The sequence below is a fragment of the Diadema antillarum genome, unplaced genomic scaffold (genome assembly GCF_040938485.1).
Source record: "Diadema antillarum isolate AM-2024a unplaced genomic scaffold, OU_Dant_1.0 seq00001682_RagTag, whole genome shotgun sequence".
Classification (NCBI taxonomy): Eukaryota; Metazoa; Echinodermata; class Echinoidea; order Diadematoida; family Diadematidae; genus Diadema; species Diadema antillarum.
The window spans coordinates 60,620-132,708 of record NW_027272377.1 but is presented as its reverse complement, the minus strand read 5'-3'; the positions used below and the strand labels follow the sequence as shown (position 1 = coordinate 132,708).

The following is a 72,089-nucleotide window of genomic DNA, read 5'->3' as shown; positions in this document are numbered from 1 at the left end:
ACAACTCCGGTTGATATAATACTATCTTAATCAACATAATTATCATATATAAAATTACCGAAATTAAATAACCTTAACCACTGCCAAGATATATCAACTCTTGAATCAGATATATAAACAACTACAACATTCTATGAATTACCTGCGTGAGACATGTATCATTTGACGTGATATCCTGCATCACAGCACCGTGTGCTCATCTTCTGTCCAAAAAATACAATAATTAACATTTAATCGTAATACCTCTTACTTTACATATACAATCAAACATAATCATATCAAAACATCACAAAATCTTATTCCCAAATCCATCATACACTATTGTACATATCATTCATATCCAATCAAATAAACTCGTGACGCTCAACAGTAGTCATGTATCGTGTCATCATACAATAAATATCAACAAAATTTCGCAATAACTAATATTCACTCATAATATCTATTATGTTACATATAAATTTATAATCAAACATAATCGTTTCAGAAATCGCAAAATCGTACATTTTCCCAAATCCATCATTATACACCATTAAACATTTCATTCATATCAAATCACATAAACTCATTACGCTCAACCTTATTCATATATTTTGTGATCCTACAATAAATATCGGTACATACAATGAAATCTCAACAATTGCGAAATATCTAACCTGAAAATCATTAGGGTGTTTTACCTGTGTTGGGCTATATTATGTCCTGTCTGGTCATGGCTGAGTGTTTTGCTACGGGCGTTCTACTGTGGGTCTGAAATTAGAGTGAGGGGGTTCGGGAAAGGGGCTATGAGGGGTTCAATGGTCAACGTTAATGCCATTGGGGGTTATAGTTTTTTCGATTTCTTTATCCAAAAAGATTCTCTATGGAGGATTACTTGGCGGGATTTTGTTCTGATTGTCTCGATGCCTGTGATCTTTACATTGTCAACTGAGTGGTCGGGCTGGTTAAAGTTGTTGTTGGATGTATTGCACTTCAGTATTTCCGATTTAGTGTTGCTGAATCTGGTGTACAAGGATGTTTCTGTCTTTCCCACGTATTGTTTGTTACATTTCGTACACGAACAAATAAATGAGCCAATCTGACTTGCATTGTATTTTGGATGTGATTGGGAATTCTTCCCCCGTGACATTGCTTTTGAACTTTTTGCCTTCTTTAACAAAGTTGTGAAGCATGCAGCGTTTGGCTTCGCATTTGGCAAAGCCGTTTGTGTTGTTCTCATTCGGCTGGTCATTTTTGGGGTCGCCAGAGAATGCTAGTAGGTCGCGGAGGGTGCGGGGGCGTCGGTGTGCAACCAACGGGGGATCCGAAAGTATCTCTGATAGTGAAGCTGATTCATCTAGGGTTTTTTGTTCCTTTTTGAGAATTTTATGCAGTTTGGCGGTGGCGGGACTGTATGTTAAGACGAATGGGGTTCTTTCCAAGGGAGGCCGTTCTTTTTTGTCAGATAATTCCGCGTGAGGGATGGAGCGAGCTCTGTCGATTTGTTGTTTAGTTTGTTGGGGAGGGTAGTCACACTTGTCGAGATAGTGTTGGAGATCTTCGAGATGTTTGTTTGTGCTTTCTGGCTGAGAGCAGTTACGTTTGATTCTAAGGGCCTGGCTGTATGGTATGCTTTTGAACACATGTCGGGGGTGGCATGAGGATGGTGGGAGGAATGTGTGGGAGTCTGTAGGACCTTTAGGTCAAGAAATTTGACACAGTCGGGGGATGACTCAAACGTGAATTTGATTCGGGGATGGAGGGCATTCACTGTGTTTTGAAATTGTGCTAATGATTGGGGCATTGTGTCTAGATGAATATGATGTCATCGATGTATATCCACGATTTCGGGAAGATGGCGTTTGTGAGCTGTAATATAGCTTTGCCTCTATCTCCCTCAGGAAGATGTTGGCATATGATGGGGGAACGGGGGTGCCCATAGCGATACCCTCTATTTGTAAATAGTTCTTGCCGTTGAACTGGAAATTATTCAATGACACTGCCAGTACAAGTTAAAGTAGACAAATGAGCTGGTCGGTTGGAGGGGAGGGGTTCATTCGGGCGTAGAGGGCGTTTCGACATGATTCGATGCATTCATTGTGGGGGATGTTCGTATAATACAACGAAAGTTACATCGGCTGTCACTAGTATGCTTTCTGGGGGAGGGGGTTCTGGGCCAAATTCAGGTCATTTATGTGGTTGAGAAAATCGGTTGTGTCCTTTAGGTATGAGGGTAATTTTTCGACCAGGGGGCGGAGGTGGAGGTCAAGGAATCTTGAAATTTGCACGGTGGGGGCACACACACCCTGAAACAATAGGGCGTTCTTGGTTGTTGGGCTTGTGGATTTTGGGGAGGAAGTACATATTTGGGCGACGTGGGTCCTTTGGAATTAGTTTTTTCTTTAAGTCTGATTTTACATCAAGGTTTCCCACAGCTGTTTTTACCTTTTGTAGGTGTTGGGGGTGGGGTCATGATCTAGAGCCTTGTACGTCTTTGTATCTGTTAGCTGTCGTAGACCTTCGTAGACCCACAGTAGAACACCCGTAGCAGAACACTCAGCCATGACCAGACAGGACATAATATAGCCCAACACAGGTAAAACACCCTGATAATTTTCAGGTTAGATATTTCGCAATTATTGAGATTTCATTTGTATGTACCGATATTTATTGTAGGATCACAAGATATACGAATAAGGTTGAGCGTAATGAGTTTATGTGATTTGATATGAATGAAATGAATAATGGTGTATAATGATGGATTTGGGAAAATGTACGATTTTGCGATTTCTGAAACGATTATGTTTGATTGTAAATTTATATGTAACATAATAAATATTATGATTGAATATTAGTTATTGCGAAATTTTGTTGATATTTATTGTATGATGACACGATACATGATTACTGTTGAGCGTCACGAGTTGATTTGATTGGATATGAATGATATGTACAATAGTGTAGGATGGATTTGGAAATATGATTTTGTGATGTTTTGATATGATTATGTTTGATTGTATATGCAAAATAAGAGGAGTTATGATTGAATGTTAATTATTGTATTTTTGGACAGAAGATGAGCACACGGTGCTGTGATGCAGGACATTACGTCAAATGATACATGTCTCACGCAGGTAATTCATACAATGTTGTAGTTGTTTATATATCTGATTCAAGAGTTGATATATTTTGGCAGTGGTTAAGGTTATTTAATTTCGGTAATATAAAAAATATATATGATATGTTGATTAAGATAGTATTATATCAACCGGAGTTGTGTGTGTGTGTGTGTGTGTGTGTGTTGCTTGGGTGTGTGTGTGGATATGTGAATATGCATACGTGTGTGTGTATGTATGTGGATGTGTGTGCATGTGTGTATGTTCACATATACGCAATGCAAATAGACATATGAACGTAATATATATGTATATGATTTTGTTTATAATCATTATGTTTAGAATTATGAGAAAATATGGTTATTATAATATGTCAACAACTTGATATAAGAATCTTTTTATAGATATTTCCTGGATATATGATGTTATTTTGATGACGAGATGAGGCTAGATTGGATATTTGTATTGAATTAAATGAATGATTTGTGTATATAAAGGAAATGATTCAGAAGATTGATAATATATGAAATGGCATTACATATTATATGATACATCAGGTTATTCAGATAATAACTATTTTGTTGGTAGATCCTGAGGAAGGCCTGATGACTGGCCGAAAGCTTGACTGAATAAAAGGAAGACTCAAGATCGAGAGCAACGTCCGCCTCAGTCTAATTTCTTTCAGTTTATATGCTATCCACAATGAAGCACCGCGTACGTTTTGGGAGGGGAGCTATCTCTCGCACTATATATATATACATATATATATATATATATATATATATATATATGTATGAAATCGATGTAACAAATAGATAAATTTACTGATTACACGATGGTGACAAAAACCGAAAGAAAAGTTCATGATTCTTCATCGTGAAAACCTGCTTGAACTGTTTGTAAAGCGAGGTCTAATTGGAGATATAAGAACTGATCGGCACTATTATGAGAGAGTCGTAAGTTATATATTTAATCTCAGCTTATTAATTTGGCTTCGCTTCTTTATTCCTTTCCATTCCAGTGTATACGTAATACTTCATCATCATTAACTGACAATGTAGACTGCAACCTTTGTTTCAAATTGATATAAAGTGAACAGAGTAATTGAGAAAAGGCTGTGCATGGACCTTGCGTAACAAAATACTGGCACAAACTGACAAGTTACTATACACTAAGAAGACATGCTTTTTTCTCACTTTGTATGGATTACCAAAGAATGGGAAAGCCAAAGCAAAAAGATCACTTTGTATAAATCAAATTCATTGAGTAGCTGGAATTATAACGTGCTGGTTTATGACAACTAAAAGCTTCTTTATCACAAATATTCTCTCGAACAGTTGGACATGTACTGTTTTGCAGCAAAGGCATTGATTCAGCTTACTACACGTCAGTATCTCCTCCGAACTCCGAGCCAACCCAAATTGAAGGCGTTGACATAAGTAGCACGGCCCCAGACAGACGCTTGACTGACGTGACCATCTTCAACAACACCGTGTACTTCCTGCGAAGAGATGGTGTAGTGGTCACCACGGACTACGCTTCGAACACTCCGAGTTCCGTTTTATACCCGATAGCTCAATACGCAGTTGAGGATTCTGATGATTTTGTGTTGCAAAGCATGGTCATTGTTTATGATGACGTCATGTTTCCTGGCACATAAGTTTATTTTCATTATTTTGAAAGGGCAAGAAGATTTGCGACAATTGAGAAAGGGGAAAGAAAGATATGAGGACAACTGCATGCATAAATATGAAGAGAATATCGATGATGTCCATAAAATGCACCTGGTAACTTACGGAAAGAGAAAACGATATTGATTCATAAATTGTCAATTGGCTGATTGAAACATTAAGTGACTCTGGTGTATCAAACTGATGTAAAAGGCCATCTACTATATACCATATCGCATTGCATTTATTTTATGTTTCCTGTATAAGCCACAGAAAACGAATGGAATTCATCAGTCTAAACGCTAACAGTGATATACTGCGGACCAATCCTTGTTTCATCAAGTGGTGCTTTTCTTTGAGGAGCAATACTCATTCTTGTCAATTCTTTCATCCTTCCCGACAACTCACGATTCTGTAACAGTTTCTGGGACACAAGCAAAAATTTCTGATTCCACTTTGTTACACACAAAAAGGGCAATACAATTTTGTTCTTGAGCAAGCTTTCGTGACCAAACATCACACGCTAGATTTAAAAGTGAGTAGTATACTTACAGGAATATTCATCATCCGATGAATATTTCTTCACGTGTATAGCACAATGTACCTGTCGATGCACCGCTCTTCTTCCTCAGTCACGTTTTAGTTTCTAGATGAAGTAATCACACTCATCAATATTATACAAGATAACAGCAAATCCAATTTTTTTTTCACATACGTCGTTTTCTAGTTCATTCCTTAATAGACGTTCTAGTTTTGATATTTGCAATTCTTTTACCTGTGGATAATACGCAGCCTTTAATCTATTCGTTTTTGAATAATCACAACTATGCATTTATTCAAATCATACCTATGTTGTAATCCACTAGTATCCAAAAATGATATAAACTGAAGTTACTGGACTTTTCTTTGATTTATAGCGCTGGTTATATTCACCTAACTGTACAATTGCACCAGCGAAATGTCAAAATTCTCTTTTTCCGCTGCTGAGATTAAATATCTTAGCATTCGTCAATAATATAATCTTTAATTTCTGTAAAGACGTCAACTCGCAATACCATTGATTGCCTTACCGTTTTGTAGGTCTACTGTTTTAAAAGTCATAAAAATGAAATAAATTCGATTACGTAAAGTCAATTCAAATCAAATCAATTTCAAATATTATGTCGACTAGATTGTTAAATTAAATTTTTATAAGTATTACAATTGGGTTAGATTGGAAAGGTTGGTTCTTACTGTTTCATGAGTAAAGCTGGGTTGGAGATGTGGAATTTGTATATTTGAACTATGTACCTCGAATTTACTGTCATTTCTCATCTCGATGTCACTGCCTGATGACGGTCGTTTTTTGTTTGTTTGTTTGTTTATCATAGACTTGACACACGGTTAGCAGGTTTGTTTTATCGTAAGTGGACGTCGAAAGACTCTCGATGCGTTTCATCAGTTTAAGTTCAAAAGAGAGAATAGGGTTTACGCAAATATATAATATTTCATAGAAGGTGTTCGGCTCCGACCCTTGTCACTAAGAATCAAATATCAAGCTGAAAATGAACCTGAGATTCCTGTCATCCCAATACAGGGGGTAATCTTTCTATATAACTATGCTGACAAGATATTCTGCTGATTTAAAGTGTGCGTTCAAGAATGAATATACAAATACACATAAAACATAGACACCCTTCACTTTCTTTAACTCTGCTGCTTTTATTAGTCTCTATTGTTCGTCAATTCCTGTTATGAACCAGTTCTTAACGTGCACGAACCTGGGATGTCCCACTCATAGTGTAGTAGTCTTGTATAGTGGAATCATTGAGCATTTCTGAGTTGTATATATGATTTTAATCATGATATATTGAATAGTGTATAGTATACCAATTACTGCAAAAAAAGAAAAGAAAAGAAAGAAGGTGAATCACAAGACATGTGACAAGAGCCTTGTAAATATGATCGGTATGATTCTTGCATTTCTTTGTAGTAGGCCTTTAAGGGTGTGCATGCATGCTCCTGAAATGCAAACTTGTCATAGGACAACAGTGAATGACGTTGGTAGATAAAGCGTGCGGACTGGTGTGCGACATTAATGACATTGCGCTACACTTCATGGAAAGAGATGCGAGGTTTCTGTATAATTACGGTATGTTAGGTTTTAGTACAAACAGGGATGTAGGAGAAGTACGCCCCATTTCCTTGGGACCAGTTTACAGAAACATGTACTTTTTTCCCATAAACTTTGCCAGTGGTGAGTCACCAAGACCATAGTTCCTCTGTATATAGTACTGTTCTCTGTCATGCACCCACAAAAAAAAAGAAGAAAAAAAAAACACCACCAACAACAACAACAACAAAGAAATGCACAAAAGAAGTACGTTTCTTTGCAACTTTAAATAGGTGGTATCAAATTCTGCACGAAATTAAACCAACAATTCTACACGCCTCAACACTCTTGTGCGTCACTCTTAAAATGCTAGTGCACTATAAGTTGTCATCCTTTGTGTAAAGTGTAGTGAATTAAATACGACTTCATTTCAATCTTTTGATATCAAATTTGAATGATAACAGAGTTATGGTCAAAATTCTTGATTTTGTCTTCATACATTTTTTTTTCAGTACACATTCAGTTGGATATTTTCATCATTTGTCATTAATGTATTAACAGTAAAGTAGAAAAATCAAAATGTTGTCGTTACCTTCGTGTTAAATGATCATTTTCCCACTATCCATAGCTAGCATTTTCTGATTGGGAAAGCGTTAGTAAAGTTAATTTTCTTTAATTGTTCACACAGCAATTTCTAGTTTCATGGATGGTAGATAATTTAATGCGATCAATATATATGTATATACACACATTTGGTTCTTATTCAGCCTTGAATTAGTCATGCCTTATTTTGTATTTCTACAAAATGTTGTTTAATTACTCGTCTGTTCCTGTGTGCCATGTCATTATTATAAGGGTCAAGGCGGACAAGTATAGCCACCATTATCATTATTATCATAACGAATTATCATGTTATTGCTCTTGAATTTTGCTTTGATATTTTGATATAAATCTTTCTGGTGCAGTACTGTTGATGGGATTTTTACCTATCCCTTTTATGTGAATTTCAAAAGTATCTTTGTGGCTGTTTCACAATTTTGATAGAGATAAAGAATATTGTTGTTCGTAAATTTGATTACATAGCATTAAATCGTCTGATGCAAATCATGCCTTTATAAAATTTTGTTTCCTTGCTTTTGGCTTTATCAATCGTACATATACACTCAGCAAAAAAAAAAAAAAAAGAAAGAAAGAAAGAAAGAAAGAATGACAGTACGCACTTTTCAAGTTAATATTTCTCATATAATATTTATCTGAAGGTTATTGTGTTATATACCAAAAGAAAGGTACTTAAATTGGCTATCAACATGGTAGGTCAATAAAAATGGAAACTGTACGCATAAGGTAACATCTCTGTTTTTCTCTTCCATGGTACAAAAGTAAAAATTGCAAAAATTAACAAGTTGCCATTCATGTGTAAGTGCTCTGCCATGTAACAATAAGAACAAAAGACAAATTTTACACAATAAAATACATGGATTAACTTGCAAAAAATAAATCTATTATCCTTATTACATGTTTGAAGCCCAAAAGATCAATAAAGGTTAAAATTAACTGAGAAAATGAAGAACCTTTTGTCAAATGGAATTCCAAATTGAATGAGAGAAAAGCGATATTAACGAAAATGACAGGAATTGGAATTGATTTCTCAAACAAGGAAAATTGTAAATAATATTTGGTTCGCAAATTTGTCTCATGAATTCTTTAATCACTGAATTCTGTTCTTTTAACCATCTTTGTGCCCTTACTCCCTATGCCATGTGACGTTTGAGTTGATATAAAATTCTTATTTTCCCCCTTTAGTTTCCCACTTTCGTTTGGTTTGGTCTTTTGTTATCATTGTTATCTTGAAGGGTATTTGTAGATGAAACAGCTCATGTCAACTTTTTCAATTTTTACTTTCGTGCCTTGGAGGACAAAAACGAATGTGTTTACTTATGCGTAAAATTTTCCTTTATATTGACCTATAAGGTTGATAGCCAATTAAATCATCTTTACTATGGTATATACTATATATATATATATCTCGACTCTCATCAAAATCTTCTATGAAAAATATGAACTCGAAAAAGTGTTTTATTTCAATTTTGTTTTTGTTGAATGTAAATATACATATATATACATATATATATACATATATATATATATATATATACATATATATATGATATAATATTATATGCCATAACTTAAACAAGGAGATACATCAATCGATAGCGAGACATAGAGAACGAAAGAGACTTATAGTGTTTGTGTGAGTATGCATGAAGCTGCACGGTGATGGATGACTGTAGTCTTCTTTGGGTATATTTTAAATGGATGATGGGGTGGTCTATGAAAAAGCTAATTCGGATTACAATTATCAATTCTTTCGTTAGATCACACCGTGATCTTTGTTTCCAAATAAGCTTATGACACTGTTCTCTGTGAACGTGATTGTGTACCACTGATGATGAGAGACGGTCATATTCAATCACAATCATGACGATATAAAGTAGGCCTAATGGTTATAGAGAAAGAAAGTAGTGTTGTAAGATTCAAGCCTAGTGTCCTGCAGAAATATTGATCTCACGCTGGCATTGTTAGTTCTCGAACCCAAGGGAAAAAAGTTTGTTTGTTTTGTTTGTTTTATTTTATTTAATCACGGGATAAAATGCCCTCGATCAGCCAGATGAGGCTGTTTTTCAGAGAGGCCGTGAGTACAGTGTTACAGCAACAACAAAAACAACACAACAGTTAACAAATCAATCAAAGTAAAATAACAATTACAAAAAACATAAAAAACAACAAGCATAACATAATGAAATACATTACAATATAGCAGAAACTAGATACCAAGAACAATAAAAAAGAAAAGAGGAATATAAACGTAACCACTAAGCACAAACGCTATGAAAGAGGGTGACACAAACAAGTTCACGTAAATTCAGACAAATTAGCTCAAACATAGTTATGAAATCCACACTATAACACATACTCTAACATTCTTTCAAAAGCCTTCAAATTACTTAGTATTCTTACATTTTCGGGAAGGCTATTGAATATTTTAACACTGGAATAAATGCATCCAAATTTCATGAAATTTGTTCTGGGTTTTGAAAGTATGATGATATTACGTGAATTACGTAAATTATATTTATCTATTTTGATAACTACTTTTTTACAGATGAATAATGGCAATAACTGGTGTAATGATTTAAAGATAAATATTGCCGCGTGTTTTTCCCAGCGATTCATAATTGCTTCTACGCCAGATAATTCATATAAGGCTCGACTACTGAAACGATTATCTACTAATAGAATGGTGCGGAGAGCCCTCTTCTGCAAAACACTTATTTGATTTACTAAACTTTTACTGGCGTTCCTCCACACAATTGAACAATAATCCAAATGGGGCTGAATTAACCCTTTGTATAAAATAAGGGGGGTGTCTTGCGGAATATATGGCCCTATTCTCTTGAAGCAGTACAACGCAGAAGAGAGTTTGGCCTTTACATTGACTATGTGATTGTTCCACGTCAGGGTGTCGTTTAAGGTCACACCTAAATACTAACAGGAGCTTTTTTGTTGTACGCAAAAATCATTAACCGTAACCTTAACGTTATCAAAGAGGTGTTTTTTTCCGCATAGGTGTGACAATCATGTATTCACACTTTTTCTCGTTTAGCAGTAGTCCATTGTACCTCAGCCAGTTCGTTATCGCCCTTAAATCATGATTTACACACTTTTCTAAGTCATAGGGATTGTTTGATGAGTAGTAAAGGCAAGTGTCATCAGCGTACAAAGAGACAGTACAATGTTGTACAACTTCAACAATGTCATCGATAGTTATCACGAACAGAAGCGGTCCGAGGATACTCCCCTGGGGAACGCCACACGTAACGAAACGTTGTTCAGACATATATTATTTCCGTTAACAACTGTGACTTGCTTCCTAAACGCCAGATAATCTTTGAACCAGGCTAAACTGTCGGATTCTACACCGTATTTTCGCAGCTTCTCAATTATCACATCATGAGGTATTAAATCGAAGGCTTTTTTCAAGTCAAGTGTAATGAGTGCAACTGCACGCCCTTCATCTAAAGCCTTCCGGATATTTTCTGTAATTGTTACAAGAGCAAGCAAAGTTGAATACTTAGGGCGAAATCCAAATTGATTATTTGTTAAAAGATTATTTTCATTGAAATACTTGTATAATTGCTTAAAAACAACCTTCTCGAGGACTTTCGAAAGGACTGGAAGGACCGAGATAGGTCAATAACTTTGTGGGTCGGTCATGTCGCCTCCTTTGAAATTTGGCGAAACTCGAGCTAGTTTCCAGGCTTCTGGTATTCTACCCTGAGCCAGAGACAAGTTTAATACATGACATAATGGTTTCACGATCACAGGCAGAGTATCTTTCAACACACTTGTTGGTAAATTATCTAAACCGGCTGCCTTCTTTCTCGGAATTGTATCAAAAGATTTCATGATTTCACATTCGGTGACAGGATCAAATTAAAATATGCAGGTTACTTGTTTAATGTACTGAGCTGAACTGCGATAATTTTCTTTCGGCAAACTAGACTTAAGACGTTTTGGCGCATCCACAAACAAATTATTCATAACATTGGCTATATCTTTGTAGTTGTGAACGTCCTTTCCTTCGGATTTGACATGGTGCAATACATGTCCCTTTCGCTTAGGTAACAGTGTATGAAGAAGCTTCTAGAGAACGGACGAATCACCCTTATTTTTCAAAATACTTTCGTTTATATATTTTCTTTTACATTTACGAATCAAAGAAGTTACACGATTTCTCAATTGCTTATATCTATTCCAATCAGATATCTGTTTGGTCTTCAATGCTATCTTTTTACTTTTATCTCTTTCAAACATAAGCGACTTAATGTCATCATTCATCCATGGGGCTGATTTGTGCTTAACCCTTCTGCGTTTCATTGGAGCAAATTTATCTAATACAGTCACATATTTAGAAACCATCATCTCGTAGGCGGTATTGGTGTCTACTTCACAAAACACTTCATCCCAACATTCACTGCGTAGCTCATTACAAAATGTGTGAAAAATCCAAATTTGCTAAATTGCGAGAGTTAACATATTTATGATTTCACGTGGCTGTTTTCACTCTACCAATAGCTGATGCCACCATATAATGATCACTGAGTGTGATTGGTGCTACGTCACAATACTGCATATGTTCATGGTTAGATTCGAACAGCTGAGTATGGGGACAGATCAAAAGTGAAAAGTCGCAACACTTCTGCTATTGATAATGCACGGTTTTGATGAAAATGGCCACTGGAATAAGCAATGCTGAAATGACAGCACTCAGAGACTCCAACTCTCCCGTTTTCGACAGGAGATCTCCCGCCGAAAACCCATTTTTGCAAAATCTCCCGTTCTCTCGCTTGAGATTTAATTTCTCCCGCCCTGGCTCTTTGTCTTCCGTTGGAAAGGATTTCTTACTTATTACTATTGTATGTTGAAAAAATAAGCCTTAGATAGCACCAGAGAGCATGTAGAACCCTAGGAACTTGGCGCTTCGCACACATCAACTTGGAGTCTCCCGTTTGCTAGGGGTTTCAGGCGGGAGAATCTCCAGATCAGAAGGTGCTTTGGGTTGGAGTCTCTGAGCTTTTTCAAAAACTCCCATTTCCTAGACATTAGATGACTGTATGGTCAGCCTTTATGTTTAATTTTAATCTGCAGACACTACTGCAGTTAAGTTAATTCATGGATGAAGCCTGGGATCTAATGATAATCTCACAATGCATTCTTTTCAAGCACATTCCTTCCCTGAAACGACAAAACAAATGGGAACTATACTGTTTGACATAACACGTTTGCTCTATTTTGCAACATTTCACATTTGACCTTTCCTCATACTCAATCATACTGTGCATTCCAGGAATACCCAATCATAGGAAGTGAGGTGTCATGTTTGAGAAAATTAATCAGGCTTTCTTATGATGTCATATTTGATGAAGATAATACGGGCATAAGAGAAATATGATATATCAAACTTTAATTGCAGAACTTATTTTGAGGAGTGAAATGCACAGTTTTTGATTCAACAGCAAAAAAAAAAAAAAAAAAAATGATTCACATGATTGAAGTGTAATCTTTGTTTATCTACAAAGAACAATTAGGCCTACATTAGAAAACTACTTATGTATCAACATATTCAGAAAAGTGTCTTCTGTAACAAAATACCCATATAGCTCTACAGATTTGTGGATGATATGTATAAAATAAAGCAAAATAAGTAAATTATAAACTTTCATTTCATTCATTCATTTCATTCCTTCTTTCTTTTTCGTCAAACATAACACGAAATGAATCAGAAGATATAACATAGGCATGTATTCGACTTTACATGGTAGATAATAGTTAACAAATACGAAATTATAAATGCATACCGGCAAAATACAAAGTTATGTTTGGAGGAAAGAAAAACTGGCCAATCAAAATGGAAATACATTTCTTTGAATGAAAGGAAATGAGTAGCCATTACAATATGGTGCATTGAGCTGTTGAGGAGCTTAAACATAAAAGTACCCAACTCATGATTCTCAATAATTTGACAAGGCCTCTAGCTATCAAGAGTGTACTATGTAAGGGGTAAATATGCCATAACCTGGATTCAGAATTATAAGAATGATTATTAAGAATTATAGTTTTGTGTTTGTATAAAGCTAGTATAGGCCTAATAAACGATGTGGAGGTGCTGTATACGTGTTTGGAAAAGACTTTTATAGGCCGGGCAAAAAATTATACTTCAAATAGCTTGAAACCAACTTTATGTCCTGTAGTTATAGTCCAGTCAGTGCGATTATGTTTCCTCTTTCCAACGTAACGAGCGCAGGTTAGGGAAAAATACGGGGGGGGGGGGGGGGGGGGGGGGGAATGGAAACTGTTCTTGTGATCATGTGACGGTTAATGTCCAATCAGGGCAAGGCATTAGCACATGTGTAGACTTACGTAGACTTTGCTGGACATGTGTGATCAAACGAGAACTAAAAGGAGCCCCGCATGCAAAACAAACGTGTGGGACTGAAATACAGTCAAGGCTAGTAACCGATGTGGACACCGGAACAATTCGCGGACACACCACAGAGGAAGAGTTTATGGACGTTTAATACAGTTCAAACGTGTCCTACATTTGCGCTTTTTGAATGTAAGTGTATTCAATAGAAGGCAACCGTGGTGCCGACAAAATGGGGAACGTTTTCGCAGCTGAGAAAAATGCCGGTACTCCGAGTCCGCCGATGATGGGAATGCCGACACCGCCTGTCTCTCCCGCCGCTGCGGCAGCACTGGCCGCTGCAAAGGCGTCTGGCAGCGGTGATCTTCCCAATCCGGGAAATTTCGAAGACCTTTTCAAAAAGATAAAAGGTAAACATCCATACAGTTCCCCCACTATGTCTCTCCCTGGCTATGGTATGTGATCAAACTACCTATCTTTACCGCCCATTAAAATTAACAAACGATAACTTAAACATTGCTTTAAATTGCTTCATCATCTTTGACTTTGCCAGCATGCACAATTTTAATGACAGTTGGCAATGGACAGCGACAGTAATCACAATTGTGTTAGATTTTGTACTAGACCTACTATAATTTGTAAACTTATATGTAGACTATCTATAAAATAACTCTTTATAGTGCCATGTCCATACCATTGATACTGCATGTCCTAAAACTCCTAGCTTAGTCATTGGCAATGAGTCGAGTTCCAGCTTTCCAGAGAAGTCTCTAGACTCTAATGTTAGCTAGGTAAAGTTTTATAGTCTACGTACATTATGTAGCTAGGCCTACTCTCGATTTTTTTTTCTCTTTTTACTTTGAAAATATAGACCTAGACCATTATGTTTGGACTTCTACTTCTACCTGAATACTCAGCAAAGTCCAAGACTGGATATATTACGCCAACCTTCATAACCAGGGGCGCTCCCTCTTACACTCCTTTCAGTTGTAATCTGTGGGAGCGGTTCGCATTTGGGCTGGTTGCAGTTACATAGGATCCTCAGCGGGCCCAGTCGGGTGTTTATTTCTAGATTTTGCATTTTTTATTTGTGTGATTTTTGTTAGAATAATGTGGAGAGGTGTCCTGAATACAGTACAGTAGACTTCTACAGCAGCCTTGTATTTGTAATGTAAACAGTTGAATGTACTACATTCAATAATGATGATATACCATTCAAAGTGTGCTACCGCTGTCAATTCACGGTGATTCAAGCCTAGAACCTTGAAAGCTCTTATTACAATACTGGCTCTATCACCTCACCACATAAAACACAATTTGTTTTGCAAATTAAATGCTAAACGAAATGGAGAGTCATTGCTAATTAGTGAATGTGAATGTTGTCGGTCGACCGTAACAATGCAGATGAGACTGCAGGTTTCCATGTGCAGAACAATAAGGTTTGTCCAGCATGCAGTACATTTAGTGGCCTTTGGCAAGACTTTATTCTCATTTGCCATTTTTTATTTATTTATTTATTTGTCATTATTATCATCTTTTGAGTAGGCTTAACTGCATCAGTCCCATGTGCAGGAGGGCTATTGTATGCTATGCATGTAAAAGAGTCCACTACATTTCTCTTGTGGAGAGCTGGGTGAAATCCTGGTGAAGTGGTCAAATGTACACACATGATCTGCAATAATCTTCAGGATTGAAAGAAACAGATAGGCCTACACTCTGGAAAAGCAGAAGAATAGAATGGTTTGACCAATACGTATGTAATATTAACCCATTTAGGATGAGTCCCAAGTTAAGTACAACACGTATACTTGGACAGGGCTCTACTATGGGAAATGCGTGTTGCGCTTGTAGCAGAATCAGCCTGTCCTTAGTGGGTTAAATGTAAGATATCAGAATCCCTTTGTGGGAGATTGGAGTAAAGAATCAGATGTACATGTAACTTCCAACACATCCATTTCCCAAATTTTCAAACAATAGATACTGTATGTATCTTTGCCTCATTTTTTTTTCTTTATCGTTGCAGGCTATGATGCGATCAGATATTTCAGAATGCTTAGTTTCACACTGAGAGTGTGTGTGAAAAATGGCATTAAAAGAGCATGAGAAAAAAGATTTGTGGCTATTGCACTGCTTCTCTACCAAGCTGTCATTATTCATGTTATGTTTTATTCATGTTATGTTTTGCTTAGATTTCTGTCAGTGATTTCTTGCTGACTTTTTTTTTTCTTTTTCTTTGTAAAAAGGTTAATGATCATCCAGCTCTATCAAATTGAATAAAAGTCGTTCAGTAAGCAACCAAACCTGAAATGGTTTTGACTTTTGCCTGCGCACCAAGCCAGTTGTTGAAGGTGGTGAATGTCAAAGCTTCATTGTATTTCTTCACACCACATTTTCAGAGATCTTCCCATCACCCATAGAGGGCTGCAAGCTCGTCGTGAACAAAGGTCTCAGCAATCACTTCCAGGTCAGTCACACAGTGTCTCTCTCAGCTTTCAACCCGTCATCATACCACTTTGGGTCGACGTATGTTGGCAGCAAGCAGGTCAGCCCAACAGAGGTGAGTTGCCTAGCTTTTGATGCCTGTTAACCCATTGAGAACGAGTCCCGAGTATACTCGGGCAGGTGTCTATGGGAAATGTGTGTTGTAGCAAAATCAAACCGTCCCCAATGCAGGGGCAGATCCAAGAATTCCGTAAGGGGAGGCGCCTTTACAAAATTAAAGGGGAGCGCAGGTGCGCCCCCCCCCCCCCATTTTTATCTTTTTATTCCTTTTGTTTAAAAAATTAATAAAGAGGGGGTGTGCGCCCCCCTCTGGATCTACCAGTGCATTGGGTTACGATTTGTATGAGAGTTTCACCTATTATCCACCATGTTAAATTAATATCCAGTGAATCAGCAAATTTCCTGTGGATATTGGTCAGAGACACTTCTGTCAACACTGCGCATGAAGTGGGACAAGTTATCATCTTGACAGAGATAATGTAATCTAAATTGATGGCAGAGAGCCTAACTGTTCTGGGCCCCATTTCATAAAAGATGTTAGGATGGCAACTCTTGCTGGAATGGCAACTTCCAATAGCGACAGCCAATCAGGAAGCTGGATTCTTCTCGTTACTATGACAATTGCCATTCCTGCAAGAGTTGCTGTCATATCAGCTTTTTTATGAAATGGGTTCAAGATCAGTAATAGTCTATAAAAAAACAAAACCAAACAAAAAACCAAAACAAAACAAAACAAAACTTACATGTACTTTAGGAGGCCAGTGTAGGATGTCTTAGATTTAGAGTTTGTGGTGCTTGCACCCTTACTTTTTTCTAAGAGTTCTTGAAAAACCCACTAGAATTGCTACATCCAGCATGTCATTCTCAGTTTCATATCCTGAAACCTGTTTTTCAAGTTTTTTTGTTCTTTGAAATGTTTGACGGTATTTAAACTGGAAGTGATGAATTTTACAATACAGATAAAGATGATATGGCTGGTTTGATAAAAAATTGTAAACCATATTCACTGATTGTGTCATCTTACTGCAGGTTTTCCTCCAGTTCTGTATTCATTAAAGAAGTACAGTTTTAACAGTTTTAAAGGTTATACCCATTCAGAGTTGCATACTGCAAACTGTTTGCAATGAAATATAACCGTTCTTTAAATTGGCCTTCTGTGCACAGTGATAACTATTAATGGTCCCCCTAACTCTAAGTATAATTCTGCATTTGCCTTGTTCTGCTGTTTTGTCTTTCAGGCTTTTCCAGTTCTTCTTGGAGACATTGACACATCAGGCAGTCTCAATGCTCAAATCATCCATCAACTAGCTGACAGAATACGCACCAAATTTGTTGTACAGGTATGTGTGTTGTTCAGAGTGGTTCAAAAGGTAACATGTATATTGCATATCATCTTTATACATAGTTGTATATAATGTAAAAACTTTTCTTCAAAGATTATCATGATTCCACTTACAGAATAATCTTTATAATGCTTGTCAGCAAAAATATGATAGAGGTTGGAACTACAAATTTAGCTGCCCCTTAAAATCTATTGTTGGCAGGTTTACCTAAAAATTATGATATACACGTTCTGGCAGCTAGTGTGAGTCCAGTGATAAATGTTGCATGCTGAACCAAGCTGCAATATTTGTGCTGGTGATTTGTGTGCCTTTTATCGTTTCGCCAACATTGGCCCTTGGGGACTATTCAATTTGCCATTTGAGGAAAGCTGTTGATGCTAACATTGCTGCGCATATTTGTTTGAAGCCAATCTTAATCTGAACTTAGTTGTCAGAATTTATTTTGATAAATCAAATCTGTATTAAACATGTTATATTTGACCTGTCTTTGTGGGGCAGCAGAGTCGTAAACAAAATATTACGCCCATGTTCTGATTAATGTCATGGATGAAAATACATTGTTCTAATTCACACAACATACATGTCATGTTCATATAGTTTGTGCAAAGCAGTATTTGCGTAAGTGAAATCCCTCATTGTATTTCTGCATTGACTGTATAATGCTTTAAACATGTCCTTAAGAATGTCCCTTCTAATTTTCCAGACTCAGCAAACCAAGTGGGGTGTGTATCAAGGGGAGGTGGAGTACAAGGGGCCCTCCTACACAGGGGTGCTGACACTTGCCAACGTAGACCCCCTGGAGGGATCAGGCATCGCCGTAGCTCACTACATGCAGAGCATTACACAGAGGTTGTCATTAGGGGCGGAGCTTCTATACCACTGTGGGCAGGGCCAACAGGCTGCCATTGTCTCACTAGCAGGCAAATATGCAAGTGAGTACAATACGGTATATCTATGATATTGTCCCATGATACTGTATGCACCATATATTTATGGAGTCTATTTTTTTTTTTTTGGCGAATCGGGACTTCCCAAACGATGCCATGGGTGTTAAATTCTCGATTGAGGAGTAAAGTGCTGGATGGAGAAATATATGTGACCCGCTACAACAAAAAGGTCCTAAAGTCGCGCACGGTCGAAGCCGTGAAAATCGAGTTTGAAGTCAGAGTATTAAAATTGGTCAAAACTTACGATTTTCTGATTTTGATATATTATTGGAGTCTAACATGTCTTCTGTCATCTGTCGAAATTTTGAAGCAAAATGATCAAAGGAAAGATAAAAAATAGCGTTTTTCTGAGCCATGTTTCTTTTGGCGTTTCAACGAAGCAGAAACTGGTTCGAAACTTTGGATTGAGTGCCACAGATAGGTTCCGCCCCTAACAACGACCAGAGTGATCTCATTGGTCAGTTTGCCGCTTGCTGCTAACCGAAGCGTGAAGCTCGCACACTGCCCAGTCGACTGGTGCGTGCGAGCGGAGTGCGCTATGCTCAGCCGCTTCTCACATCCTGGTCACTGATTGGTTGGTGAGGAGACCGCTGACGCTGATGTGCTTGAATGAACTCTTCAGGGGTTGCTAGGGCTTACCTTCTACTGTCCAGAGGCAAAAACTGACTTGCGTGTCCCTTGATCGCGATTGCGTCGAAAGGAAGACTTTTAGGGTGCTTTTCTCGAAACAGTGATTTTCCAGACGTCTCGACATGCTCTCTTTTAAACATCGATATCTCCGCAGCCGATTATTTTTATAAAATGTGTTATATATCAATTTAAAGCAGAAAGATTAGGGGATTATATCATGCAATTTTCAAATAATCGCCGACTTTAGGATCATTTTGTTGTAGCGGGTCACATATGCATGCACTTCACATTCATGTGGGGATCAGAGCCAATATTTTTGCGTGTCTCTAAATTTGAGAAAAGCACCTGACTCGCAAAATTTGCGAACATAAAACCTCGCGAAATATTTGGCGTATACTGTATGTCATTAGTCAGTGGCATGCAAGCAGTAATCTACATGCACACATGACCAGGGGCCCATTTCATAAAACTCGTTATCAGTGACAACTGCCACATTTCTATGACAAATTTTCTCTCAGTCAATCAGATGCAAGGATTTCAGTAGCTTGTCACAGTTTGTGACAACTTGTCACTGATGTCAAGTTTTATGAAATGGGCCCCAGATCTCTACCTATGATATTGTTCATGCTGTTATCACAGCTTTTGGAAGACTTGATCTAATCAGACAGTTGATTTCTTGCTAACCTTTGTAGTTATTATTGCAGAGGTCATTGCATACTTTCTTGCTCCATTTTCTTAGATCTTGCTGAAATATGCCAATGGCTGGTAGTGCATCAGTTCAAACAAAAATGATAAAGAATTTAGAGATTGTAACATAGCATATTTGATCAAATCCTTAGTACAGCTGTATATCATTCTTGTTATGGTTGTGTATGCAAGGCATGGCACTGTGATGACATGTGTAATGTACAAAGGGTTGATATGAATGTGGTACTATCCTCCAAAAACTAGTCACATGTTTGCCAACTCATGGAAAAAAGAATTCACTGTCATTTGCTCATGCCACAATGTCTTTTATCCTATACATTGTTGTATTCCAGCGGACAATTGGGTAGCATCCAGTACTATAGGACCCACAGCTTTCCATGCGGGCTACTATCACAAGGGTAAAGAGGTGCAGATTGGTGTCGAGTTTGAGAGCAACCTCCGTGCCAAGGAGTCCTCAGTGTCGCTAGGTTACCAAGTGGACTTGCCCGCTGCCAATGTAGTATTCAAAGGTTGGTTCAACTGCATACATTGGTTCCTTGTCTACAGAGTCTAAGTGTGTTAAGCTGAGGAAATTTATCCAGTTGTGCCCTATGTGGATGTGATATCTGATTTGTGGTGGATGGGGCTCACCTTGTGATTGTGATTGTTGATTAGAGGCAAACCTCATGTATTATAGGGATAAATTTCATTTAGTTGCAGAATTTTCAAAAGCTTCTCTATCACCTTTTTTGCACTCAAAAAATTATTTCTTAATTGGCAACACTTTTCATTAGACTATAGCTCTTACTGCTCCCTCAAATTGGCAAAAGTTCTAAATATCTTTTCTGATTTTAACCAGGCCTATCCTGTCTGTCTGAGACATGCTCTGAAATTCAGATGTGCAAATCTAAAATTATGGCATAATAATAATCTGCAGCATAATTCACTCAAAACCAAATTCTGAGTTTTCGCTTTCACACAAATATATGCTAAACTTCACATACATGTACAGCCAACCTCACCAAGGTCACTCAGCCTCACACAAGTCAAAAAATTGACAAAGTCGGAAGAAAAATTCTACCTGGACGGATATGAACATAACATCTATTGTGTGAATCAAAAATTCACCAAAGTTGAAGGATTTTTTTGCTGGTCCCTTTGGATTCGACTGAGGAGAGGTAGTCTGTAAGTCATAGGCCTCTAGACTTGAGAAATTACTTTGTTAAGTTGTTGTTGTTGTTGTTGTTTTTTTTTTTTTTAAATAGACATATTCATGACATACCTACATATTCATATTAAATTTAAATGGTGTTGTTTATGCATGCCCCAGTTGATTTAGTAGTGAACTGAGGATGAATATTCATGAAAGCATAAACTTCCCCTTGAGTTACAGAGCAAATGAGTGCATTGATTATTAAATCAGTGTACACTGTATGTGTGTGCTGTTGTGTGCCATTGCATGTAATCATGGACCATTGCTGTTTTGCCAGCCAGTGTAACATTTAGACAATGAGCTATAGTCCAACGGATCCTGAGCAGGGTCTTGGCACAGGAGAGGGGTGGGGGAAGTCTTTTTTTGTGCCTGTGACAAGGAGTCTACTAGGATCGAACACTCGGGTCCCCTTTGACTCCATTTTACCTCTCTGGCTCGCTGCTATTGGACAAGCAACCTTCAGCACATTTTTTTTTTTTTTTTTCATTACATTTTAGAACAGGTCAATTCCATTGTGACTTATGGGACAAAGTGACAATTTTCGGCAATTTCAAACCAGTATTTTGAGAAAATAGGTGCATCAAGTGCATTTTTCTCAGTTCATGGTTAGATCCATCATATCACAGTTTATGAAAACACCATACTTAGTTTGAAAAGTATCATCGCATTACGTACAGCGACGAAAAATTGCTGTCGTGACTTATGGGACATTTGAGGACCACCGTTTTTCAAATGGGGAAGTAAGTTCTGAAATATTCTTACACACAGAGTCTCTGGAGAGATATTTTCTTTCCTGAATGTAGCAAAGGGTTGGTGCTTACCCTGAGCCAAGTGGTATCAATATCTACTCATTGGTACAGTAGCAGGATTGGGAAAACCAGTGTGACTGATGGGACACAAAAACGTGACTTATGGGACGCTATCAACTACCACATTTTGAGATTGAGAGAATAATATTTACTGATGCCGGAACAAGTTCTAGAACATCATAAAACCAATCTATGAACAAAGAACATTCAGAAAATAAGCCATCTGAGAATTACACAAGCTGTATTATGGTCATAATACAATGTAGTGTATCAGAAATGATACATAAATTCTGCAAAAATTGGCAATTTTCATGAAAAATGAAGGTTTTTCGGACATAACTCCACTCCACGTTCACCGATGTTCACAAATGAGGTATCAAAATATCTGTTGTGAAAGGCTGCTTTGAGTAAACAATACCAGATCATCTAATTAAGCTTCATTAGTCATCTATACTCAATAGTTTGATTTTCATAAAATGCAACCTTTCCATGGAATTGACCAACAATGAGCTGTACGCAACCAGTTAGTCCTCATAATCCAGCAAAAGACACCAGTAAAAATGATACAAACTTTCCAGTTGTTATGCTATAGCTTTAGCCATGAACCACTCATTTATACACATAATAATGATGGTACACCCACATATACCACACAAGAACTGCTTTGGCTTTATAACAGGAGTAACTTTTTACACTCTGTGCAGAAGCAGTGAAATGTTCAGAAGACATGGAGAGTGCAGTCTTGGGGCATTTGGCACAAGTTTTTGTTGTGAGATTTACAGAGAGATGTGACCACATCTCATCACACAAAGCAAAATATGCAGTTAGACTCGCGTTGTGAATTTAAAGTGAAAGGGACTTGATTTGTCTTTTCACTAATCCAGGGCAGTGGACTCCCATTATAACGAAGTCCTCAGGACCGGCCGTTTTCTTTCGTTATAACGGAACAAATAAACAATAGAAATACCTAGAATGGATGATGTTGCAGCCTGAATTTTTACTTAGTTGTAACCGTGTTTGTTATAACGGGAGTGCACTGTATTCACTTCTGCAACTGCAACTCTGCCACTTTTCTTTTTTTTTTTAGATGGTACCTTTTTGGGGGGTGGGGGGCAGACAGTGGGACTAGATCATTTGCATCTCAGGTGACTGACTCCTGCATAAGTTACTGTATGAATAATGTTCATTTAAGTTTGTACTTGCTTACCATTTTAAAGATATTGAAACTGAAAACCTTTGGGGTAAGATATGAAGGTCTGGAAATGCAGAGCTAACATCAAATTTTGACATGTACAGGGTAGCAGTACAATCTTTCTGGTGTTACATTAATGTGGCACAGTCATCAAAGCAGGCACTTGGAATTCTTTAATCAGCATTTGATTGAATTCACTTTATATTTCTTGTTTTGTGTGATTGCTTGTTTTCTGACTTTATACAAAAGGGTTGTGGAATTTGGATGGCATTCAAACCAAGGAAGGAATTTATGTGTAGGTTTTTATTGGTGATGTAGCTGTCTGGCTCCACCAACTCTTTAAATAATTTTAATGATTACTTGATGCTGGCTGTTTCAATATTTTTACAACACATCTTTTCAGAGAATCCTAGTTTGCATAATGCCATTACTTGTGGATCTTGCAATTGAAACTGATTACAGGTACACAGTCTGTGAAATATTTGCCATTATAGGTGCAGAACATTGTGAGTAATAAGGGGAGTGAGTGGGCAGTGTTGGCAGAGACGTCTTAAAGGACAAGTTCACCTTCATAAACATAAAGATTGAGAAAATGCAACAATATTCTGTAGAACACATCAGTGAAAGTTTGAGGAAAATTGGACAATCGATGCAAAAGTTATGATTTTTTTTAATTTTTTGTGTTGGAACCGCTGGATGAGGAGACTACTACACCTTGTGAGTCATATGCGTACAACAGTATAAAGAAAAAGTAAAAGAAAATTCAACATATTTTCATTTTTTTCACATAATAAAAGAGCACTTGACTTGCCTCTTTCTAGAGGCAGGGGGAATAATATTACCCATAACATTTGTCGGTAACGAGTCAGAGGAATGTGTACTTTTTTCAAAAGATGGAATTTTGTGAAATTCTCTTTATATTTTCCTTATATTGTTGTACGCATGTGACATCTAAGTTATTCATACACTGCAGTAGTCTTCTCATCCAGCGAGTACTGCACAAAAACTTCAAAAATTCATAACTTTTGAACGGATTATCTGATTTTCCTCAAACTTTCAATGATGTGTTCTACTAATATTGCTACATTCTCTCAATCCTTATGTTTATGAAGGTGAACTTGTCCTTTAAATTAACTTTGTAGTTGAAATAATTATCTACTGTGTAGGCCACTAAACAATGTGATGTTGTTTCCAATCTCATAAATCCACCCCCTTTCTTGTTCCTCTCCCCTTTCTAGGTATGGTGGACACAAATTGGACAGTAGCTGCCGTTCTTGAGAAAAGGCTTCAACCCATGCCGTTTGCATTCATCTTGAGCGGTGTGATCAACCAGTGGAAGAACCAATGTAGATTTGGCTTTGGGCTCATGATAGGATGATTACAAGTGCATTCTTTTTCATACTGGTAATGAGATGAGCTGTACCAACATAAAACCTTACATCATTACGATGTTAATAGATTGTCCTATGCTAGTTTAGGTGCGATATTTACATGAAAGAAACAATGATGGTACCTTAACCCCCTTCATTATTAGCTTTACACTTGTGCTATAGCCGTGTTGGAGTTGTGAGCAAGTGCATACTTGCCGCAGGGATGGCAAAGCACTTTTTGTGTCCTGTTCAAGAGTTTCCTCAAGAAATCCACTGTGGTTCCTGATGGTGCAGTGAGCCAGTCTTATTGGTCATGTTGCAATTCATATTTGTCTATACATGTGGGATTCAGTGTCACTGGAGCTGGTGACATCATACACAGGCAAGGAAAAAGTATAGAGTCATGATCCTTATCCAGACAGTGTATGTTTTAGAGGATGACCTTCCCTGAAATGGCCTTGTCTGATTTGTATCAGGAGGAAGGTGCATCTCAAGTCATTTATAGATATTGATTTTCCTGGAAAGTTGCAGATGATTAATCCAGTTTAGATAATGTTCATAATTATCTTGTCTCCTCTTCCATCAAAACTACCAGTAGTAGAAATGGTGGCATTGACCATTTCACTTTGATGGGATTTTATGTACCCTGGGAAGTAAGTTGAAAATGGGAGTCTTTCTCATGAAACCTTATAACTAATGGCTATTTAAAGCAAAATATAATAGACTGTTAATTGATATGACAGTTTGAATGAGCAATTGATATGATTTGATTGGTTATGTGGTGTAATTCAGCACGGTTCAGTTGGATGACTGTCACAAATGATGCTGATATCTCATTTTGACAACATGAAGACATTGAAGTTGTCTTTGATTTGGTGTCATAATGTTGGATAAAGACAAAAGTAGGAGTGTAATTTTGTGACAGCTTTCAGGGAACTTGTATTGTTTAAGATTATCTCCATGTTCAGTAACATACCTCTATTGATTTTGGTGTTGGATGTGGAAAAGATGTTATGATTTGAGCAACAATTGTTTTGTGTTACCCGTTACAGTTTTAAAATGAAGTGTGATCCATTGAAAAAAATGCCTAATGACACACACAGATTCTTGATACGTAAGAAACTGTTCCTGACCACAGTTGTAAAAAGAGTAAAAAAAAGAAAACACTATTCAAAGTGAAAGATGGCATACCAGATGAAAAACTTGGCTCTTTATCACCATCATGTTGCAGAGTTTGACAGTTTCACCATTTCTTCACATTTTGATTCCTGTTTCTGCTCTTCAAACAATTCAGAGTACATAAGGTCAATATGAAAAGTCCTGAAAAATTGTGTTACAGAATTGCCCAAGTTCCAGTGATAACATTACAGAAGTTTCTTAGGGCTTGATACATGAGGTAAAAACATTGGCCAAAATTCATGACAAATCAGGGCAGTTCATGGGACAGCCAAATATCATCTCTTTCTCTCTTTGGACTCACTTGTGGTACTCTTTCTCTATCTCAATTGAAAGTCCAAGATAAGCCTTATGGTTTTTAATGTAATGTTTATTAAAGTGAGGGTATGATATCAATGACAAATGCTATGTGGTGTTGTGAGGAGAACTATGATGAATTCAACCACCCTGTACAGAATGTATTGTACAAGGACTATCTCCTGTGAGTGATGATTATGATATGATTTATCTTCATGACAGGTGGATTCCAATCCAGTTATCACTGCAGAATTAAAGGGGAAGAGGCAGGAGGCTAGGGATCCATCTCATGAATTCAGTACTTGAAAGAACAAAACAGTTCTTGCAGAGGACACTTTCTCCCATCCGCCTCAGTTTGCATTGACTCGTGTTACTTACCTTTCCTTCAGAATGTAACTCTAGACTAACCATTGATATCTTCCCACCCACTTCTCCCAAGCTATTTCTTGGTCCAGCTGTGCACAGAGAAAGACACGTTTTATGATCAGTAGTGTACTCTTTTTGTGGTTATTTTTACTCTGTTGTCTTTGAGGATAAAGAATGTGGTTTTCAGGAGTATTCAACTGCAGATGCATTATCTACGTGTATATCTTTATTTTGTTATCATATCAATGATTTCTTTGTGGTGATTAAGTGCATCCATTCAAACGTTCATTTGTGTTACATTACCTCTAGCCTCTTTTGTGAGGTATGAAGTGAACTTTGACCTGTACATCATTACATTGATATTTAGAACATTTTTGTTCAATGCAGTCGAGAGGTGTTCCTTTAATCTCCATCACTGAATACCAATGACTTGTATAATATGATTACAAGCAGACATTACTTGTTGTATTTTATATTCCAAATTTGTAAATGGCTTGAGGTTGTATGTACATTCAGGGCATCCCTGATTAAAACAGATCGTAACAGATACCATAACAAAAAAGTGTTTTTCATGACTTTATGTAGAATAATGAATCCCAAGCTAAAGAGTGTTGACATAGTGAGGAAATGATCGGATTAAAATAGCAATAAGAAACCATCAAAACACAGATACAAATCACCCAACGACTTATTCAAGGGAGAAAGTGAAACAAAAATGTTTACAACAGGTGCTGTTTGAAAACTCCAACATATCTATATCATCTACTATATATCTATATATACATACAATATATCTATATATTATATATGTACACATGTATATATTTTTTAAATCTTCAAAGCTTGTCCCATGTAAAATTTCACCCAAATCAGACAACAAAAATTGGCAGGGAGAAAGTTCACAAAAGCATTCCTGTAGTGTCAATGTTTACCAACATCGGTAAAAACTAAAAAAAAAGAGAATAAAGGAAAAATAGAAAGATGGAAACAAAAAGTTTTAGGAAAACAAGTAAAGGCGGTACATTTTGATGGCACACTGGGAAAGAGTGCCACGGTACAGTAGGTGAAGCTTGTTTTTCTCCTTTTGTAAATTGTTAGCTTTTCTAAATGTTGCAGGGAAAGGCTGTGAGGATTGATATGTTGCAGATCGCGTAAAGTCATATACTTTGCGTCATCAACCCAAATGCTTTTTTTTTTCTTTCGGCAAAGCAAAAAACATTTCACAGCTTTTGATTCAAAGTCACAGTGCATCAGTAATTATGTGCATCAATACTCACTTGGGTAGGACTAGACAATGGTCAAAGCATGCTTGGAAAATAGGATATTGAATAAGGAGGTTATTTTATCTTCGTGGGATATTGAGGTGCATATAGTTTGGAAAAGAATACATTTGCCTTTATTATGTACATATCAACACATTTCCTAACATTCTGTATGAAGATATGTATCAGCAAGTAAATGCTGCAAAGAAAGAATTGCAAACTTTATCCAAAAAAGAAAAAATTGTAAATGGTGTACATAATTATGGTTACCATCATGTTTTAGACAATCTGCATTTATGAATGCAGTTGTACTCAAAATTGTCAACTGGTATATATATATTGACAATCTCAAAATTGTCAACTAGTGTGTATATATATATATATATATATATATATATATATATATATATATATATATATACATACATATATGTGATAAAATATCTTACTTCCATTTGTGACGCCATTAGAGGCAGCTATACATTGTACTACTACTACGTAACTAGTAATTATGCCTCTATTGTGCTTTTTTTTTTAATTCGGAATTATTTGCTGTTACATACTTTGTTTACTTACCTGACCCGTTTGATCATATTCCTCGTAAAGAAAAAAAAATATCAAAGGAATTGTAATTATACTCCACGATGCTGCACCGATGTGGCATGCGAATGCTACTTTTACTACGTAATTTCTGAATGAATTAGTACCTAGCCCTCGTAAAACTTGTTGACTGTTACTTTAAGAACTTGATTAGGAAAAGGTAAAACTTCCATCGAGAGGTTAATAGGTTCATTACAATGCTTCATGCGGAAATATCATCAGTGACAATGAACTACCGGAAAAGTTCTAGTTCATGATGGTTCATGAAGCCAAGCGTGTACCACAACCAGACCGTGGCGGCTTCCACATAATTAGTCGCCTCCCTAGACCCTAATTACCTCGTTCAAACATGCAGCTGTGACTGAACAATACATGACTTATGGTCGCAAAACAAAGTTCATGGATACTCTCCGAATATAGTAGATTGACTGCGAAACGTATAACAACAGCAACAATAAACAAACAAGCATGCAAATGTTGAAAATGATTCGCCGGAATATACACAGAAAATCCCCTCCCCAAGGGAATGTGGAAATACTCGTATCGAAACCATTTACGAATCAATGGCACAGTACTATGTAGTAGCGAGCTGCAACGCTATTTTGTTTGACTCATCCTCAAAGTTAAAATGCAACACGTTTGGTTGCTCACCTCTTCTGCTGTGTTTTGGTTCAGAGAAAAATGATTCAGTCTTTACATCTTACAAACAAATGCACTTACAAAAAAAAAAACAAGCAAAAAAAAAACAAACACACACACACTCACGTTTTGTGATATGACATACACTTGGAAATAGAAATAAAACTAAATTAAACAAGGAAACACAAAGAAAGAACGAATGGAAAAGAAAGTCAGATACCAATTATGTAATGTACTAGTGCTTCCTTCCTTCTCTCTTTCTGTGTTTTCTTTTGTTTTTAAACCAAACACACTACATGGGTTCATATTGTTAATTCTGACAACGAATTTATCCCTACACAGGAGATACATACGTGTAGTTAGAGCCTAGTTACAGCGCAACAAAACACACAATAGATACATGTACCCGCCCCCTGAAGCGGGGTAGAACAGTGATTTTGTAACAAAAGGTAGATCAACGGAAGCGGCAGAATAGAATACTCAGGAAGAACGAGGTGATACCCCGAACAACACTCAAATGGATTGGTGGTCAGTGATTCCACACTTATGGCTCCTTCTGTTTATCATCTTATGCTCTGCTACCTTGACATGTAAGTATCATTTAATTTCTTGTTTTGTTGATGATCGAATTGTGTTGGTTTATTCATGTGATTGTTTGCACTGCTGCTTAGAAAAATCTCCTAGAGCAGCCATTTCTGCTCGAGCTGATTGCATGAAGTTAGTCTTTTATTTTGATAAATGGAATATACATCTGTAACTGGAAATTGCTGAATTTGGTTAGGTAAAGCGCATGTTATAGGTTGTCTGTATCATTCACCAATAATAAACTGTTAAATCGGGATTTTGAGTAAAATGATCACAGTCTGTGCAGTATGTATAATGTGCGCGTACCTTCCATCTATTGTTTCTATACATGACGATTGTTTTCAGAAGTTTTCTCCTATACATAATTTCGTTCATTAGATATCAAGTACATTGATATCTAACTTGAAACTCTGTGAATAGACGATTTTGACTGCGACTTGGGCACTGTAAGCCGTTTTACTGATGTAATCATGGCTTATGGCAATACTTGACCTGTGTAACCTCTCCGGTACAAAGACACCTCTCATCCTTGACCACCGCCAGATAGGACCTATTTGGACGAGGGGAATTCGGGAAAAGTTTGAGACTTCAGGCACACCCATCAATGCATCAGTCATTGATGTACATCTCAGTGCATGGGTAACAGATACCTACAAAGTATAGTATACTGTTCTATAGCGCGTTGAGTATCTTTTTTTTTTAGGTAGAAATGAGCGCTTTATAAGAGTCTCATTATTATTGTTATTATTATTATTATTATTATTATTATTATTATTATTATTATTATTATTATTATTATTATCATCATTATTATCAAAGTACTGTTAAAGCCAGGGACACATAGGCTAGCACCACTAGACATTGTTATCCTTTGTCCATAATATACAACCTCCAGACCGGTCCTACCTTATCCAATCTCTTTTTATGAATTCATTTGTTTGTAGTACAAATTAAGCTTTTTAGTGCAAGTTGTGTGACGGGGATTAAACGCTTTAGTTGCAACCGGAAAGCAAAAAGTCAGAAAACAAAATCAGATCTCTCAGGTTCTTCTGTGGGGTGTCATCCGCTTTTAAGGAAACCAAATCCCAAATATCAATGTGGATTGAGTGAAAGCCGGTGTGAAAGCAGCAATATTAGTAAAAAACATTAGTGAAAGTTTGAGGAAAATGGGACAATCGATGCAAGTGTTATGAATTTTTTTCAGTGCCTTTATTGATGGATAAAAAGACTTCTACAGTTCATGACTTCATTTTGGACAAAAATAAAGAAAATATTAAGAGAATTTTATACTATGATAAGTTTTCATGAAAAGTACGCATTCAATCTACTTGTTAGTAAACGTAATGTAAAGCAACGTAATTTTATTCCCCCTACTCTGTGAAAGAGGTATTAAGGTCCAGGTCAAGTGCTCTTTCATTATGCTAGAAAGGTGGAAATATGTTGATTTTCTTAATATTTTCTGTATATTTCTTTTTGTCCACAATGATGTCATGAAGTATAGTGGTCTCCTCATCCAGCGATGATGGCACCGAATCTTTAAAAACCCCAAAACTTTTAAATTGATTGCTCTATTTTCCTAAAAGAATTCATTGATGTGTTCTACTTATGATATTGTTGCTTTTACTTAGGCCAAATCCACAATATTGGGCTTTGGCTTCTTTTAAGGTTTCCTGAACTGTGTCATTTCAATGGAACGATGTGGAAACTATCCAAACACTATCTGCAAATGGTGATGGATCATTGCCAAGAAATAGAACTGCCATGACATTTGTTGCCATAATTCAATCATATCATCGGCTCACTGATAAAATTTTCACCTGTTTGCTTCATAGTGTTGATGAAATCTTACCATCACGAAAAGATTGACTGCAAAGAGCAAACCAGCTTGTAACTAAGGAGAATCACAACTAAGCACTTAAAGAATGACAATGGAGATAATGACTATAATATTTATGTAACTTACAATGGAAATGAAACAAAAGATTGAAAGAAAGAGATGAAGAAGAAAGAAGATTTAAATACTTTCATCATTTTGACGTGACTTTTTATTATATTTCCGATAAAGCTTCCCACAATAAAGATTAGCGCCTCCCTTTATCGACGTCATGTTCTCTTCTTTTTTCTCCAATTCTCTCAATGTTTAGCTCTCTATAGTACATAATATAGCTGTCAGAAGATATCATTCTGTCTCACTCAGGAATGGAAGTTATCTTGATGCACACTAAAAACAGGAGTGCAAATATGTACCCCTAGGGGTACAGATGCTTGTCCCTATACAAGCCACCCTTGAGGTACTCATCTTTACCCCATTCAGGGGTACACAGTGTGCACCCCTAACTGGGGTGCAGATATGCAGCTTATGTGGTACTTATTTGTACCTTTAAGGGTACTCATTTGTTTTATCATGGGTACTTTATGCACCCTTAGGTACTTATATGCACCTTTAGGGGTTCTGATTTGTATCATTAAGGGTACTGAAACGGACCCCTAGGGGCACAGATTGTGTACCCCTATATGGGGTGCAGACGTGTACCTTTAGGGTGGCTTGTATAGGGACAAGCGTCTGTACCCCTAGAGGTCCATATTTGCACTCCTATTTTTAGTGTGTATGTGACTGTCTAAGTAAACAATATGACACACACACGCGCACACACACAAACACATGCATACAAGCTATGAGAGTAAGTTAACAGCATACAACTGTATGTATAAGTCATGCTAAGATGTTTTCCTTGATATACAAATTTTACTATTTATTTACTGGAAACTTATAACAAAGCAAAAGTATCCACATGTTGAAATTACACTACCAACGCAGATGACTAGGGCCTACATAAGAAAAAGGTTGTTGGGTAAAAAAATATGCATGTACACGATGTAGTAGTGCACTGTACCGAATAAGCTGCCATTTTTTGCGAATTTGCGAATCAGTTTTGGCTTGCGAATTTAACAAGCAATATTCTCACCAAGCGCCACTAGGGTATTATAATATTTAGTGCATTTAAGATTGTCTCTCAGTGTCAATAGCTGTGACCTTCTCATTCACAAAAATGTATGTACGCAAAGAAGAACAGCTAATGCAGTACATGTAGATGGAGACTGCTTATCTTTGGCACAATGTAGGTGCCTACAGGAATACGTAACATTTGCACAACAAAGATCTACAGTATGTCATGATACACACTCAAATATTGAGATTACACAGCCATGAAATACATACATGCTCAAAATTCACATTTCCATAATTTCTCATCAATCATAAAGTTGTCTTGAAGAACATCTGTCACTTGTCCACACATTGAACATCCTACACAACCATATTAAACGAAATATCGCTTGATTTAATTTTTTTTTTTTGTAAATTACTTCGGTTGACTTATAGAAACAGCTTTTCATAATTTCCCAATCAAAGGTACAAAGCTTTGACGGAATAAAAAAAAAACCCCACTGTAGCACTAATAGGTAATATGGAACGAAATTTGGCATCAAGATGACAAGATGAAATAAGTATATCAGAATTGCTCTGAATTAAGAGTTTTGTTTTTGAAATGGCCTTTTTAGTCCTTTACCTTTGAATTTCAAGAGATAGGGAATAAAACTAGAAATGTTGCTATGGTGACTGGTATGCATCCACCATAATGCACGCTTCTCCCAATAGGTCTATGTTACGTCTGGATGTGTGACGGCAGTTTCACATATTGGCAAAGTAGTAAAATGATATGTTTGTGACAAATGTGTTGAGTGTTTACTTTCCTTTAACTAGGTTTGATTGGGTAATAGCTAAGAGAGAGTCTTAGAGTCTAAGAGAGCAGGTATTTGGGGATTGAGGAAAGTTCTTTGCTTTCATAATGCAAATGGGGTAGGGGTTTTCATAACCTCGAGTGTTTGGAATTCTAGGCTCCGAGCCTAAGAGCACGATAAACACTGATGCTCAGACACAGTACCTTCTGCCAGGAAGACGCATATATAGCAGGGCAAACTCTTGAGGAAAGCTTCCTGAAAGATTCAGGATTGTGAAAACGGTTTTTGTATTGGTGAGACAATGCCCATAGGTTGGATTCTGTTCCAGATTTGAGTGAGCCTTAAGGGGATGAGGTTTTGGTTGAGATGAGGATTCTACTTTTTAACTTTTTTTGCGAGATACTTTGGACACCACTTTATCGAATGCTAACGAGCACCCAATTCTAAGAGGAATTCAAAGTTTATTTGATGAAAATTGGTTTTGAAATGGCTGCGATGTCCAAAAACAAAGTAAAACAAAAAGCTAATCTAATCAAAGGCGGTCCCACCTTTCATTAGAATCGTTTTGTTTTGGATATCTCAGCCTGTTCGAAACCACTTTTGGGTCGTCAAGTAACTTTCAATTCATTTTAGAATTATATGCTGGAATCATGTGCTCTTTCATATTTTTGATAAGAGTTTCTCATTACCAAAAGAAAAAAAAATCATCATCAAAACATGTTGGAAACCTGAACCCCATCTCAACAGAAACCATACCATTACTTTCAGCCATATGAGCCTTTAGTTCACACTTTATCATGTGCTATGAGAATGGGATGGAAAAGAGATGAGACTGTCTCTATTGCAGACAGCTGAGTCATGCTTGATACCTGCTGCATTGGAAAGAATCTCTTTAGCCCGTTTAATGATGTCTGTGGTATAGGCACGTCTTGGACGAATAACTAATGTATATGAATGGCTCTGCAGTTGTAGTCGGGAAGTCCTGGGTGCAATTTGTGCAAAGAATTAAAGTGCAAGCACTGAGCTCTGAACAGCGTATCTATTTTTCAGTTAGTTAGTTAGTTTGTTTGTTTTTCAGCATAACGGTCGACCAGTTCGGCGATCTCTGATTTAAACGAACAGAAAAAAAAAAAACGACCAGAGAAACTGTGTTAAAGTGATCATTCTCTGAAGCTTCAGACAGATGCCTTGATGTCAACCATTCTCGTACGCAGTGCTGAGATCCAGAAATATGCCTATTAACCCTCCCTGTGCTGAGGACTTTTGGACAGTGTGTGCAACCCTGTGAGGCCTCCATCCATTTCAAGCTTAATCGCTTATGATGGTGGTCTCCTGCATTCAATTATCTCTGCTGTTTACTGAAAAATACTGTATATTTTATTTTATGTTTCTGTGTATCTACATTGCTCAATGCAATCACCTATGTGAATCTATTTATGTACTGTTATCGATTTATTTCACTGCACTTGTTATTCTTTGTCTTTGTACTTTTTGAAGTTTGCATTCAAATTGCATCTGATTGAATGCAGAAATAAAAGCAAACAAACAAACAAACCCTGTGGGGTTTTATGTGCCAGGTGACCTCAAAGCACACAGAGAGTTAACTTAGTACTTGATTTCAATCTTCGGGTGGCTGAGTTAGGCCAACAGCTCGACCAGCAGTAGATTACCTGCGGCGTTAATGTTGTTTAAGAGGAAGACCAACTACAGATGCTCGGTGTTTCATCTTTGCCATAAACGAAGATTTACCTCACTGTACCTCTTGCACTGAAGCCTCCAGTTAGCCTAATGCGACTTTTAAAGTTGCGTTCCGTAGGTGTTATTCATTTCAAAATACCCAGCAACATATACCACTGAAATGGAGCAATGTATCTAATATGGAAGTCATACATTTTCGGGAAGTGATATGTAAGACATGTTGTAAATTTGTTTCAAAAAGTACGGGGGGGGGGGTTATAAAAGAGGAAACAGTCATGATACCAAGGTGGTACATTTTGATGGTACACTGGGAAAATGTGCCACGCTACAATAGGTGAAGCCTTTTTTCTTTTCTTTTTTAATTGTCCCTTGAACAGAAAATATGATACATGAGGAAGTTTAGGAAACGGAAGTGTATGAGAAAACATTATGGTGTCTAACCACTAACAAAGGAAAAACTGCGTTATCAAAGTACATGTGAGCCAAAAAATGAAAACAACAAAGCAAAGAAATTCTTATTCCTCTGTGTATCTGCCTGTATTTCTATCTATCTTTATCTGTCTGTGTACCTATCTGCCTTTCCATTCATCTTCATATGTCTGTATCTGTCTGTTTCTCTTATCTATCTCCATCTGTCTCTTTGTTTGTTTGTTTGTTTTATTTCCGTACTAAAAATCAACATATTTCATACATACAGGTCCGGAAAAGAAAAATACATACGAAGGGTAGCCCATTTGTTTGTATATATATATATATATATATATATATATATATATATATACATCTTGGAATTTTCCACGTGTTGGACTTCGAATGTTGTAATCATTAGAAGAAAGAGTCTCAAGTACGCCATGGATCCAATGATTACAAAAATTTTTATTACAAAATTTTCGGTCTGCCTCAGACCTTCGTCAGTGCAAAGACAATGTCTTTGCATTGTCTTTGCACTGACGAAGGTCTGAGGCAGACCGAAAATTTTGTAATAAAAAATTTTGTAATCGTTGGATCCATGGCGTACTTGAGACTCTTTCTTCTAATAATCATATATATCTATATATATATATATATATATATATATATATATATATATATATATATATCCGGATGTGTGTATGTATGTGTGTGTCTGTGCATATAGCTATCTCGCTATATATCTCCATATGCCTGTGCATCTGTCTGTATATGTATCTTTCTCCCTATCTATCTCTGTAATGTCTGTGTGTCTGTCTGTATATCTATCTGTCTCGCTATGTATCTCCATCTGTCTGTGTATCTATCTGTCCTATATCTATCTCTATATGTTTATGTGTCTATCTCCCTATATATCTCCATACGGCTCAGTGTCTTTCTTGCTCCCTATCTATTTCCTTGTATCTGCATCTATCTGTGTATCTGTCTGTCTCCCTATCTCTGTTTGTCCATCCTGTTATCTGTCTCGCTGTCAATATGTTTACATTTATTTATATCTAAACTACAGTGTACTTGTTTGTTTGTTTGTTTGTTTGTATATATATATATATATATATATATATATATATATATATATGGATGTGTGTATGTGTGTGTTTGTGTGTGTGTGTGTGTGTGTGTTCAGCGTGCCACACTTGTTCAGGCGTGTGAGTACATCCGAATCGTGAACGATGCTATAATTACCGATATGAAAATGAAAGTGCTGAATATCGGTTTGTGCTTGTTACCACGGTATCAAAGAGTTTGAAGAATACACAATATTTTGATTTAAAAAAAAAAAAGAAGTTTGTAAGTTTGCTAGAACTACTTGTCTCTGTTCTACCATGATAGCGGCCTTAATGCTACACAAAAAGCAATATATGTATCTATAAATTATTCTCTCTCTCTCTTTCTAATTACATATATTTTCCAAATAACTGTTTCTTCAGTATTTGCTGTTCCTTGGTAAAGGATTGGCAGCTTACCAATCACTGTCACTCATTAGCTGCATCGATTCATGCCAAAAGAAACATAGGACTGCATTCCTGCACGTCACTATTTATGTATCAATGATAACATTAATATCAGACATTCCGCACAACCTTGAGATCAGTGCACGCGATGTCAATTATACTTCGTGTAAAATAATGTCAGCTCTTCATCAACCTACTTATGAACAACCATCAAATAAAAAACGCATGCGCCCGTTCATGTGGAAACTACACAATATATCGGACATTATATGTGAAAGCACTGAATTACTCTTCCCGTTAAATAATTGAAAATGATGTGAATCATGGTAGCCTACATGTTATCTGAGTTAATTATCTTTATCCATTTACAACTGCATTCCCGCTTTTGATATATATGACAGACTGACAGATGCTAAACAAAATAATGGCCAATCTAGTTGATGATCATGAGCATACTTTCGGGGATTTGGGAGATTCTTGATAACGTTTGGACACAGTAAGCCAAATCATGACATCCTAAAATTGGAAATCAGCTGATAGTGTGCACGAATTGCAAGACTTTGGGTAGAATGAAAAAATATCACTAACTTAATAGATTTAATTGATAGTAACGAACCAAGCAAACATATACCTCAATAACAAACAACTATATGAACTCTTAAAGCTTTCATGACTTATCACAACAAAGCGTTCGCAAGATTTAATGACGCTGTAATTTAAAGAGTAACCTTTACATTGAATACACAATACAAAAAAAAGTTTATTGTATACCAAATCTATAAACAAATTCCTGTATAGAAACAAAGAAGTCAGATGTTGAGAATATTTTCTTAACGCAAAATCTTACTCTCCATTTATTCAATATTGCCCATATCAATGTCAGAATGTTTGCTTGGCTGGCTCTTAAGACCTATTTATGTAACCTTGCATGGCAGAGCCTACAGAGGTGGTTTTCTGGCAGGTCTAATAATAACATTACTGGTCAACTCAACTGAATCGGGATTTCAGTGTTTTTGTAACAGAATTACCTTTTATACCTTTTAGATTTGGAAGCACGGAAATTAAATGTAATTTCTGCTTTTTTCCCTTCTGTGTGTGGACCCGTTTTTTCTCCAGTCCACAATAGTAATAATTTGCAGGGCAGTGTGATTGTAAATGCTGGTGTTACATTAATCAGATTTTTAGAATCTTTTTTTTTTTTTCCGAGACATGAAAGAAATTAAGAATTTCTATTTTGAACAATGCATGTGGGTTAAGGTTTAAAGGATTCTATATTAACTACCCTTCAATGCTCATGAACATTACGCGTTGCATGCGTTGTGCTCTAGTTCGTGCCGTGTGTTGGGTTTAAAAGTAATTCTTAATGTTTCTCTCTCTATGTGATGCTAGTATACATATATATAATACAGAAAATCAATATGTATATACAGTACTATCTATATATATAATTATATAAATTATATAAATCATTCTCGTTTGAGCAACATGTATATGTGGACAGAAACAAACAACAACAAAATTTAAGTAAAAAAATCCAACAGTCATCATTGTATTTTTGCCTCACGCTTCTTGCAATAACTGAAATATTTCGAGATGCAATGTATTTCTCACGCAGATGCCGAAGAGTGCCAAAGCCGTCCGTGTTTGAATGGAGGGAGCTGTGTTAACGATGTCAGCGGCTATTCCTGCTCGTGCCCGGACGGATTTGTTGGAGGGCAATGCCAAACAAGTACGTTTCAGACTGTTGCTTGCCACTATTATTCAGTGTACTGATTTTGATATTTAGCACCTAACATTAAACATCCTACCCCGAGGAGGCTGTGGCAGCTGTACCTATGTTTTTAATCCACCTTTTTAATAATCCTACTCATCTTCTAAAGTTCGTATCGAGTTAAAAAATATGTTACATTTGTATATCGAACATAGTTCAAAATTTGACAAAATATTAGGCAAAAATAGCTTTTTTCGGAGCATTCAATTTCTATCATATACTGTTCTAACTTTTCTCTCTGGGGCTCAGGGATTCAAGTGGTGTGCAGCAGCCAAATGCTGACTGTCTTCCTGGATCGAAGTCATCTCCATGGAGACGACATGGCCAGGTCGGTGACACTAGCAGACGACGCTTGTCAGGGTCAAATCTACGGCTCTGAGCTCATTGTTCTGACCGCTCTATACGGTGACTGTGGGATGAAGGTCGAGGTGAATTCGATAAACTATATATCTAAAATATTCGCTTTCCTATTGGATAGTTCTTCTTCCCCTATTTCTGTGAACTTCTAGATACAAAATGAAGCTGACAAAGTACGAGTTGCTCCGCTGACATCATGGTAATGATGTATCGACGACTTACTTTGTACCCAGACCTTTCATTCATTTACCATCATACCATTATTTGATGCATGACTTTTTTTATAGTATTCAAAATTCGTTTGTCTTTTATCATTTTTTTAGCCATGAAAATCAAGCCTTTCATCCGCTAATATGCTGTAAGTCTATCAAAGTGGTATTACAGTATGAATATCACACAATTTTGTCCCAAAAGTCATGAATTTGCATTTTATTATATGAGAATGTGTCCAGTACTTTGTAGTGGCAAATTTTGTTTGCTTTTAAAATGGAAGAAACTTACCTGAAAAGCAGTACTCAAAAGTAAAATTTCTGTAGGATTTGTACTTCGTAAGCAATGACACGATGAAACTAATAGAAGGGGCATCAGTGTGACTCTTTTGATGGAATTACCCATTTTGTGCTCAACATCAAGACATTCAAGTACAAGAGCTTATTGTTTTTATCTATAATCTCTAAACAACAGAACTGATTCTGTGTAGTAACGAACAGGTAGTCCACTTTGTAAATGAAACGAGCCTTAGCACCTGCAAGTACCACGGCGTTCCCTGCGACTAGGCGAAAAATGAGTAGAACACAAGTCGGCACGAACTTTTTCCATTGATGAATATTAAAAGGAACTGTTCTTTTCCGCTTTTGTAACGTCAACGATTATAATACCCTATGAACCTCCACTTTAAGTCTAAAGAATTTACAGTCTAATTCCAAAAACAATATTATAAAGGAAGAAATTTGAAATTAATGGCATATTGGTGTCCGTCTCCGTGGACTCAGAGGACATCCCATTACAATACCGACTCAAGTGAATTCACTGTTATTGCTATACAACTGTATCCCTCAGTCAACAGATTGTGATCCTACAAAGAGTAACCACTTATTGGAAATATATGTATTTTGAATAGGGCCTCGTATTTTAATAACCTCGTCAACCACAATAAACATCATTTATCCTTTATATTTATAGGATCGTGGTGATTACGTGGTTTTCTCCAACAACCTGCGTTACACGAAGCGCCCTCACCGTCAATACTATCTCGACGTCCCAGTGCAGTGTATGTTCCATTCACGTCAACATATCAAAGGTACAGAGTCGTACGAGGTCGAGCTCGACAAACGGAACAATAATTGGTCTGTCAGAGGTAATAACAGCTTATTACAATTACTTTAACTTTCACATCTATCAAGTCACCAAATAAAGAATCATGATATATTAACTGACCACCGCTGGTATATCAGCCCTTCATCCTATACACGTAGTATTATCCTGACGCTTGCCAGAAAAGTGTGTTTCCTCTAGTTTTCAAGTATAGACATCTCACTTGAAATTTGAACTTTAGTGTAGTCACTATGCTTCCCCTCCATTCATTTCAATAATTTAGCTATTTTGAATAAAAAGGAAAAGTGCCTATCGTACGACATGAACAGTAATGATACTCATAGTGAGCCTGATAAGAACATCTTTTAGATAATAATGGTGACGATAATAGTATCAATGATGGTACACCGATTTATCAACATTCGGCAAATAAAAACATACTTTTCGATTCTTCAAGCTGTCCCATATTGACAGGTGCCCAATCATAAAGTGTCCTTCCAATTCCCAGGTTTTGCGAGCTTTTCGCTCACCCTAGATCGTTACCCAAATGACCACTTTAGGGCACCCTCATCACAACGTGAGAGTCGTGTCCCCCTCAACGACAGGTTGTATTACGGCGTAACTCTGGATTCCGCCACCAACGTCACGCTACGCCTGCAGAGTTGTTGGGCGACGCCTGATGGAAACGCCAACAATGTTCTCAGCTACGGTCTCATTGATGAAGGGTATCTTTACATCACACAGATCGTAGATTCTTTATGTCAAATATCTGTGATACTCCTGAGGTTGAACTCTCAATTAAATGTAGGTCTAGGTCAATTCAGTTTATTAGAGGAGATGACTGTAATCATTTTCGAGTCAGGTATATTCACTATAACACAATCAATTTGGAAAACAACAACAACAACCACAGCAACAGCAACAACAACACTAAAACAACCAAAAATAACAACAATAAGAAGTCATGTTGTATTCACATGATGCTGACATGATATTCATGCATTCTCTTAATACATAATACTTGTTTGATGCGAACAACTGCGTCCTCTCTTCCCACACTTTTCTCTCCCCAAATGACTCACTATTCAAAATCAACGCTGTCCATTCTTGTTTGGGTTTGCGATGTCACTGATGTATTCTCTTTAATCAGTGTCAAGCAATTTTCACCTTCCTGTGGTCCAGTTTTTTTTTTTAATTTTTTAGATCAGCGTAAGGAGTGTAATGCCACTTAAAATGAAATGTGTGCAAGTGACTAAAATTTTGAACATTGATTGATCCTGGACTTACCTCGTTTGTTCATTGTATGTAGATGCCTATCGGTTCTGTACATAAAGTCTACAGATGTCTATGCAAATGGCAAACAACATCGTGACACAAATAAAACAAGTTGCATAACAAATCTATAGAGCCACTATAAGAAAAATTATTGTCACATTATGACCAATCCTTAATTTTGCGTTTTGATAGAAGTAAGGAAAAACAAAATAAACTGGAAGGCATGTCAAAATGTTAAACTGATTGCAGTATCAATCAATATACGAGAGTTGGTTTAGGGTGAAGCGTCCCAGTAAAATGAATGCTGAAACTTGAAACGTGTATTGAGAGCATTTAGTATATCCTATATACCTGGAGTTGCCATATGACGCTAATCTATAGAAATGAATTAGTCCATATTCAAAATCGTTCTAAGTTTACCATATTCCGTTAATAGATGACGTCACCCACATTGATCTTTGTTGTGAATAACACAAAATAGATGCCCGGAAGACACGACATTGAAACTGTACACAGACCTGGGACGATCCATGGTGGGATTCTCCTTTAAGGCTTTCGCCTTCCGAGGAAGTCATCCACAGGTAAGTAACTAAGAAAATGATTAATAGTACACAAAACTGTGCAAAATACGGAAACGGAAGTCTTACTCGTTACATAAATTATTACTGTTACACTTTTGTTCCACTAGAGCTGTGTGATATTCTTGTAAATGGATGTAATGTATTATATTTGATCATGCCAGGAGGGATAGTACACACACACACACACACACACACACACATATACATTTATGTATTGTAACATGTGTGTGTGTATGTAGGTATAAGTAGGCCTATACATATAGTTCCCTAATGTATACACATACATAATAATATACATAAAAGTTATTCACAATCTCATAGGTAGTTATTATCAATACCAATTATGATCGCTATCTGGTCACATTCCCTCCCCCCTCTCTCTCTCTCTCTCTCTCTCTCTCTCTATATATATATATATATATATATATTATATATATATTTATATATATATATATATAAATGTGTGTGTGTGTGTGTGTGTGTTGTATGTAGTAAAATCATGTACTATACCAATGACGACATTTGCTATTCTACAGGTCTAGTCCTTGTAATGGTCAATATAATAGAAGTATATCATTGTAGTCTAGAGGTGTTATGATTTCATGTTGTTCTCTTCTTTTTTTCTGAGGATCGTGCACATTACTTGGAAAACAACACAGTAATTGCATGTATTCATATTTGATGGTGGCGAAGGCAACTGTGTAATTTGCCTACAGTTCAATTCTTTTCATGTGGGTTTTTTTTGTGGTAATCTTAACATCTTATTGAACAAGAATGTGTGTATCATAGTTTCTATACGCTGCTACTCAAGCATTGTGCAAATGGATTTGATTTGAGGCTGTGTCATTTTTTCTCCAGACATACTCTGTGAGTGGCTAATCATTGATTTCTCTGTCGCTTTCCAACGTTCTGATCAAAAACTTTCTAGGTCCACGTACACTGCGAAGCGATCATATGTGCAACGCAAACTTCCAATGGTCGTTGCGCACCTGACTGTACATCCGATCATCGACGAAGAATTCGAAGTCTGTCAGATGATGGGATGAGTCATGAGTTTCGTAACGGACCAATCAGACTGCAGCAGTCCGATGACGTCATAACGCGGGAAATGTCAGAAAAATAAAATAGATCTCACATTGTCTACACAGAAAGTAAAAGGTTTGAATACATGCTTACAACGTTTGTCGGTATAAGCCACGTCTTTTGGGTATAATTTCCAGTAGACCGTGCTTGAAGTGGAGTGTATGGCAGGAAGCTTGGGATAAGGGCATGTCATATGAGTAAGCTTGAAAATGAGCGTACGTATGTGAGTACAAAACATATCCTAATCAAATAAAGTGAAGTTTCCATCTTATGTACAATTCACTAGCAATTTCCTGATGTTCAGTGGATATACATGTATGTATACATAATATGCATATAGGCTCGACTCCAGCTTTTTCCCCCCTCTGGTTAACTCCACCACCAAATTAAAAAATGTATTAATCCGAAATAAAAGGAAACATGAAAATCCATTTTGAATCTTCTCGGGCCAACAAAAGATTTTGAAAGGCCCGATGTAAATTTTGAGTGGTGCCGGGCCACCAGGCCACTGGTGTATATGCAATGTCGAACCCCAATATGTATACTTACGTCGTACTGAGAGTTATTTATCATGCTTACGTATACAGTCGCTCTATCTAATCACAGACATTAAATCTAATGACACATGAGATATAATGACACATGTTGATATAGTGAGGAAAGATTAATTCTGGAGATATTTTTCTTTATTGTCATGCATGGTGGTCGTAAGTTTCTCCTTTGTCCAGATATTTTCATCAACGCTTATAATTAAAAGTAAACGAAAGCATGGAGGCAAATGGTCTTTTGAAGTAAGCTATCGCACTTCCATCTGACAGTCAACTTCATGTTTTATTTCTTCACATTTCACTAATCCAATCGCCATGTTTATGAGTGACATTTAGGCAATTTAGCGTAATAAAGCAGAAATTCACACGTTTAGTGACGCTTCAGCGCACAAGTGAGTTCAATTATGAAGGTTAGGAATTTTGTAGCTCTTCTGAGGTGATTATAGTACCCTTTATGCACTTGGAAAATTCGAATTCAAATTTTATTCAATGATTAGCGTTCTCTTGTCCTGCTTTTTACACTAGCATAAAACCTCGCAACATTCTGTTGTACTGAGGGAGACAACTGATGTGTTCTGTAGTTGCTGACAAGTTCCCAAACCACACCAAACGGCGATTCTCTAGAATTGTAGCACCTAGCCTTGTAGACATGCTAAATAGATTATGAAAGCGTTGAAAGCCTGGCGAAATGAGAAGATCAGTTCAAACACCTGATCACGGAAAACCTAATGCGGTTTGCAGACTGAAGTCACTTGTGAAAAACATCGGAATCTGTCTTGAACACTTAGACCATACTCGATGTCGTAAACTGTTAGCAATGATTCGTACATCTGAATACGGGATTTGAAAGGTTTGACATGTTTCGAGCAATCCTGATACAGTGTGTTGAAATTTATCTTTAAGGATGTTTTAATGTGCCAAATGCTGCTTGTTGCTGAATCATCATGTATATGTACGTATATGGTTAAAATAATGTTAACATTTCACGAGAAATTAGTATTAAGTTTCAAAATTATTACATACATTGCGGTCAGACACAAGTTGTAATGTATTAGCAACTATCCAAATAGTCAAAAGGAAATATTGAAATCATTGCGTCGTATATCTTACCAGGTCTCTTTTTGTGTTTATTGATAGATCAGTTGTCACAATGTTATGAAAGCCTTTATAATCAGAAGTTTATCTTTTTGCTTCATTCTGTGGGTATGATAGAGTCTCATCTGTGTTTGTTTTGCGTGATCATGCGGACTTTGTTTTTAATTTGTATAATTTGGGATGTGTGAGAGAGGTATACTGTACTGCCGTGATGTATGTATAATAGCAACAAGATCACGGAACCAATGACCGCACACAAGTTTTTGAGTTGACGCCAGCTGATTTTAAGAGGTCACGCGGTCGATGATCGCTTTCATAAACTGCATCTGTGGTGCAAGGTTGCACGCTGTTGCAAGGAGAGAAAACAAAAACAAAACGATACATGAACATCAGAATCTCAATAAACTCATCACATTACATACAAGTCAAAAGTGTTTGACAATGACAATGATGACATTGATAATCGCTCACAGCCTTCCTCCCGATTGAGACATAGGCAGAGAGATTCCTTTTCAGCGATCAACCGTAAATTTATCCAAAATAGCGATAAATTTGCCATGATTATAATGCATTAATACCAAATGCATTGTATACAATAAAAAACAAATGATGAGATGAGGTTAGATTGGATATTTGTATTGAATTGAATGATTGATTTGTGTATATAAAGGAAATGATTTAGAAGATTAGTAATATATGAAATTGTATTATATATTATATGACACATCAGGTTATTCATATAATAACTATTCTGTTGGTAGATGAAGGCCTGATGACTGGCCGAAAGCTTGAAAAATAAAAGGGAGACTAAGATCGAGAGCAACGTCAGCCTCAGTCCAATTTCTTCCAGTATATATATATATATATATATATATATATATATATATACAAATATATATATATATTTTTATATATAATCATGCCTTTACAAATCAATAGATGATAATGATTATGTATGTCAATAAATAGATGTTACAAATTAGATACATCATAAACAGAAATTACATTCATTTTGCCTGTGATCAGTAAACAGGTTGCTATGAAGAAATTTAATCTAATTGTGGATATGGATCCATGCTGAAAGTTTTGAATAACTCATCAGTCTCTAGTGTATTTAAAAATCATGTTAAATATGATTTTAAATACGCAGGGGACTTCGTCTTCACGTGTGTCTGTTTCAGAGTGTATTGGGGGTGCAGCCAAACTTTCAGCACAAGAACTAAAAAAAGGAGAACGAGCTTGCAGAATATTGAGTATAGGGTGTAGCACCGGTGCAGCAAAAATTTATCCCTTCCCACACTAAACATGCCTACTTCAAACAGATTTTATTTATACAGACGTCATGCATCATTTCAAATTACCTACGCGTATTTGCACAAGGAAAAGCTATACCTATTTCTACTTTCTTAAACTAAGTTAAGTAATCGCAACTCCCTGCATGAAGTCCTAGACTCACAGTATCCACCATGATTTATTTGCCTTTATGCCGGATGTGATCACTAATGGTATGTGTGACGGAATATGTTTGGATATTTGACTGATCATGTGCAGTTTGTATCGAATAAGCACAAATATTACCATAAGGAGAGTATGAACGGATTGAACGAAATGAATTAATTGTACATAATCCTTGGTCAGTTACCGTTCACATCAGTATCAGGTTGTGTCCACTTTCTTCATTATTATGATTGTTTCTGTCATTTAGTACGACTTTAACTCGATTGCATGGATCATCATAAACTTTTCTTCAATGTACTCACCATAAGAAATTGATGCATATCCCCACCTGCAATGGCAAAGATAACATAATAATAATCTTTGATAATTATGTTCAATAGGAAAACGGAGTCTTAAAGAAGAAGCATGATATGATAAATCTTTGAGAAAGTGAAAGATAAAATACATTGTATTGATGAAAGAGGTAACGAAAGTGAAAAAAAAAAACAACCCAGCAAAATTATCACAACGCGGATAGAAAGACTGACAATATAAAAAAAGGAATGATAATCAGTATTCACTGTATGTGTTCGAACTGGTGACGTCCGTTATTACGAAGGTTTGTTATTCCCAAACACACAAATTCCCTAGACATATAGAGGTTTGGTAATCCGTAAATGAAAAAGGGTTCGTTAATCCGAACATAATTGTGGCATTATTCCGAAGGTTCGTTATTCCGAAGTTTTGCTAAAAAGGTGCAGGCTAACGAACCTTCGGAGTTACTAACCTTATTTCGTTTCGGATTCACAAACCCTTCTGAATAACGAACTCCCTTTTTCCATTCTCAGATAAACGAACCTTTGGAAAAAAAACGAACCTGATTCTATCTTAAAGGACAAGTCCACCTTCTTATACATGTGGATTGAGTAAATGTAACAATATTAGTAGAACACATCAGTGAAAGTTTGGGGAAAATCGGACAATCCGTTCAAAAGTTATGATTTTTTTGAAGTATCTGCGCAGTCACTGCTGGATGAGGAGACTACTACAGTGTATAATGTCATATGCGTACAACGATAATGAAGAAAATAAAAAGAAAATTTCACAAAACTTCACTTTTTGAATAAAGTGCACATTTCTTCGACTTGTTACTGACATATGTTAAGGGTAATATTATTCCCCCTGCCTTCTGAAAGAGAGAAGTCAAGTGTTCTTTTGGTATGCGAGAAAAGTGAAAATATGTTGAATTTTCTTTATTCTTTCTTTATATAGTTGTACCTATGTGACATCACAAGCTATAGTAGTCTTCTCATCCAGCCTTGAGTGAGCAGAAACTTTAAAAACTCATAACTTCTGAACGGATTGTCCGATTTTCCTCAAGCTCTCACTGATGTGTTCTACTAATATTGCTGCATTCACTCAGCCCACATGTCTATGAAGGTGAACTTGTCCTTTAAGAACCTTCAGAATCTTTAGAACAGTCAGAATAACGAACCCCATCTAATTTCGGATTAACGAACCTTCAGAGTAACGAACCTTCGTCGGTATAACGAACTGTAACTGTTCAAATAAATTGCCGTTAAAAGCCCTGTGTTTACACTCACCAATCCCAGCATGCATTCGGATTTCCTCGCATAGCACTGGCGATGGTTTGTGGGTAGATGACGATTATATTGTTGAGCTCAGCCACTTCGTTGTAGCCAGCATTTGTTGTGAAAGCATCTCCAACATTCTTGCTGCAAGGAAAATGTGCGAACAAACTCACACATTACTAGTGACATCCGTCATGCAGCTTCAAAACTAACGTATACGTCTTTACAACACCACAGAGAATACAGCTGATGTAGTTACTATGGTTATATGGACGCAAGTAAGGTCTATGTCAACATCAGATGAAACGTCTGGACAAGGGAATAAAGCACTATTCCAGACGAAATGTAAGTAGGCTATTCCTGTATAAATGGGAGGACTTTTAGTTTAGAATTAAGCATGATCTTCTTATCTGCTTGATTAGAATCGAAAGAAAAGCTCTTGGTATTCTTTTTTATTTCATCATTATCAGCCAGAGTATTTTCGTATGTTTTTGTTCATTGTTATAGCTAAATGTGTGAGTGCGGTTTAGGAGTATACGTAAAATCTTACTGTTGCTGGTGACAGCCATGTAGAGCAATATGTACACGACAACCTAGAAACAACACAAGGACAAAAAATTGTATAACGTGAATTTTTCTGCACAGTTTCTCACCCATATATGATGGAATATTTGATGGTAAATAGATTGACCATTTATTCAGGTCTAACAATATGCACTTTGGGTCAACTCTGCTGATATCAAATTTGGAGTGCTTCTAAAATTTTACCCTTTTTAAAATCTGTTGTTTATATTCGATGTTCGGACGCATTGGATCAATCATTAAACCTGTCTCAAATTGATTGTACCAACCACGGTGTATATTAAGTTGAGCAAGAACGCTCTGAAAACATTCAGTAGCCTTTCTACTTGATGTACTTTCTACATAATGATTATGTTTTGTGTCTGATTAATAGGCACGCTACTGCTACGTATGATTCAGGATGATGTAACTCACTTTGGCCATTGGCGGACTGTGAAGTCACCAGATTTAGATTTGCGTTGCGATTATAAATTGACACATTTATTAAAGTCAAATAAACTGTAGCGATAACTGCATTACTTATTCAAGTGTTGCTGTTGTTGTTGTTTTTTGCGAAGCCCATATAACGATATAATGTTTGATCTCTTCATGACTTTCATACTTACAGGGCAACAATACCAAAGGTAATCAAAGGCATAATTATTAATAAGGTAAACGCACCCGATGCATCAGTCTTACAGCCAGACGGGACGTAAACGTAGCCAGTATCATCCACACTTTCTGTGGCAGCATTTCCACCAAAAAACTCATCTTGGTCAAACGCTACGAGCTTGAAATAAAACAGCATGATAAAGACATCTCATCATTATTCAAATATAATGTCTATGCACCTCTTAGTCTTTCGTTATTAGTCTTTGGTTCTTTAGCATTTGGTTCTTTGCAAGGTGTGAAAATTTACGTGATTGATTCTAATCCAGGGAATTCGTAAAATGATAACTCTGGAACTGTACCAGTGCAGTGAGAGTCAACAATCTTTATAACTGACAAAGAAAAAAAATAAGGAAAGTGAAGCAAAGAACACACACGCACCCATTAGTTCACAGTAACCGTTAAGAAAAAATTAATTTCTCTATAGATCTGATATGTCCAAATCCTTACATCGAAACGGTTTTCCTTTCACCTTCAAACATCCTCGAGTCTTTATTGCAGAGTCTCAAAAAGCAGTATGAATTTTGATGATACGTGTTATTTTATTGTTGAAAAAAAAAGAGTAGTCTTAAAATCCACAGTCATTTGTGACACTATGTCCAATGTCCTGTAAATAATAATGATACAAGAGTAATGAGTCAGGCGTCTCTTAACTAACAATTCATATATAAAACCGAGCTTTATGTAGTTGTATTCTTTAATTCAGAATACTTGCCTTGTCGGCTGTGCTCATTTTCTTTTTTGAAATAATAATACAACACTACAAAAAGCAGTCAATTCAACGTACGACTCACCTCCCCGGCTTGTACGGTTTGTGAAGTAGGTATCTGTCGATAGAATGTCATTATGTGAAACATAAGAGCGAACACTTTGTCTCAAAAGAACACGAGATAAACTCATCAAATATTAATGATTTTCACTTAGTATATACATTATATCAAATTATATCAACAATTATACCAATCTGGGGGCATTATGCACTTTCAAAAGGAATTGGTAGATTAAGGAAATATTACAGTAAACTCATGAAGTGCAATCAGATGCACAGATTCTTACCACAGAGTTCGAGTTTCATGCCAAACAAAGTGAAAAGTAAAGAAACGAAAGCATGACAATTAAATCTGGTGGTTTTTTTTATTGCTTACATTGACCAAAGTTGCACATGCATCCTATATACATAATTATTCTTTTTTAAACAAACTTCACTTTCATTCTTGCTCATGTATATCATATATGTATATAAATGTATATATATATATATTATGTCCTATTTAAAAATGCTGACATGGTTCTAACAAGATGAATACAGAAGAAAATATTGTTTAATAGACTGATAGACAGACAGATTTGCAAATAATATTATGATGTTACCTCTAAATTCCCACCATAGATGTGATTCAGCATCTCGTACGCTGTGTTGTAGCCACAGTTGTTAATGTACGGCTCACTAAGTTGATTACAAGCATTACCCCATCCATCCGTCACCTGTTACAAATAATGTTCATTACGTAGAATGGAGAGTGTATCTAATGGAAGAAGTAATCAGGCTACTGGCTACTTATCACACTGCTGATTTATCCCATGACACTGGGCCGAATGCATAAACGCTAGCAATTGCTTGTGCTAGCCTTTTACTCGAATCCGTATGCATAAAAACAAGCAATTGCATGCAAGCAGAAGCTTTTGCTAGCAAGCACAAGCAATTGCTTGACCAAGCATTTACTTAAAAACGTATGCATAAAACATACCTTTTGCTTGTTCTTGCTAGCAATTGCTTACGATTTGCCAAGCTCTGTAAAATGAGCTTGAGCTTTTGCTTAACCGGAAAGTTCCCTGAATGAAAGTATCATTTTCATATTTGTGAAAGAAAGACCACACTTGTGAAGGAGTGGTATAAATCTACAAGAAATTACTCATAAGTAGTGTAAGAAACTTTTTCATTTCAACAACGGGAATGTCCAGTGGTTAGCACGCAAAATGTGATGAAAAACAGGTAGGATGTCTGACTTCGGTGGAGAACGAGGAGACCTCTCTCCACGTGCGATCTGGCGTGTGTGTGTATAAATGTGTGTGTATGTATTTGTGTGTACATTTCATAGCTCTTCTGCTATGTCAGGAAATGTTTCCACACACACATGCCCTTTCAAATACATGCTGCCACACTCGCCTTTGTTCTTGTGTTCGCACAGGCGTGACGTCCCTTTTGTTGAAAACGCAAGCAATTGCTTGTGCGGGACAAGCAAAAGGTATTGGCATAAGCAAAAGATTATGCATATGGATTTAAGCAATTGCTTGAGCTAGACCTTTTGCTAGACGAGCTTGTGCTTTTGCTTGAAGGAATTGCTTACAAGCAATTGCTTGTTTTATGCATTCGGCCCACTGACACGTTGACTGGAGCAACAAATGATGGATGTCATTTTAAACTAAGAGCAGGTGGATGGCTAAAAAGAGAGATATTTTAAAATCACTGAAACTATTAACTGTGCTTCCAAACGATCACCTGAAGAAGTTTATAAGCAGCGTAATTGTTATCTTCTTCCGTACTAATTCACTGATACAAAATACGATTATATATACGTGAATGAAACATACATACTTCTTTAAACAACAAGACAACTGCCATTTCTATGTCTCACAAAATATGTGATCTGAAAGCACGAAATGATAAAATATGCACTGCTAAGAACAGAGAAACAGTAACTTACTATTGCGTGTTCTGATGCGATGCCATATTCTACCAAATAGTTGGCGTCATTCTCGTTGAAGCATCGGTAGTATTCTTCCGCTGCTTCGCCAACATCTTAAAGGGCAAGCGAAAGATACGGCGTTGTGAAAAATGGAACAACACTCAAACGAGAACAACCACATCCAAACGTTGAAAATCTTGATGTACTATCAAATTATTACTTTTTACTAAAAACACACTTATAGATAGAACAGAAGAAGGAGACGAAGAAATTCTGCTGCTGTCTTTCTGGTCATTAATCTAGTGTGATGTCACATACAGATATCCATCTTTCTGCTGAATTATGAACATCTGTCCGAGTAAACAAATATTCTTCTCTCACAATAAACAGATCTACTATAGTAAATGTGATATGAATACGGGTTCCAGCATACACATTAAAAACATTTTTGATTAAAAATTACAGTTACCATCCTACTGCAATAACATGTAAAGGCTGAGAATAGGCACACTATACAGCTGTATAGAAGTCAGAAGGAACACTAACCAAGAGAGTAAGGCACAGAAATACAACACGGATAAGCCACCACAATAAACTACATTATAAACAGTTACGGAAGACTTGGGACACAGATAATGTACTAACTCTAGCAAGAAAACTTGAAAAAAATCTACTCAAATGATAGAAATAAACGAACTCGCGTCTGTGCGAAAAACTATACAGGCTTCTTCAGCCAGCTTGGCTGCAGCAGCCCACTCGACCAGTCGACTCCCTGGGATTCTTCAGTCCTGACGCGCTGCTCGCACTCACCCTGCACTACAACCGAATCTTCCGAGCTGTGGAATATGTAGATCTTGTCCTGTTCCATGTTTTCGGGATCGTCAATAGAATTCCACAGCAAAGCATACGGAGTGGCAGTATCAACCAGGTAGTCGACATTGATATTTCCCGTTGACATGCACGAGGTTGTGGCATAGAAGAGATTTCCTCTAGCACAATAGTACGGTCCTAGAATGCCAAAATATGCAAATGATTTTATGTCAATCGGATCTAATCAAATCCACAATGTTGATTAAAAAGAAGTAAGTTGATTTTATTTAAACTGAATTTGATATTACTTAATTTAAATGCTAAAGATATCTTATTGCCTCTCCATTCCAAGTCAATCAGAAGTTCTGCAATTCAATTCTGTCAATACAGATCCTTTTGATTTCTGTCACATAACACATAAAAAACATTTAGATTCAAAACGTTTTCCCCATTTTATCAAACAAGTTATTTCACAATTTATATTCAGTGCGTTACTAGTAATTATGCATGTCAAAGTCCTTGTTCGAAGCCTCGGTCCCATAAGGATCTGTGTACATACCACCTGCGATCACTCCCACGCCCATGATGGAAGCCGAGTACGCCACGTGCACCTGCACAGCCATGAAGCCGCCTGCTGACAGCCCACTAACGGAGACCTGGTCTGGGTCAGCCCCGTATTGCTCTGAATGTTGAAAATGAAATATCGTACTCTCATACCGAAGTCATTTTAATGACGCGATTTCGAGATACAGTGGGGTTTAAAATTGTATAAATTGTATCTCTGATAATGTAAGTTAGTGCCACCAAGACATATTGCATCAACCTAAGCTACTAAAGCCTTCGTCGTGTAGCCAAGCATCCCTCATCATTTAACAAACGTCATGACAGCATAACCTCTCATAATGTAGCTCTAAAGAACTTAATCTGTCAAAAATGTAATACTCTTCTGTAAACTTCTGTACACAATTTTATGACTAGGTGGTAAATGCAATGATAATTCATTGCATTGATATCAAATATTTCACACCCACACTTCATGCCATAGCGTTTTCGGACAAGAACATAAAAACTTTACCTCCCACTTTAGATCGTCTTTACGGCTATAAGTAAAATTTTAGAACGCGTTGACGTTAATTCTGGTAAACAAGCACAAAAGTGATGCTAAGATAACTAATCTTTTAAATGACAACACTGTAATACAAATTTTCGTTCGGGGATGGGCTGATATATCACACTTGGCTTATGTGGTAGATAACGCGTAAAATATATTAGAATAAACGGATATCTGCTCCCTATACCCTCCATGCCGACGAAAAAAAAACCTCTAGCAGTAAGCCTAGGGCACTGTCTAGGGGATATAAACTAATCGTTGTAAGCGGTGCATATGAAATTCCATGCTCTTTCCTCACAAATCTGAAAACAAAGAAAAGGGAAAACAAAAAGACAAAAGAAATGGGATTTAAAACAGGCCCTCAGTATCCCAAGCGAAGATAAAGGACACTTGAACAAACTTTCATAGTTTATTCATACCTTAACAAATAGCTTGCCATTTTCCTATTCATTTTCGCTTGGTACATGGGGAAAACACCAGGCCAAATATAGGGCCCAAATCAGGTTAACACAAAATAGTGTCAGAAAAATGAGAATACAGAGGAAAACAAGACAAATAGAAGGTGAATAGTTTCGTACAAATAAACTTTAACCACTGATGATTGATTAACAATTATTGGGCACTTCAGTGTATCATTTGAATCATTTGAATTGGCAATCGTAGTGAAAACTGTCTCGAAACAAAGCAAGCGTCCTTCTTTTCAGTCAGTATACACAGATTAAAGGTGACGAGAGATGAAAATATATAGGCCTACTTACCCAGTGACGGACTGCTCCCTAAAACCGAAGCCAAAAGCATCATTCCGATGTTAAGAAAAAATATAGCGTGGAAATCCATCCTGAATATACCTTTGGTTTGAATATCATGCAGAGACAGCAGATTCTAGCTTGCAAGACACGTCGTCCTTAGAGAGAATGAAATCTGCGAGACATCGCTGTTCAATATCAACGTTTCGATACCTCATCACGAACGCGAGATAACTGCCGCATGCCGCTAAGCATCTTTCTTGGCGCTTTGTAGACTCACAGAGATAAAGTCTAAAATTTGTTTAAAGTGTACATCATTACTACAATTTTGTGCATTTTTTTAATATAATGATTGCCAAATTCTTCAGTCGTCAGTCAAGTGATATTGATAATGTACAGGTAGTAAGCTAGCTGACTTGCGAGAGCATGTAAATGAATAGATATCGAACCGAAACATGCAGAAATACCAATAAAATAATCATTTATTCAGATGTTTGGTATAAGTAAGAAATGACATAGAATAATGTATTGCTCCCTAGATATTTTACGACCATCAAAAATGCAGTGTCTTTTTTTGGTTGCGACGGATTTGGGTATTTAACATGTTAAAAGGAATTAACACTGCCAACATGAGAAAGTCAATGTTGGCATCTCTTTAAAGCTTTCACAGTCAAAGTCACAGACAAACATACACATACATGATTAAACGTGTGTTTTATTTCTATGCATCCTTGGTGGATGTCACTCTTCATGTACACTATACTTCGATAATTTTGCGCGATAAAAGACAAACAGGTGACAATGCTCTCAAGACATGCTAGAGAAAATTGGCAGCAGATAATATATTGTGCAAACACGGTTCAACGAGGAAACGCAACAAAATAGCGCGTGGCGCAAGTAACCTTCCCCAGTGGCACCATCGTAATTTGTTAAAGGAACATAATTCCTGCCTGTTTATTTCTTTAGCAATAGCCAGCCTAGAAATCAAACAAATCGAAGGAACAACCTTTCATTTGTAAGTATGTGCTATGTTTATTTCCATTCTACATAAGCATTATTCAAATATACCCCTTAATGCAGTGTGTGAATGTGATGTTCATGTGTACTATGATAAGCAGGAACATAAATGGCGCAATAGGGCTTACGAAAGGAATGACCTGGAACATGAATTTTATAGATTTTATACATCACTGCACAACGTGATATGAAATGAAAAGAGATGAACCAGGTAATGACATCGTACTATTTTCGACATGGAAATACATATTATTAAAGAACACGATCACCCTAAACCTAACACACTATAAATGGCACATACAGTGCGTGACCTCACTAGTGATGAAAAAGGCAAGGTTGACAATTGACAAAGGTGGGAGTAAACGCACAGAAAAGAGAAATAATCTGAGAAAGAACTACGATTGTCTGATAAGTTGGGGTTTATCTCGATCATTCTCCTTGTTAAGTCGAAGTTTTTTCCCTGAGACTCAAAAAATTTGTGTCATGGATTGAATAGTAAAATATAGTTGTAGGTAATAACATAATTATAGTGTCAAATACCCCTCTAGGATCTATATGTACAGTCTTGTTATTACTTTGGATTTTTTTTCAACATTAAAATAAGCACTGCAATTATCATTTAGTATCCAAATTGACTTATTACATAAGAGCACACCTTATTTCCACTGTGAAAAGATAAATAAAGATATGAATTCCGAGTCAACAAAACAATGATGAACCTAACGTTACATCATAACCATTCTAAATGTATACCCTTGAAAAGGGAAAACATTTAAACCTCTATGGGATTGGGCTTACATAATATTATTATTTTTAATAATTGACAAACTTCAGGCAGTATTGTATCAGAGTTTGCAAAGAAAATATTTACACGAGATATCAATGTTTGTGCAAGGGCAAATGTGTACCCGCGTCAAAAAACCCACCTACACACACACGCACACACACACACACGCACACACACACACACACACACACACACACACACACAACTGTATTGCATCATTCGACATGATCCCATATCAAATGAATTCCTAAGCCACTATGTCTGCTTAAGACTTTATAGTTGGGACATTGTGGCCAGTTTAAATACTGAATATAGAATACCCTGTCTAAGGCTAGCTATGATTAAAAAAAACAAACATACTGACTATGCATTATTTGCCATTATTTATTAAAAAATACAATTTCACAAAGGGTATCTTACAGAGTGTTGCAGGAAATCCTTTCATTTCTTCTGATTTATCAGATCCTGCCATAGACGGCAGAACAATGCGTCCTTAAATCATCAATAATCGAATTATATCATTGATATGCCACCTCGTCATTAAACAGCTCTTGATTTGAAATGGAGAGAACGAGGAAAAATCACCTAATCTTTTAACGGTTTTATCATTATTGTTGTTGTTTTTTATCTGAATGATATTGCCAGAAAACAATGGCATGATAATCATAAATCAAGTATTGAAAAGTGTTCCCTTGTAGAGCTTAATTGAGAACGGAACTTTGCCATTAACAGTAACAACTGTTACGGGAGGTTAGCTTTGGCCTAACGAACCATACCTCCAAAAATACCCAGACTCTCAAACAAGGTGTTTGGTCGATCTCGGTCATCTTGTCGAACTCCTTTATTTACATATTCCTCCGCGGAACAATAAAGTGCCCAGAAATGATAATACAATGCACATGTATCCATAACACTTCCCACTAAAAGAGTGCATTTAACGTTTTAACACAAATGTACGTTGGCACAATTTTTTTGGAACAGCATTGTACATTCCTCTTCCAATTCACTCTTATAACTCCATGAGTTTACCATAGTTGCATCATTATAACAACACATAAACAAAGTATGCTATGGCTATATCATCATCACAACCTGTGATAAAACATAATCATTATACGACTTTAGTACCATTCAACATGTTCCAATCTTACACTCTCGTGAGTTACTGCTGCTTGTGAGTTACAGCATACTGGAATTGCATGTAGTTGTGCAACACTGAATACTGCAATGTAACTTTCTCAACACCTTAACCTTCATGCAATCATGTCATGCATACAGTACAAACAATACACTTGTACCAAAATCATGTGGTTTCCTCCTTAGAACACAAATGCAACATAAGTCAATTTTTTCCACTGTCATCATCAAATGATTAACCTGTGTACAACGATTATAAAACACGTCATCTCTTCCACAAGCAACTGCATATAATCCAGCTGTTGTAATCATATTACAACCTAAAACCAAAACATCATATTCCATGATATGTGACTTGCACATACCCCAATTTGTTACGGGAGGTTAGCTTTGGCCTAACGAACCATCATAACCACCAAAAATACCCAGACTCTCAAACAAGGTGTTTGGTCGATCTCGGTCATCTTGTCGAACTCCTTTATTTACATATTCCTCCGCGGAACAATAAAGTGCCCAGAAATGATAATACAATGCACATGTATCCATAACACAACAACAACAACAACAACAACAACAACAACAACAACAACAACAAAATAATAATAGTTCTTGCAACGATAATCTATGCTGCCAAATGGGTCAACTCGTTGCGATTGCACATTACAAAGTGAAATGGTTGATCATTGTGGCAAGTGTAAAAAGGATAAACGATTAACAACACAGACAGCAAATTTGTCTAGTTTCCCTTAAACCAAAAAGGTCATAAACATGGTAGCGCTGATGTTAAGCAGTTAAGACAGTACATGTAAAACCAGTCAGGACAAATACGGGGGAATTGGCTGCAATATCGCATCTGCAAAGGAATATTCTCCGCTTTCATGTGACTGGCCGATGGTTTTGGAAAGCATACCCATGTGCCACCTTACAGTTGTTGATCGTCTTAAACATCAAATTATTCGTTTACGCCCACAACCCACTCGGAACAAGCGTAGAACATGCTCAAGGCCTTGTCATACCGTATCTGGGGAAGTTTTGCGGCTTGACTTGCGGGGAAACAAATTTGATTCCCGGAGCTCTCCGCAGTTGGTCCGCACCTGACAGTACCTACAACTGTCACTGTAGCGCGTATCTCGCCTCTAGTTGCCCGGAGGTGCTCACGCAAGTCCCATTTAACCGCAGCCAAGTTTTGACCAAAACTTTTTCCGGGTGAGTCGCGGGGATGTCCGGAGAGGTCCACGCAGAACGCCAGTAGGAGGCCCTTTGCGGTAGCACCTCGCAGGCAACTCCAACGCAGGTACCTCGCAGTTCCCGTATGCAACCAAGATAATGACATTCTGTGGGATTTCTGCCATTCCTCCAAAGGATTCCTTCACTGAGTTGTCAGCACCCACGCGACTGGTACACAGGTCCCAAAGTATACCCGCAAGTAGAATTTAAGTAGAACGCGTCCAGCCAGTAAGACACATGCACTGACTCGCCCAAATCCTTGTCCGCCCTCAGAAATTGTCCGGTATGCTGGAAAATCCCCACACACAACAAGCCCGCGTAGCATGCCCGGAAAGGTGTGACAGGACCTAAACATGGTTGCGGGTAAAGGATTTGCGTGCGCACCTCTTGGCGACTACGAGTGAGATACGTGCTAGGAACTGTCATGTGCGGGTCATCTGCGGGGACCTCCTGGTAGAAAGATTGTTCTTCACAAGTCGTACGCAAGGCTTGCCCGAAAAGGTGTGACACGGCCTTAAGGGAACACAAATAACAATTGCTTAATGTTGTTGAATTAATAAGCCTACGCCAATGGTAGGGATGAAATGTAGCAGGATTTATTGGCCGAATACGTCGTTTATGATTTCCTAGTAATTAAGTTTTTCCTCGTTCTTTCTTTCTCTTTTTGTTTTGTTTTAGGGAGGGGTGGAAAGAGATGTGTCGCGCTATTACTCTGCATGACATTAACTGCCCATATTGCAAAAAGGTTATGTTATCTTTCAAACATTAACTTGACGTTGCCTTTAACAAAAGATCATACAAACCCATTACAAGTGTGAACCAGAGGAAATGATTTTATGTTGTGACGGATTACATGGATTATCTATTTTTACATGTGCCTGTGTGAAAATGACTCGTATCTTTATTTAAGTTACTGATGTGTGAATACAAAGTTGGTTTTGAACACGCAACAAGTTGGCAGATTTGGTGCTTTATAGAGCTTTTTAATGTCCCATTTAACAAATGACTCAAGTGCCCATTTCTATTGTGTGCGGTTGAAAAGAATGAATTAATTCAATTTTCTGAGAACGATTGCTAGCACTTGTATAATTTATCGTCCTTCTTTGCAAAAATATTACGAATAGTTTGCCGAATAAGTGGCTGTGCCACTGCGTATGCGATTGGGTTGAACAGGCTGTTGGCATATGATATCATCCTCGTTACTGTGTTAAGTTTGAACGCACGATTGAGCATTCTGTAGAGAGACGGTGAAAAATTTTGCATCATAGCGCTGATTGCAATTGGCAACCACGTGAGGACAAAGGCCAGAATTATGAGAGAGAGGGTCTTCATTGCTTTACGACCTTCTGCACCTGACTGACCTTGTGTCTTTTTTCGAGCTCGACGTTGCCTCTCAACATTTTTATCATTTGAACGCAAAGTAGCACTGTTTGATTTATTGACATCTCTAGAGTAAATATCACGTTTGTTCTCTAGATTTGGGAGAGATTCACTAACGGTTTTAATTTTCGAATTTTTGTAAATTTGATCTGAGCCGTCTGATGAAATTGTTGATATCATGGTAATGCTTCCTCCAACTGCCGAATTTATAGTAGAGTTTATTTCCGTCATATCATCGATCAGGTCATTGGCTTTATTATTTGGCTTTATGTTGTCTTCTTGAGAATTAAACTTCTTAGCCCTGGTTCGAATTTCGCAGTATATACGGAGGTACAGGACCATTACAAGCGAGAACGGAATCACGAATTTGAATCCAAATGTCATTAGACTAAGAGACAGAGTCTGTGTATACTTTGGCTGTGGGAGACCCAAAGGCGTAAGATCCCTTTCAGAGTCGACAAAATACCAAACGACATTGAGAAATAGCCAGAAGACGAGGTTCAGGATCCACGTTAACAGATTGATAATTGTTGCAAACTGCTTGTTTTTCCTGGAGTAGTGAAGCAGAGGATGTAGAGTGGCCACGTAACGATCAACTGTTATTACCACCACTCCCAACACGGAAACACCGAGGGTAGCGTTTTGAAATGCGAGAAAAAAGCCCCCTGCAACGATCCCAAAGGGCCAATCTTTCAAGAGGAGGAGCAGTGCACGTATTGGTAAGACTACGGCTCCCACCAGTAAATCAGCAACAGTCATGTTGAAGACATAGTAATTGGTGTAAATCCATAGTTTCTTCTGCTTTGCAAACGCCATAAGAATCATTACATTGGTAATCACAGTTGCTAGGGAAAGCCCTAGTGTCATATAAACAACAGGATTATCCACTCCTTTGAGTTGGCCATCGGCTGAAATACCAGTAATGTTAGAAGAGTTCATCTTTGACGTTCGCAATTTGTTAGTGGTAACTGAGAAAGGAAGAAAAACGTGTAACATAATGAGTTCCAACTTACTTCGGAGTTAAGCATCGAATGGAGGTAAGAAGTTCTTGTATTCAAAGATGAAACCTGAACTTGGTACAAATTCTTATTGCTTTTTTTTTTTGGGGGGGGGGTGGGGTGGGGGAGGGTTGTCGTTTACCTGTGTTTCTCTTGTTTGGGAATTTGACAATGCTGTTGACTGTTAATGACTGTTTTCTACGTCAACTTTTAACCTATAGCTTCCTCTTTCTGGCTTGATTGTTAATTACACATGATTATAATTATTCTCGTGTTTCTTTGTAGCCACCGTAGTTTCATACTTCTTCTATCGACATGTGCGACCTGGGGGACAGCTAGGAGGGGTTCCTAGCAGGCAGATAGACGGACACTGAAACAACACGAAGCATGAAAAAAAAAATGAAGCTGTGGCTGTCCATTCATTCTTAGATACGATGCTTGAATTCAACTTTTAAAATCCCTTGATCATCTATACACGAAGCACATAAATGCGTATTAGTGCGCTTCGACCAAACAATTTCGATTCTCTTCACAACCAATATTTAAATGATTATTTTTGTACTGAAATTTATATCCATTCTGCTTGAACCCCCCCCCCCCCAAAAAAAAAAAAAGAAGAAAAAGAAGAGTGTTGGGAAGTTTTCTTAAAACACGGACAGTGAAAACAGGAAGTTTATAGACCCTTGTCTATCTGACTGATGTATACAATCACTTCTTGTGAACAATTTGTGTTAGTTATCGCATGTACCTCCACAGTGTAAAGCCATGTGTTTTATTATTAAACTTGTTTTTATTTCCTTACCTTATGACATTGACATAACTTGATTTACCACAGATACAAAAAAGTAAGACCAAGCCAAGTAATAGATATTAAATCGAAACATTACCACATAGTTTACACCAGTCAAATGTATTATTGTTTTGTTGTTACCTGTCGGAAATTCTCTTATGATGTGTTTAGTTTAGCCAGGCTTGTCTCCGAAAGGATGATACTTATGACGTAGCGTAAAAGAAAGTCGAAGCTTTTCAATCCCTAAGAAACAAAGACGACCAGCGAAGTGAAAGAGAGCTGCTACCTTTCACGAGAATGTTCTCAGTACGACGGCACAGGGAGAATTTGGTCTGCTGTTCCATTAAATTTATATATTACTGTCTTTGTATATTTACTCAGGGGACTATCTACAATATGGCATTCATCTTCTCTTCGACATATGCGCATGGGCGTCTCTTACCTTACAGCCTTTCTGAGAGCCTGATTGGATGTCTTTCTTATCTTTATCTACAAAAGATGTAACATGTCTCACTTCGTCGAATGAATAATTTTGTATGGATAAACGCCAGCAGTACTCTCGACAGAGAACGTGGTGAATAGGGCATTTATTTACTGCTGTATTGATATATCAGTGTCAAAGGAACATGTTGTTTAAATTTACAGTAAAGATACTTGAAAAAGATCTCTGGTTTGAGGTAGAGCACTGTAATATTGTCACTTTTCTGAAGGTATTCATTATGCAATTTTGATTCTTTGTTTTAAATTTCAACTCAAAATACTCACTAATGATACTGCAAAGCATTCTGGTCTTTAAACAAAAAACCCAACCAAAACAGAACAAATCAGTCATTGCAAATGTTGGCAAAGAAATTGCCCTACTTCGACGTATTAAAATAAGATTGAAAAAAAAAAATCAATTGAAAAACAAAAAAGAATTGACGAAAACCATTTGCAAGGAAATTGAAGTTGTCAGCATTCTTAGGCTTTTTTGAATTATAAAGAGATATGCCCCAAAATGATTTTCATATTCATGGGCTGATTTCTTTTTTTTTTTAAAGAAAACGCTTGAGATGATTATCTGACAGGAGAGGGAGGACACTATCTGATTTCACAATAGAAACACACACAAAAATCAACAATAACACAAACTGACGTGAAATGATATCACTTAAAGGGATCGTATAGTTTTGCTTTCGACCAAACTTCAGGTTTCTATCATTTTTAGTGAGATCATGACAAACCTCTGATAAATATGAAAGAGCATGTAATTCCAAGAGGAATAAAAGGTTGACAAAAATAACAATGGCTGATATATCCAAAACAGAGAAATCTTGATAAAAGGTGGTACCAACCCATTATTCAATTGCTCTGTTTTAATTTGTTTACCGATTTTCATCAGATAAACTTTAAAATCGTCTTAGAATGGTATGTTCTGTACTATTCATAAGTGGTTTTTTTTTTGTATCTCGTAAGAAGTTAAATGTCCAATCCTCATCTCAACCAAGCCAATGCCCTTTGAGTACAACATGGGTGCTTCCAGACAATCTGTCTTTAATCATACTTATTACATCTTGATAGCACAATCTGACAATGATCTGTGTGACCAAAAATCAAAACAAAACAAAACAAAACAAAAACGAAACATTAATTTAAGATAAACAACGTATCAAGAAAAATTTTGTTCCTCCAAATATATAGTTCTAGCATTTAGCTTCTAATATATTGATATAGCTTGTGTTTTCAGTCTGCTTGTCTTTTAGAAGTCTTGAGCAGAGAACGAATATGGATTCAAAGCCATAATATCTGACGACTGACACTTTTATAGATCAGCCTAGAGAAACTTTAGTAATATCATTCCCTTTTAATCGCGTGTTTTCGTTGTGATGCAACTACTGGCTTTTGGAAATATAAAGTACGGTCAGTTAGACGTCCAATGGACGTGAAGTTACTGACCTTGCAATCTCTGTTTGCTAGCTGCAAGCGAACGGCTGCTTCGATTTTGTCTTCTTTTTTCAGGTTAAATTTAGCATGATAAAGTAAGAGTGAACAATGTATAAAAGCGGTGAAAAGTTAGAAAGACACAACGCAAGGTGTCCAACAAAAGATTAAAAATCTTTCTCCAGGGCGCTCAACTTGAGGGGGGAAAAGAAGAACAAGAAGGAAAATAAGGAAAACAAGAACGCAAGCAATTCATACCAGCTACTCTTGCACGAAAACACTGCAGGAAACACATTTTCCCATTAATCTTAAACTAAAGAATAATGAAGAAAGATAGCTCTTTTAGAAGATATTCTTTAATGAAAAACTCAAGATGGACTTAGTTGACCAATATCACCTGTTGTAAATCCTCACGTAAAATCAAGAGGTGCTTGTTTTGTGATGCACGGTCATATATATATATATATATATATATATATATATATATATTGGAATTCGAGCTTTAACTTCGCGTATTTTGATACAGCTTGTGTTTTCCGTTTGGTGATTTTCTACTTTTGTATAACAGTCTTGAGCTAGCAGTGGAATTTGAATAGGCAGTGAATGAAGCTGGATTCAATCGAAGAATTATGATATCAGACGGCTGACTCTTAAAAAAAAAAGGTCTGCCTTACAAAGAAGCTTTAGTAATATAATTTCCTACTAATTGCCTGTTTTCATTTCGATGAAACTACTGGCTTTTGGAAGTTCAAAGGAAGGTCAGTAAGACGTGGAGTTACTGACCTTGCAATCTCTGTTTGCTAGCTGAAAGCACGCGATCGCTTTAATTTTGTCTTCTTTGTTCCGGTTAAATTCAGCACGATGAAGGTGGAATGAAAAATGCACAAAAGCGATGAAATGTTAGACAGATAAAACGCAAGGTGTCTAACAAAAGATTAAAAATCTTTCTCCAGTGCTCTCAACCGGAGGAAAAAGAAGAATTAGAAAAAAACCACACCATTCAATTCTACCAGCTAGTCTTGCACAGTAGAAAATGATGATAAAGGGGATCTCTATAATACTCACAAGAGCCCATGCAGCGTGATGCATTTAACGCACAAATTATAATTGGCATTATCATTTCCAACAAGAAATAATCACAAGAGGCGATGGGGCGTTTATGCACGACCAGTATAGTAATAATTTCCCTCCCTTCCACAAGAGATATGTTTTGTAAGAAAGAATCCATTAACGATGGAGTCCAGTATATTCAGTAAGAGCGTAGATTGAATATTCAAGTATATCCTTTTTCTTCTGGTAGCCCATTCGGGGAACTTAAATCTATGAATTTCATATATTTGATGGCTCAAAAAAGAAACAAAATAGCCCGACAAAAAAAAAAAGAAAATATGAAAATATGATATATAAAATGAAATATATATATATATATATTATATATATATATAATATATATATATATATATATATATATACATATTTTGTGTGTGTGTGGACCACGGATATGCATAATATGTGCATGTTACTTACCTCTGTGATTTGTAAATCTGGAGAAACATAATGTGAACACAGTACATTCATAATTTATAAGTGTATAGATAATACTGTGTCTGTGATGTGACATGATTGAAAAAATGATGTCAAGAAAGAATAAATTGAATTGATGCTTATAATGAGTTATGGTGTGTCGACTGTGGTTTCAAATGGCTGTCATGCCTAAGAGATATGCTATCTAGTAACACTCCAATTCTTCATTCTTGCCATTAGATTGTTAGAAGGGAATCTACCCCTAAGATACACGTGGATTAAGTGAATGCAACAATAGTAGCACTTATCAGTGCAGTTTTTATAGAAAATATGAAAAATCCACTCAGAAGTTATGAATATTTAAAGTTTCGGTTTAGCGATCGATGGATAAAAAGACTACAACTGCAGACCTCAGAACAATGATACTAAGAAAACACAAAGAGAATTCAACATATCTTTACTTTTTAAGCTTACGGAAAGAGCATTTGAAGTTCCTTATTGAAATATTATACTCATAGTATACGTCAAAAACAAGCCAAAAGGAATGTGTCCTTTTTATTATTACGGGGCATTTGTGGAAATATATTAGTAATTCCGGAGGACTGTTATGCCGAAACACAACAATTCCTTGTGTTTAGATGTTCTACAATCCGCCCGAAAATTCAAAATGTTTATTTATCCTAACATTTGTGTCGAAATTGTTTTTGAAAGAAAGATATTATTCAGAGGGGTGAAGGTTCAGGTGTGAATTTCTTAAGTTTGTCTCCCTCTGCAAATTAAATGTGTTAAGATCGTAACTGCTAATCTGTAAATTAACAAACATGTCGGAAAAAAGGAACCAGAGGGACTCGAACCTGTCATCTACTGCTTTCCGGGCAGCGACACTACCACCAGGCTGTCCCTGGTTGCCGGCAGCGACACGACGAACATGGACCAAATACCCAAGCTCCGAAATTCCGATTTAGAGATTGATTTACAGATCAGCAGTTGCGATCTTAACAAATCTAATTTGTAGAGGGAGACAAACTGAAGAAACTCACACCTGAAATTGTATTTGTTAGGCCAAATGTGAAAGGAATTTAGTTATTTCGAAAGTATTTGAAAAAAACATTAATCAAAATATGAAATGAAATCAGAATATTAAATCATTAATCACAATATGAAATAAATAACGTTTGAGGCTGTTTGCACATCATGCATTAAAACAACAACAACAGGAACAATTTTGGTTACAAAAAAAAAGGACATTGATTTATACAAAAGATATGAGTCAACATTGCCCTTTAAACGTACAAGCTCATCAATTATAAAAAAGAAAAGAAAATAAGAATGGGCACGTAATTTCAAAGTGTCGCTATTTCCAAGATTTAATGGGGTATGTGAGCTTGAATTTGATTTGAATTCAGAAGAATATGCATTCTTTTAAAACTATGACCGATTAAAATCTTGAAAAAGAAGTGTATAAGGAACCTTTTAACCGCTTGCAAACTGTTTATTTGCTTTAGTATAAACTTGCGTGCGAAGTTCGTTGTGGTTACTTCTTTGGTCTTTGACTATTGGTACCCTGTCTATCTTTTTTTTCAAACCACCAACATACCACTATCCCTTTTTAATCTCCTAACAATGAAAACATAGACAACTATGCTAAGCGCAAGGCAATTCACACTCTGCATATATGCCAACCAGTAATTTACATATTAAAGAAAGTTTGTTATAATGATACCATAACATTTTTTTTTGCCTCCAAAGATTCTCATTGTAGAATAAACCCAATGTGTACACGCTATGTCTAATAATTATTCATGAGATATAATAACCTATGAAATAAAAAAGTGAAGATTGGACTGTCGTTTGTTCATGTAAATTAAATAGGTTGCAGAAAGAATTTTGCCCGTTAAGTGGGTTTGCTGGATTGAGCATAGTTTTTATAACTCGAATTATGCTTACAAGACTGATTCTCAACTTACAGTCTAAAATGCCGCTAGCATGTGTTTTTCGAAAATCCCACTATCCTAATACTTCGATTATGCGTTTTACATAACTCCACAAATATCCGTTATAAATGTGAAACAGAGAAAATTATTATCTATACTGCGACAGGTGATGTGAATTACCAACTGGTGCGTATGCCTGAACGGAATTACTCGAACCTTTGTCTTTCTGATGTGTATAAGCAACGTAAGTTTAAAACAGGCAACGTAAGATTAAAACAGACAAGAAGTTCATGCCTTAAATACATCTTTAGTGTCTCGCTATTCAAGTATCATAACTCAAGAGTCCCTTTCTATTGGATGCTTATAAAATGCAAACGCAACAATAAATCATTTCATACTTAAACATAGATTCTACTCTATGAATGGGTGTAATGCTAGATTGTAATATGACTATGTCTCATCAATTTTCTAGCATTTGTAGATCTGTAAGATACCAACTTCGTAATATCGGCTTCATTAGAAAATATTTGAACCGCTCTTCTACCGAAAAATTAGTCCATGCCTTGATATCCTCTAGGCTCGATTTTGGAAACTCTGTCTTATTTATAAACTTACCACAAACTCAGCTCTCCATGCTACAGAGGCTTCAAAATGCGGCAGCACGCATCATCACACTATCCAAGAAGCACACTCACATCACCCCTATTTTGAGATCACTTCATTGGTTACCAGTCAAAGATCGCATTATTTTTAAAATTTTACTTTTGAATTTTCATTGCATTCAGGGCGCTGCTCCTCAGTATAACATTGTCTTACTCCATAATTACATCCCTTCCAGATCTTTACGCTCATCCAACTCCGGTTCTCTGATAATTCCAAGATTCACTACAATATGGGGCACACGTGCCTTTGGCCATGCTGCTCCCACCTTATGGAATAACTTACCTTCAGCCGTAAAATTTTTTTTTCTTCATCAGACTCCTTTAAAAGCAGTCTAAAAACTCACTTGTTTAAAGCCTCAATTTGACTACTCATTACATGTACTAAGTCTTGATATTTGTATGTCCTTTATCTCCTTCACTTTCTCTTCCTTCCGTGCCTAGAGCACTCTGCAGAGTGGATTTGGCGCTATATAAATCGTATCAATTATTATTATTATTATTATGTTTAATATCAAAATGCTACATCTTTAAGTTTACTCTTGTGGGATTTATCGTCTTTCCCCACAAAGAATTCTACAAATCGTTTGCCGAATTAGTGGCTGTGCCACTGCATATGCTATCGGGTTGAACATGCTGTTAGCATATGATATCATCCTCGTGATGTCGATGAATCTAAAGGCCTTATCTAGTCTTCTGTAGAGAGGCGGCGAGATGTTTTGAATCATAGCGCTGATTGCGATCGGGATCCACGTTAGGACAAAGGCCAGAATTATAAGAGAGAGGGTCTTCATTGCTTTACGACCTTCTGCACCTGACTGACCTTGTGTCTGACTTGATGCTTGACGTCGCCTAGTTTCATTTTTATTGTTTGAACTCAAGGTAGCACTGTTTGTTTTCTTGACATGTCCAGAAGGAATATAATGCTTGTTCTCTTGATAAGGGATAGATTCACTAATGGTTTTAATTTTCGAATTTTTGTAAATCTGATCTGAGCCGTCTGATGAAATTGTTGACACCATGGTAATGCTTCCTCCAACTGCCGAATTTATCGTAGAGTTTATTTCCGTCATATCATCGATCAGGTCATTGGCTTTATTATTTGGCTTTATGTCGTCTTCATGAGATTTAAACTTCTTAGCCCTGGTTCGAATTTCGCAGTATATACGGAGGTACAGGACCATTACAAGCGAGAACGGAATCATGAATTTGAATCCAAATGTCATCAAACTGAGAGACAGAGTCTGTGTATATTTCGGATGTGGGAGACCCAAAGGCGTAAGATCCCTTTCAGAGTCGACAAAATACCAAACGACATTGAGAAATAGCCAGAAGACGAGGTTCAGGATCCACGTTAACAGATTGATAATTGTTGCAAACTGCTTGTTTTTCCTGGAGTAGTGAAGCAGAGGATGTAGAGTGGCCACGTAACGATCAACTGTTATTACCACCACTCCCAACACGGAAACACCGAGGGTAGCGTTTTGAAATGCGAGAAAAAAGCCCCCTGCAACGATCCCAAAGGGCCAATCTTTCAAGAGGAGGAGCAGTGCACGTATTGGTAAGACTACGGCTCCCACCAGTAAATCAGCAACAGTCATGTTGAAAACATAGTAATTGGTGTAAGTCCATAGTTTCTTCTGCTTTGCAAACGCCATAAGAATCATTACATTGGTAATCACAGTTGCTAGGGAAAGCCCTAGTGTAATATAAACAACAGGATTATCCACTCCTTTGAGTTGGCCATCGGCTGAAATACCAGTAATGTTAGAAGAGTTCATCTTTGACGTTCGCGATTTGTTAGTGGTAACTGAGAAGGGAAGAAAAAAACATGTAACATAATGAGTTCCAGCTTACTTCGGAGTTAAGCATCGAATGGAGGTAAGAAGTTCTTTTGAAACTATAGAACTCGGTAGAAACTCCCATTTCTCTTTAATTATTATACAAGTTTTTACAAGTTATACAAGTTTACAAGTTTCCTCGTGCTGGTCATGTGTGGATATTGGGTAACGTGTCGATTTATTAATACTTCACTTTTACTATGTCTATTAACTTCAATAATTTACTCTTGTCTATTTTATGCCTACTTTTTGTCTTATTTCAAGTAGATTCTACAGTTCCCCACTTCTGCCAACATATGGGTAAAAGAGAGAGGGGGGAGGGACAAAAATCCCACAGACAAATGAACACAGAATGAAACAAAAGAAAAGCAAATGTGTAGTTGTCCTTTCACGTGGCCACGTTCTCAGACGCAGTCTGCGAAATCGTTTTTCAGAAGTCCTTGCTCATGGAACACGAACCAGGAGAACCCCCTCCCCCAAAAAACAACAACAACAACCAAAAACAACAGCAAAAAAAAAAATATGAACGTAGCCCTAAGAGTCTTCACAATTTATATCTATATAATTATTGTATTTTTTAAAAGTCTGGAAATATCAAATAATGGCGCCTTTACTAACCAAGGAATTCTATTTAAACGCTGATAATAAAGACAAGTACAGACGCTTGTATACTTTGCTGCTGTATCTATACCAGTTCTTGTGCTGAAGTATGTTATTCAAGTACCTTTTAAAGGCAAAGTCTATCGTTTTCTTAAAATTTTATTTTCATGACTTCGACGAAATTGTTCCCCTCTTAAGCAAATACCGAACCAAATTAGCAAATATTAAAAAGCAAAGCACTACCAGAAAGGACACCAGACGAATTTCTTGATGCTGTGTCGTTACCTGTTAGAAATGCTTTGATGATGTTGTATCCAGCACGTCAAGTGAGCTTTAAGCGAATCTTCGATAGGATGGTAGTTATGATTGAGTGCAGAAAAAAAATGCTGAGAAACAATTATAACCAGGAAAGTGACAAAGACTTGCAACTTTTTGGGCGAGTGTCTTCAGCACCACATGTCTTTAAATATGGTAAAATCAGTCTACTTATATATTCCTATCCTTTTTCCTTGGGGAGCAGCTATGATATGCTATACATCCACTCTTCGGAAATGCGTATGGGCGTCTTCTATCTATCTGAGACTTCTGATTGGATCTTTCTTATTTTTACCTACATCGAATATATCTCACACCTCTGCAGGATGGCTCCTTTTATGAATAAACGCCACCATCACTCTTGTCAGAAGATTTTGTTGAGTAAAGAATATAATATTCTCTTCAATTTCTATCAAATGGGATGATACCTCGCAATGCTAGTATCAATTGATTTGTATTATTGTTCAAGTGATTTTGACTCTGAAACGTGCCATTGACGTTTTAAGATATATTTGCCATATGTGTGTATTGATTATTTCGAAGTCATGGAGACTGCAGGTGGATATCATTTTGATATTTACAGTTATGTTCTCCCTTTATTTTTTTCTAGCCTGAGCTAGAAAATTATGATAATGGCTCTCTCCCAAACAAGCGTTATCCAAAAGTATTAAATTTTCAAATTCAATTCTTAGTTGAACTGAAAATACTCACTAAATTAACGTAGAACATAATTTTGTCTTGAAAAACAAAAGATACGTAGGCCAAGCACGTGTTAGTATAATTGATATGACAGTCAGTGCAGAATCAAAGCAAAACGTTTGCAAAGTAATGGAACTGTATTACATTGTAAGACGTGCGAAGAAAAAAATATATATAAAATATGCAGCTGACGAGCTTCAATGTCAGGTTCCTGTTTTTCATGATAATAAATGAGATAATGGTGTGTGTGTGTGGGGGGGGGGGATGGGGTGGGTAACAACACTATCTGATTTCATAAATGTAGAGATTTACATTTCAGAAACAAACATAATATTTAAAAAAAGAAACAAACAAACAATGAGAACAATCGACACGCAGTGGTCGTGATAGTCAAGGATATTCAACATGGGTGCCTCTAAACTACATACCATGGTCCAGGATGTTAAGGAGATATTTCAATGATCTATGTACACAATAATGAATTTATGATGAAGAAAAAAATAAGAATAAAGAAACAATTTTGTTTTATTCCCAAACCCATAGTTTGAACTTCGGCTTAACCGTACTATAAGGATGCTTCTAATTAGCTTGTACTTAAGTCAAAGATTTAAACAAAAGTTATACAGGAACGGAAATAACGTGTTAACTGATAAATACCTTCATAAAGTTAAAGTTAATGTTTGTCACTTCTATTATGATTTTCGTACGAATTTTAGCTATGAATTAGGTAGAAAATAGCATTATCACTGACATCATATTCAAATCTCTCCTTCGTTATCATCGGTATGGTTGATTTAATT

The 72,089-nt window shown here is 36.7% G+C and overlaps 3 protein-coding genes across 3 annotated transcripts; 2 read left to right on the top strand and 1 right to left on the bottom strand.

The window, feature by feature from the left end:
• Window positions 1-13,977: 13,977 nt before the first annotated feature.
• On the top strand, window positions 13,978-24,547 carry LOC139711658 (mitochondrial import receptor subunit TOM40 homolog). Its single transcript, XM_071623519.1, has 6 exons — window positions 13,978-14,255; window positions 16,242-16,402; window positions 17,586-17,687; window positions 18,394-18,622; window positions 20,308-20,484; window positions 24,407-24,547. Exons 1-6 carry the CDS (start codon window positions 14,078-14,080, stop codon window positions 24,544-24,546), a joined length of 987 nt encoding a protein of 328 aa, XP_071479620.1. The 5' UTR covers window positions 13,978-14,077; the 3' UTR covers window position 24,547.
• Window positions 24,548-38,870: 14,323 nt separating this feature from the next.
• Window positions 38,871-43,001, top strand: LOC139711662 (oncoprotein-induced transcript 3 protein-like). Its single transcript, XM_071623522.1, has 5 exons — window positions 38,871-39,023; window positions 40,135-40,309; window positions 40,775-40,991; window positions 42,023-42,122; window positions 42,981-43,001. The coding sequence occupies exons 1-5, from the start codon at window positions 38,871-38,873 to the stop codon at window positions 42,999-43,001; spliced, it is 666 nt and encodes a 221-aa protein (XP_071479623.1).
• A 2,097-nt stretch (window positions 43,002-45,098) lies between these two features.
• LOC139711661 (poly(3-hydroxybutyrate) depolymerase-like) lies at window positions 45,099-53,909 on the bottom strand. Its single transcript, XM_071623521.1, has 10 exons — window positions 53,903-53,909; window positions 53,164-53,286; window positions 52,605-52,802; window positions 51,813-51,907; window positions 50,479-50,592; window positions 49,120-49,228; window positions 48,428-48,470; window positions 47,890-48,021; window positions 46,609-46,634; window positions 45,099-45,194 (listed from the first exon to the last, which is right to left on the bottom strand). The coding sequence occupies exons 1-10, from the start codon at window positions 53,907-53,909 to the stop codon at window positions 45,133-45,135; spliced, it is 909 nt and encodes a 302-aa protein (XP_071479622.1). The 3' UTR covers window positions 45,099-45,132.
• Between the last annotated feature and the right edge of the window lie 18,180 nt (window positions 53,910-72,089).

What these genes read in the sequence shown, in the direction of transcription:
- LOC139711662 (XM_071623522.1), top strand. Translation starts at nt 38,871, where the DNA reads ATGCTGACTGTCTTCCTGGATCGAAGTCATCTCCATGGAGACGACATG. An exon ending in CAATAATTGGTCTGTCAGAG is followed by an intron (nt 40,310 to 40,774) that starts GTAATAACAGCT and finishes TCCAATTCCCAG; the next exon opens with GTTTTGCGAGCTTTTCGCTC. An exon ending in TACGGTCTCATTGATGAAGG is followed by an intron (nt 40,992 to 42,022) that starts GTATCTTTACAT and finishes AACACAAAATAG; the next exon opens with ATGCCCGGAAGACACGACAT.
- LOC139711661 (XM_071623521.1), bottom strand. An exon ending in CTGTAAGACTGATGCATCGG is followed by an intron (nt 48,471 to 49,119) that starts GTGCGTTTACCT and finishes TGTTGTTTCTAG; the next exon opens with GTTGTCGTGTACATATTGCT. An exon ending in CATGGCTGTCACCAGCAACA is followed by an intron (nt 48,022 to 48,427) that starts GTAAGATTTTAC and finishes TTTTCCTTGCAG; the next exon opens with CAAGAATGTTGGAGATGCTT.
- LOC139711658 (XM_071623519.1), top strand. Translation starts at nt 14,078, where the DNA reads ATGGGGAACGTTTTCGCAGCTGAGAAAAATGCCGGTACTCCGAGTCCG. An exon ending in CCTTTTCAAAAAGATAAAAG is followed by an intron (nt 14,256 to 16,241) that starts GTAAACATCCAT and finishes CCACATTTTCAG; the next exon opens with AGATCTTCCCATCACCCATA. An exon ending in ACTAGCAGGCAAATATGCAA is followed by an intron (nt 18,623 to 20,307) that starts GTGAGTACAATA and finishes GTTGTATTCCAG; the next exon opens with CGGACAATTGGGTAGCATCC.